This window comes from Oncorhynchus clarkii, chromosome 18 (genome assembly GCF_045791955.1).
Source record: "Oncorhynchus clarkii lewisi isolate Uvic-CL-2024 chromosome 18, UVic_Ocla_1.0, whole genome shotgun sequence".
NCBI classification, from domain to species: Eukaryota; Metazoa; Chordata; class Actinopteri; order Salmoniformes; family Salmonidae; genus Oncorhynchus; species Oncorhynchus clarkii.
The window spans coordinates 13,416,068-13,480,066 of NC_092164.1; the positions used below are offsets into that span (position 1 = coordinate 13,416,068).

A 63,999-nucleotide genomic window follows, 5' to 3' on the forward strand; every position below is an offset into this window, starting at 1 on the left:
GATGGTGTGGGGGTGCTTTGCTGGTGACACTGTTTGTTATTTATTTAGAATTCAAGGCAAACTTAACCAGCATAGCTACCACAGCATTCTGCAGCGATATGCCATCCCATCTGGTTTGGGCTTAGTGTGACTATCATTTGTTTTTCAACAGGACAATGACCAAACACACCTCAGGCTGTGTAAGAGCTATTTGCCCAAGAAAGAGAGTGATGGAGTGCTACATCAGATGACCTGGCCTCCACAATTCTCCGACCTCAACCAAATTGAGATGGTTTGGGATGAGTTGGACCGCAGAGTGAAGGAAAAGCAGACAAGTTTTCAGCATATGTGGGAACTCCTTCAAGACTGTTGGAAAAGCATTCCAAGTGAAGCAGGTTGAGAGAATGCAAAGAGTGTGCCAAGCTGTCGTCAAGGCAAAGGATGGATGGCCATTTGAAGAATCTCAAATATCAAATATATTTTGATTTGTTTAACACTGTTTTGGTTACTACATGATTCCAGATGTGTTATTTCATAGTTTGTCTTCACTATTATTCTACAATGTTGAAAATAATAAAAATAAAAACCCTTAAATGAGTAGGTGTTCTAAAACTTTTGACAGGTAGTGTATGTGTGCGTGCTTTCTTATGTGCATGTACAGTATGTGTGTGTGTGTGTGTATGCGTGTTGGTACACTATCCCAGTGTCAATATTAAACAGGCTCATTTTTGTGATAAACTGACATCAATTATGACTGATTCTGGTGTCTGACTGTTATGTCATCCCTATGACAGTTTAAAGAAGCCCACCCACAGTTCAGTTATCGCATGTCTGAGCAAGTAGGACAAAAGTAGACCTGAAAAACATTGTTTCATGTGATTTCTAGACAGACACCACATTCTTAAAGTGCATTTTTGTCCCCCTCAAGTTTATTGGAATGTGATACAAAACAAGGAAATAGTGTGCTTTAGGACCATTCGGTTGCCTCCGAGCGGTCGGGTAGGCTGTTTGGAGTGAAAAATATGTCCCACCCACTTCTTAAACCAAAGTTGCGCCCCTGATTTCAAGTATTATCAAGCCATAAGAGAATACAAAATATGCCTCCTCACAGGTGCTTCCTCACTTGGTATAGCATTTACCTTATGTACCGATAACCATTCTACCCAGGTTACCTTGACTGGTTTTCCTGATCATGGTGCAGTACTGTAGTGTTTGTCCACGCTGAAGGGCTGCTCATCAGTGAAACCATCCCGGGCACAATTCCCACAGGCAACCCCATGCCAGGCCTACCCCCTAGGATCAAAGACTCAGGAGCACGGAGAAGTAAGCCCAGACAAAGTACACAGACCTGAACAGCGAACAGACAAGTGCTTTCATTTATAATAGTCAATGGCAGCCACTCTTAGACATGAAAAGGAGCTCAATATAAAGTTGAAAAGGTCTGGCTAGCATGCATAGGGAGAGAGTCAAGCCAGGGCCAGTTACTCAATATTGATGCAAATCTCTCTCATTATTCTACATTGTTTCCCCCATCCCAGTGTAACTGGGGTCACTGGGCTCAAAACAGTGGTTCTCTGCATCACAACCCCTCTAACAGTCCAAACCGGTTGAGCCACCCAAAGGATTCAAAAATTGGATGGCTCCAGCCACATTTCAAGCTAGCTGAGGGGTGCACTCAAGTTTAAAACACTGTTACACCGGCTTTTGGATGGAAAACCAACCATTAAGATTCAGTTCTGCAATGCCCTCGTTTTTAAAACTGTCACTAGAACCCAGTTATGCACATGTGCTGGAGCAGTCAGACCCCCACACAATCCCAGGGTATTGGTTTTAGCTCATGAAACCAGTAGGTCTACCGCATTCCTTGCAGGGTTGGGGATTAATTCAAATTGAAGTCAGTCAATTCAGGAAGTAAATTCAAATTCCAGTGAACTGGCATTATTTCTGAAACAACTTCTCAAACTGAGAAGCATTTTTTGTGCAAAAGTGTCAATGATTGACTTGAAAGCACTTCCTGAATTGACCCGACATGTTTAAATAAAGCTTAACATAGGTCATTGCAGTACATCAGATGGCCAACACTAAAGACACTTTAAAACTGTTATTTTATTAAGGAAAACCGAGTTTGCGGTAAAAGCTTGTAAGGTACATTTTAAAACTCTTGAGACTGGACGTCTTTGGCATTGCTGCCGTTGTCTTTAGGTTGCTTGCTCTTCTTGGGGAGTAACACGGCTTGGATGTTTGGAAGGACACCACCCTCCGATATGGTGACCGCACACAGCAGCGTGTTCAGCTCCTCATCGTTCCGTACAGCTAGTTGGATGTGCCGTGGAGCAATGCGCGACTTCTTATTGTCACGGGCCGCGTTGCCCGAGAGCTCCAGGACTTCAGCGCAGAGATACTCCAGTATGGCAGCGAGGTAGACTGCAGCTCCTGTACCAATGCGGGCAGCGTAATGTCCCTTCTTCAGCAGACGGTGAATTCGGCCTACAGGAAACTGGAGACCTGCCCTGACAGAGCGACTTGTGGAAGTCTTCGATTTGGAGACAGCTTTCTTTCCACGACCGGACATCTTGTAGTTTGGAGATAAAGTACATGTTTATTAGTGGCTGTTGAAATTACTCAAACATTGACTCAAGTGCATCGCCAATATGCAAGCCCTCCTGGGAAGAGTTGTGAATGCAAAGAAGCTAATGCACTGCCCTTCAGCTGGTGCCCACTCAATCACTACAATCCCACAGGCACACTATTTACACAGTTAACAGAACTACCAGAACACTTGCACTTTAAATCAAAATATAGAAAGTTACGAGGACAAGGCATTACACACAAATGAGAAATTAGCAAAAAACGACATGTCTATACTCACGGCGACAGGCTGTTTGCAAAAACTAGAAGAAGCCTAAACTGGAAATAACAGCAGCCATAGAGCCTTTTTATGAAGGGAATAACAAGTTTTCCCAAAGTCGCATGTCGTAAATACTTATGTCTGATTGGATAGCCGATTAGAGGAAATTCACATGGGGCCCAATTCCAAATCGAGCCCTAGGCCCTACTCCTTACTACTCTGGATATATATACAGTACGTTAGCAGATCCGATAGGGTAGGTGGAAGTTGTACCATCTATTTTACACCTATTCTGTGTTCAGATCATTTCACATTAGTCTACCAGAAAATGTTATATTAGAAGAGTGTTTCCCAACTCCGGTCCTGAGTACCACAACAGTACACGTGTTTGTTGTACCCGGACAAGCGCAGCCGATTGTACTTGCCAACTAATCATCAAGCTCTTGACAAGTTGAATCAGGTGCTTTTTTTCCGGCGCTACATCAAAAATGTGTGCTGTTGGAGGTACTCGAGGACCGGAGTTGGGAAACGCTATATCAGAAGAGAGGAAGGATGAAAGCCAGCACGATGATAATGGTGTTTTTGTGCCATCTAGTGAACAAGGATATTCAATTCAATTCAAGGGGCTTTATTGGCATTTATTGGCCAAAGCGAGGTAGATAATATACAAAAATGAAATAAACAATAACAATTAACAGTAAACATTACACATACAGAAGTTTCAAAACAATAAAGACATTACAAACGTCATATTATATATATATATATATATACCAGTGAAGAACAAACAAACACACGGTATATATATATATAAAACATATATATATATATATATGTTTTATATATATATATACAGTGTTGTAACAATGTACAAATAGTTAAAGTACACAAGGGAAAATAAATAAGCATAAATATGGGTTGTATTTACAATGGTGTTTGTTCTTCACTGGTTGCCCTTTTCTTGTGGCAACAGGTCACAAATCTTGCTGCTGTGATGGCACACTGTGGAATGTCACCCAGTAGATATGGAAGTTTATCAAAATTGGATTTGGATATTACTCTCCGATGAAGTAGTCATGTTGAAGAAGTCCCGCCCACTTTGGCATGGATTGGTTGTTACTATGAAGGGGGCGTGTCAAGATTCAGGGTGAAACACCAATCGTATCAAATGTTTTATTGACGTAATAACGGAGTGCCCAGAGACTTCCGGAGACTTTCACACATGTGAAAAAAACATGGGGACACTATTTAGATGTTTTTCTCTATAGCTCGTATTTGTTCTTCGGTCAGCACCAAGAAATAACAATCTTTAGCGTTTTCTGTGATTGACTTAACATATTTTCTTAACCTGTTTTCAACATTTGTCGCGTTAGCAAACTTTTCAGCTCTCAAGTTAGGCAGCTAATTTAAGTTAGCCACCTTGGTAACATCTAGCTAGCTATCATGGATTACTCGGACGAAAATTCGGTACAATTCCACGGGGATGAAGAGATTATAGAAGTCATCGACCTTAACGAAACAGAGCAAAACCCAGGTAATGATGGTTGCATGCTTAGCTAGATAACGTTAGTTGGTCAGAATCAGATGGTTCAAGGGGTGTAGTAGTTTAGTTAATGTCCTTACAACTGTATGAGGACTTGCTACATGGACTGGCATTAATTGAGCAAAATAAATTTGTCTCTTGGACGCTGGTGGCATTGTCTTGGTTAGACCTTTTATGAGTTAATGTCGTGGTATAAAATTAAGAGGTACATGTGTCAAGTACAGTAATACCTCACTCTGACGGTCAGATGATTTGGCGGATGAGTTCGAGGACGTGGACGTCGGAGAGACTGAGGACGGAGACGATGAACAGGAAGACTGGGATACCGACGACGAGATGGAGCAGGAAAAGGAGCAAGATGACAGCGAACTCACCTTTTCCAAACACACAGGTACTAGTTAGCTAACTATATCACCTGACTAGTGCTTTTCTTCAGTCTCTTCACAACTCAGTGGCAGTTGCCGGTAGTAGGTCCATCTCACTATCTTGTCCATCACCGCCACCACTATGTGGATAGGATTTGACCGTAAAGGGTGGATGACTTTACAGTCATTTCGTGTATTGAAGGGAAGGAGACAGGGTAGAAGCTATTGGATAGGCCAGGGACATGTATGGGTCTCTTTTTTTTCTTCTTTCTGTTGTTACATTGACTTGTGTTTTCCAGGCTCCGTGTTCTGTGTGAGTCTGGACCCAGCCACAAACAGCTTGGCTGTGACCGGAGGAGAGGATGACATGGCCTATGTCTGGAGAGTGAGTGATGGGGAAGTGCTGTTTGAATGTACAGGTGAGTCTCCATACTCTCCAAGCTGTCATCAATTAGTTGTTGTGCTTTTAATTTAGCTTTGACATCCCAATAGGACATTTCTTTATGCTACAGGATAGTTGAGCTCAGAATAAACAGATATTTGTGTTGCTCCCAATATTTAACCCCAGTCCTTCTTTTTCCACAACCGTAGGCCATAAGGACTCCGTGACAAGTGTTTTATTCAGCCATGATTCTTCCCTGGTGGCCACGGGGGACATGAGCGGGCTGATCAAGGTCTGGAAGGTGGAGACCAAGCAGGAGGTGTGGTCCTTCGAGGTGGGAGACCTGGAGGTGAGGGAGAACGCAGCCCGGCCCGAAACAGGGTGCGCATATTTATTGTAGACCAGCAGGAACACACTGCCACACCTGATTCAGCCTGATTAAGCTAGGTAGTTAAATCAAGTTTTGGCATCTGATGTGTGTGTGTGTGTGTTAGTGGATGGAGTGGCACCCCTGCGCCCCGGTGCTGCTGGCGGGCATGGCGGACGGTAACGTTTGGATGTGGAAGATCCCAGGGGGTGACTGTAAGACCCTGCAGGGCCCTGGCTGCCAGTCGACCAGTGGAAAGGTCCTGCCAGACGGTGAGACTGTCTCCCCAGCCAAGCGTAAAGGACAATTCAGCACAGAACACTCTACCATGATCTGTGCTGCCAGGTTGAACATGTAACAACTTTGTCTTTTATCCACAGGGAAGAGAGCTGTGGTGGGCTATGAAGATGGCAACGTACGACTTTGGGACCTCAAGCAGGGAAATGCCACCCATGTGATTAAAGGTGAGTTTGGCCAAGTTGTCGCATGCCTGAACAGAGTATGTGACAATCCTCACTACTGCCAGACGGCAGGATGTGTGTCATGGTCACTGGGAATAGGTGTGGAATACCTCATGAAAATCAGTGTGGATTGTGTTTATTAGTGTACATAGCTTACTTTATATCTAGAGCAGATGACCAAACCCCAAATCCTAATCTTGACTTTTCTGAGAATAAAACAATAATAACTGCCACTGGACCAGCGGTAAGGAACAACTTCTATCCCCACTCAACTGTCTCCTCGCTTCTCTGGCCCACTCAGGTCATGATGGACACCAGGGGGCGCTGACGTGCCTGGCCTGTAACAAGGACGGCTCTCTGGTGCTGACGGGCTCCGTGGACGGCCGTGCCAAGCTCATCAACACTGCCACTGGCAAGGTGGGCAGCGGGCACTACTGTATTATAGAGAACACATAACTACTGTATTAGAGAGAACACATAACTACTGTATTATAGAGAACACATACATACTGTATTATAGAGAACACATACATACTGTATTATAGAGAACACAACTACTGTATTATAGAGAACACATAACTACCGTATTATAGAGAACACATAACTACTGTATTAGAGAGAACACATAACTACTGTATTATAGAGAACACATACATACTGTATTATAGAGAACACATACATACTGTATTATAGAGAACACATAACTACTGTATTATAGAGAACACATAACTACTGTATTATAGAGAACACATAACTACTGTATTATAGAGAACACATCACATACTGTATTATAGAGAACTGATTTGAACACAGCAAACAATGACCTCATTGCGTGCCAATGATATCACCAGTGCTTCTTTGAATGACTGTATTTCTGCCCAATCACCACTGATTGTCTTGAAATCTCGCTTGGTAGATAGCCAATGGGCTGAGGTAAACGGCAATATTTAATGTTTATATCCGGGAAGACCAGCTTTTGAACGAAATTCGAGCGTAACAGCCATTTGCCATTGGAATTTCTACCCGAAGGAGCCACTTTGTTTGCGCGAAGCAGTATTGAGTCAAGATCATTTTCCGCTATTTTATTGAACGAATTATGGCGAGTAAATCTGGAAAATCAAAGGCAAAGTCCAGGTATACAGATCTACATGATATTATTGACGAGATTGATAGAGAAAGTGACACAGAATTACAAGAAGATCTATCGGATTGTATGTCAAGTTTGGACTCCCAATTTGAAGACATGTTTTTGTATGGTGAAGATGCCATTCTCGATCGGTAAGTAATTCTCATGCTGTTGTTTGAAATATTTGACATATACAGTGCCTTGCGAAAGTATTCGGCCCCCTTGAACTTTGCGACCTTTTGCCACATTTCAGGCTTCAAACATAAAGATATAAAACTGTATTTTTTTGTGAAGAATCAACAACAAGTGGGACACAATCATGAAGTGGAACGACATTTATTGGATATTTCAAACTTTTTTAACAAATCAAAAACTGAAAAATTGGGCGTGCAAAATTATTTGGCCCCCTTAAGTTAATACTTTGTAGCGCCACCTTTTGCTGCGATTACAGCTGTAAGTCGGGGTATGTCTCTATCAGTTTTGCACATCGAGAGACTGAAATGTTTTCCCATTCCTCCTTGCAAAACAGCTCGAGCTCAGTGAGGTTGGATGGAGAGCATTTGTGAACAGCAGTTTTCAGTTCTTTCCACAGATTCTCGATTGGATTCAGGTCTGGACTTTGACTTGGCCATTCTAACACCTGAATATGTTTATTTTTTAACCATTCCATTGTAGATTTTGCTTTATGTTTTGGATCATTGTCTTGTTGGAAGACAAATCTCTGTCCCAGTCTCAGGTCTTTTGCAGACTCCATCAGGTTTTCTTCCAGAATGGTCCTGTATTTGGCTCCATCCATCTTCCCATCAATTTTAACCATCTTCCCTGTCCCTGCTGAAGAAAAGCAGGCCCAAACCATGATGCTGCCACCACCATGTTTGACAGTGGGGATGGTGTGTTCAGCTGTGTTGCTTTTACGCCAAACATAACGTTTTGCATTGTTGCCAAAAAGTTCAATTTTGGTTTCATCTGACCAGAGCACCTTCTTCCACATGTTTGGTGTGTCTCCCAGGTGGCTTGTGGCAAACTTTAAACCACACATTTTATGGATATCTTTAAGAAATGGCTTTCTTCTTGCCACTCTTCCATAAAGGCCAGATTTGTGCAATATACGACTGATTGTTGTCCTATGGACAGAGTCTCCCACCTCAGCTGTAGATCTCTGCAGTTCATCCAGAGTGATCATGGGCCTCTTGGCTGCATCTCTGATCAGTCTTCTCCTTGTATGAGCTGAAAGTTTAGAGGGACGGCCAGGTCTTGGTAGATTTGCAGTGGTCTGATACTCCTTCCATTTCAATATTATCGCTTGCACAGTGCTCCTTTGGATGTTTAAAGCTTGGGAAATCTTTTTGTATCCAAATCCGGCTTTAAACTTCTTCACAACAGTATCTCGGACCTGCCTGGTGTGTTCCTTGTTCTTCATGATGCTCTCTGCGCTTTTAACGGACCTCTGAGACTATCACAGTGCAGGTGCATTTATACGGAGACTTGATTACACACAGGTGGATTGTATTTATCATCATTAGTCATTTAGGTCAACATTGGATCATTCAGAGATCCTCACTGAACTTCTGGAGAGAGTTTGCTGCACTGAAAGTAAAGGGGCTGAATAATTTTGCACGCCCAATTTTTCAGTTTTTGATTTGTTAAAAAAGTTAGAAATATCCAATAAATGTCGTTCCACTTCATGATTGTGTCCCACTTGTTGTTGATTCTTCACAAAAAAATACAGTTTTATATCTTTGTTTGAAGCCTGAAATGTGGCAAAAGGTCGCAAAGTTCAAGGGGGCCGAATACTTTCACAAGGCACTGTATATATTCAGTAATGAAATGTTTGTTGTGGAGCCATATGGCTCTACATTTTGGGTGTTTGTGTGTCTGTAAATATTATATGTATTTTATCTAAACATGGAACGGAACAGAACCTCACCTTAGTGATTTACGTTCCCTACTCTAATATAATCTGTGTTTCTGTGTCTTTATTTCACAGTCTGCTGTCTCCGGCTCCAGACCTACCCCCGCCCTGCCAGGTGGGAAGTCTGTGACAAAGAAGTGGAGATGGGGAAGAGCTAAACCTGCAATTAGAGAGGAGGAGGGTCGTTGGCACTCTGTGCTGGAGGAGGATGTGTTGCCTACACCTCCAGTATTCAGACCAATAAGGCCATCAGGACCTCAGCTGGACATGACCTCTAAGTACAGCCCCATGCAACTTTTTCAGCTGTTTTTCACCTCGGCAGTTGTTGATTCCCTGGTGCTAAGAAGCAGGCAGGCAAGAAAGAGGGATGGAAGCCCATTTCCATGTCAGATCTTTTTAGTTTCATGTCAATGGTCATGTACATGGGTCTTGTGAAGCTAAAAACCCTGAAAGACTACTGGAAAACTGCTCCCCTCTATCAACTGCCTTTCCCATCCACTGTCATATCATGCAAGAGGTTTCTGACAATCTCACGGGTGCTTCATATCAGTCACCCAGAAGTTGATGAGGACAATGAGAAGATACGAGGCACAGCAAGGTTTGATAGGCTGTGCAAAATAAAACCTCTCTACCCCAGCATCGTTGAGGCTTGCAAAACCTATTTTCAGCCTGCCCAGAACGTTTCCATCGATGAGAGGATGGTAACTTCAAAGGCCAGAATTGGCCTAAAACAATACATGTGTAACAAACCAACTAAATGGGGTTAGAAGCTGCTTGTTTTGGCTGATTCTGTGTGTGCATACACGTGTAATTTATTTGTTTATGCGGGGAAGAGCACTGTTGCGACCGGTAAGGGACTTAGCTATGACTCTGTTATGCAGTTATTAGATTTTCAACTGCTGGGGAAGGGCTACAAACTGTTTGTGGACAACTTTTAAACAAGCCCTACCCTGTTTGCAGACCTGAGGAAGCGGGATGTGTGGGCTTGTGGCACCATTCGGACCAACAGAGTGGGCTTTCCAAAGACAAAGGTGAACGACATGCCTAAGCGGGCTGAGCGGGGTACCATGCGATGGATCCGTGAAGATGGCCTGCTCTTTGTGAAGTGGATGGACACCAGAGAGGTGGTCATGTGCTCCAGTATCCACAAGTTGATATCACGTCGTCACGTCGTCAGGCGTGTGAAGGGTGCTACTGGGCCATGGACCACAAAAAATGTCCCCATTCCTGCAGCCATCAAGGACTACAACAAGAGCATGGGAGGTGTGGACCTGTCAGTTGCACTGATTGGCTACTACAATGTTCTCCACAAGGCAATGAAATGGTACAAGACATTTTTCTATCATTTCATTGACATTGCTGTGGTGAATGCCTTCATCCTCCAGAAGGAAATGGCTAAGAGCTGTGGACAGCCCCCCATCTCACAGCTAGCCTTCAGGGAGCTGCTCATCCGTGTCCCCTCTACCCCTGTCCCTTCTACCCCGGTCCCTTCTACCTCTGTCCCCTCTACCTCTGTCCCTTCTGCTCCAACCAGTGGTGTTCACCTGCCCCAGATTCATCTCTGCAGGCATGATTGTGCCTCGGGGCAAAAAGGGCACAGTAGGGAGACGTCATTGTGTTCTGTGTCACAGGAAATGCCCCATCACCTGCACCAGCTGTTCAGTAACCCTCTGCTTTACAGCAGAAAGAGACTGCTATTGGGCATGGCATCAGAAGCACAATATTTTGTAGGACTGAGGGTCTTCACAATATTGTACATTATACATTGAATGTGTGTAAATAGTTACCCTTGTTATTTTACATTTTTTCAAAATGTCATTGGGGGGGGGGGGGGTTAGAATTGCATTTGAGTGTTTTGTATATAGTCATTTACTTCAAAATGTTCTTCATTCAAACCACCCCCAGCATCCTATCTGTATGTTTGGATGTTCTTGTTCAGTTGAAAGATGATGCAGCAACATTAAAAACAGAAAACACATGTTTATTTCCTTTTATTTTCTTCTACCAGATCTATGGTGTTATATTCTCCTACATTCAATTCACATTTACACAAACTTCAGAGTGTTTCCTTTCAAATGATACCAAGAATATGCATATCCTTGGTTCTGGGCCTGAGCTACAGGCAGTTAGATTTGGGCATGTCTTCAGGTGGAAATTGAAAAAAGTAGGGGGTAGCTCTAAGAGATTAAATTAACAAACTATAGTTTTGGCAAGTCGGTTAGGATATCTACTTCGCGCATGACACAAGTAATTTTTCCAACAATTGTTTACAGATTATTTCACTTATAATTTACTGTATCACAATTCCAGTGGGTCAGAAGTTTACATACACTAAGTGCTTTGCTGCAGGAGGGACTGCTGCACTTAAAAAATAAAAAAATAGATGACATCATGAGGCAGGAAAATGATGTGGATATATTGAAGCAACATCTAAAGACATCAGTCAGGAAGTTAACGCTTGGTTGCAAATGGGTCTTCCAAATGGACAATGACCCCAAGCATATTTCCAAAGTTGTGGCAAAATGGCTTAAGGACAACAAAGTCAAGGTATTGGAGTGGCCATCACAAAGCCCTGACCTCAATCCTATAGAACATTTTATGGGCAGAACTGAAAAAGCATGTGTGAGCAAGGAGGCCTACAAACCTGACTCAGTTACACCAGCTCTGTCAGGAGGAATGGGCCAAAATTCACCCAACTTATTGTGGGAAGCTTGTTGAAGGCTGCCTGACACGTTTGACCCAAGTTAAACAATTTAAAGGCAATGCTACCAAATACTAATTGAGTGCATGTTAACTTCTGACCTACTGGGAATGTGATGAAAGAAATAAAAGCTGAAATAAATAATTCTCCCTACTATTCTGACATTTCACGTTCTTAAAATAAAGTGGTGATCCTAACTGACCTAAGTTGGGGAAGTTTTACCAGGATTAAGTGTTAGGAATTGTGTGAAACTGAGTTTAAATGTATTTGGCTAAGGTGTATGTAAACTTCTGACTTCAACTGTAACTACTGTAGGATAGAGACCTCGTAACTACTGGAGCTACAGTAGAGACCACGTAACTACTGGAGCTACAGTAGAGACCACGTAACTACTGGAGCTACGGTAGAGACCACGTAACTACTGGAGCTACGGTAGAGACCACGTAACTACTGGAGCTACGGTAGAGACCACAAAACTACTGGAGCTACGGTAGACACCACGTAACTGCTGGAGCTACGGTAGAGACTACGTAACTACTGGAGCTACGGTAGAGACCATGTAACTACTGGAGCTACGGTAGAGACCACGTAACTACTGGAGCTACGGTAGAGACCACGTAACTACTGGAGCTACAGTAGAGACCACATAACTACTGGAGCTACGGTAGAGACCACTTAACTGCTGGAGCTACGGTAGAGACCACGTAACTACTGGAGCTACGGTAGAGACCACGTAACTACTGGAGCTACAGTAGAGACCACATAACTACTGGAGCTACGGTAGAGACCACTTAACTACTGGAGCTACGGTAGAGACCACGTAACTACTGGAGCTACAGTAGAGACCACATAACTACTGGAGCTACGTTAGAGACCACGTAACTACTGGAGCTACGGTAGAGACCATGTAACTACTGGAGCTACGGTAGAGACCACGTAACTACTGGAGCTACGGTAGAGACCACGTAACTACTGGAGCTACAGTAGAGACCACATAACTACTGGAGCTACGGTAGAGACCACTTAACTGCTGGAGCTACGGTAGAGACCACGTAACTACTGGAGCTACGGTAGAGACCACGTAACTACTGGAGCTACAGTAGAGACCACATAACTACTGGAGCTACGGTAGAGACCACTTAACTACTGGAGCTACGGTAGAGACCACGTAACTACTGGAGCTACAGTAGAGACCACATAACTACTGGAGCTACGTTAGAGACCACGTAACTACTGGAGCTACGGTAGAGACCACGTAACTGCTGGAGCTACGGTAGAGACCACGTAACTACTGGAGCTACGTTAGAGACCACGTAACTACTGGAGCTACGGTAGAGACCACGTAACTGCTGGAGCTACGGTAGAGACCACGGACCACAGAGGACAGTGGGAATGAAAACAGTACTTCTGGGTTTACATGGTGGGACAGATGACGTGGGGAGATTGACATGCATTATTCACAAGAAAATGTTCTGTCGTGTTCAAGGGACCAACATGGTATGGGTTTTCGAGATGTGCTGTCCTGCTACTTATCAGTTGGTATATGCTGTCTAACTTGAATGTATCTAATGGGGTGTGTAGGTGTTGGGTGTGTTCTCTGTGGACGAGGGCAAAGCCAAAGCCTCTCAGGAGGATGCTGAGGAGACCAACTCGGTGGAGTCAGTGGGGTTCTGCAATGTGTAAGACTTCATGTTTTTAACATAAGACCAGAATCACAAGTTAACTTTAAATGAACTACATGGCATACGGTGTGTAACAGTTGACATGTTTTGAACGATGATGCCGTGTTCTCTGTTGTCCAGGTTGCCTCTGATAGCGGTGGCGTATCTGTATGGGACCCTGGCTATCTATGACCTCTCCTCACAGGTCCTCAGACACAAGTGTCAGCACCAGGTAAGAAACCAGCCATCCAACAGGCTTACAACCAAACCCACAATAATCCTCTGATCATGGATTGTAGAGACGTGTTGCTCTGCTATTTTCATATGCCTTGTTATATGCTCTATAACCGACTGTGTGTGTGTCAGGCTGGCATTGTTAAACTGCAGTGGGAGGAGTCATCCTCTGTGGTGTCCACCTGTAGTCTGGACGGGGCGGTGAGGCTGTGGGATGCCCGCTCGGGAACCATGGTGTCAGAGTACCGTGGCCACCAGGCGGAGATCCTCGACTTCACACTTAACAGGTACACACACCAACACACACGCTTATCACAGATCCTAACCTTTTCAATTAGGCTTATGCACAAAACGTCTGACCCTGTATCAGTGGTTATGAGGATCTTGTATTGTACTTACTTGGGCCAGAAAGGCTCCTATTCTCATCTGACTCTCTCTCCTCCTCCCTCACAGAGAAGCCTCTATGGCGGTCACTGCTTCTGGAGACCACCAGGCCAAAGTCTTCTGCCTCCAACGACCAGACCGTTAATAAGAGGAGCAGAGGGAGAAAGAGCGAGAGAAATGTGGATGGACTCAATCCCGATCTCGCTTTGTCGACAATGCACCTTAAAGGCAATGTTCCCGTTTTTGTGGAGACCGTTTTAACGGTGGACACTGCATAAATCGGCTCATTCCGAAGTTGTCCTTTAAATGGCGCATTGTCAACAAAGCGAGATCGGATTGAATCCCAGCCTTTCATTGTGTTTTCTCACAACTGAGGGTTTTTGAAGTGTCTTGTATCGATTGTGGTCTGTCTGATCTATAGTAGACCTGCAGTGTTCTAGAAGGTTCTAGAATTGCCAGCCATTCTACTCAGGTTTCTCAAGTAGAACCCACACAAAATATATGCATTCTAAGTGGTGTGGTAGTGTAGATGTTGGAACACGTCATCCTAGAGGCAATACGTCGTGTGGTCCTTGATTTATTACTAAATACACTTACATCTTACACTTACATACCTTGGTGTTCCCTGTGCGATTTGGATTGATGACAATTATGAATACACATTAAGGTAATAGAGCTACGTAGAGATGGAGATCTCGATGATGTCCCCATAATTTCTGCTGATTTGTGGAGTGTAATCCTCACTTTCCCCCTAAATCACCCCAAATTATGTCAACTCAACCTTATGTAAATATATTGGGCCCTGTTGAAATACTTTAGAAATGCATCCGTCCTTCCTTTTCTGAAGTAATCACGAATCTGGATTGGTGGAAATAATGTGCTAACTTTGCTTGCCCCTACCCCATCACTGACCTTAAGGAAACATGGAAGGAAGGGTGCATCTCTGAAGTATTGGGACAGAGCCATGGGCTTTGTTCTGCTGTTTGTTGGAACCATAAAGACGTTTTCAACCCAAGTTTCTAGGTTGTCCTGGTTCATTCCCAGCATCTGCTCTGCCTGAGAAGGCTTTGTGCAGACTGTCATTGAGTCCCATATTGTCTCTCAAATGGCACCCTATTCTCTATAGTGGTCTTCTTTTGACTAGTGCTGTGGTCAAAAGTAGTGCACTATATAGGGAATAGGATGCGATTTGTTACACACTGTAGGGACCAGAACACTGCTGTGATTAGAGGTATGATAAGCATACTACAAAGTCAACTGCATCATCAAGAGATGATGTCATTTGTAATTTGTTGTTGTAAGCTTGGATCTGTGTGCTTGATCTAATGCATTCAGCCACGCTACAGGGTGCCCTAGCCAAAATAGCTTCTAGGCTAATCTAACATTATACAGATATGACTCAGATACAGTGCATTTGGAAAGTATTTAGACCCCTTGACTTTTTCCACATTTTATGTTACAGCCCTTATTCAAAAATGTATTAAATAATGTTCCTCAATCTACATGCTACCCCATAATGACAAAGCGAAAACAGTTTTTTTTGTGGAAATATATTGAAATAAAACTGATACTGTATTTACATAAGTATTCAGATCCTTTGCTATGAGACTTGTAATTGAGTTCAGGTGCATCCTGTTTCCATTGATCATCCCTGAGATGTTTCTACAATGTGATTGGAGTCCACCTGTGGTAAAATCAATTGATTGGACATGCTTTGGAAAGGCACACACTTGTCTATATAAGGTCCCACAGTTGAAAGTGCATGTCAGAGCAAAAACCAAGCCATGAGGTCAAAGTAATTGTCTGTAGAGCTCCGAGACAGGATTGTGTCGAGCCACAGAGGGTACCAAAGAATGTATGCAGCATTGAAGGTCCCCAAGAGATGCTAAGCTACAGGAATGTTTTGCGTCTGAGTCTGTAATACCAACATGTTTCAAGCTGACCACCATAGTCCCTGTGCCTAAGAACACTAAGATAACCTGCCTAAACAACTACCAACCTGAAGCACTCACGTCTGTAGCCATGAAGTGCTTTGAAAGGCTGGTCATGGCTCACATCAGCACCATTATCCCAGAAACCCTAGACCCACTCCAATTTGCAAACTACCCAAACAGATCCACAGATGATGCAATCTCTATTGCACACCACACTGCCCTTTCCCACCTGGACAAAAGGAACACCTATGTGAGAGTGCTGTTCATTGACTACTGCTCAGCGTACAACATCATAGTGCCCTCAAAGCTCATCACTAAGCTAATGACCATGGGACTAAACACCTCCCTCTGCAACTGGATCCTGGACTTCCTGACGGGCCGCCCCCAGGTGGTAAGGGTAGGTAACAACACATCCGCCACGCTGATCTTCAACACGGGGGCCCCTCAGGGGTGCGTGCTCAGTCCCCTCCTGTACTCCCTTTTCACTCATGACTGCACGGCCAGACACGACTCCAATACCATCATTAAGTTTGCCGATGACACAACAGTGGCATGAGACAGCCTATAGGGAGGAGGTCAGAGACCTGGCTGTGTGGTGCCAGGACAACAACTTCTCCCTCAACATGATCAAGACAAAGGAGATGATTGTGGACTACAGGAAAAGGAGGACCGAGCACACCCCCATTCTCATCGACGGGGCTGTAGTGGAGCAGGTTGAGAGCTTCAAGTTCCTTGGTGTCCATATCACCAACAAACTAACATGGTCCAAGCACACCAAGACAGTCGGAAGAGGGCACGACAAAACCTATTCCGCCTCTGGAGACTGAAAAGATTTGACATTGGAACTCAGATCCTCAAAAGGTTCTACAGCTGCACCATCAAGAGCATCCTGACTGGTTGCATCACTGCCTGGTATGGCAACAACAGTGGCCTCCATCATTCTTAAATGGAAGAAGTTTGGGAACCACCAAGACACTTCCTAGAGCTTGCCGCCTGGCCAAACTGAGCAATCGGGGGAGAAGGGCCTTGGTCACTCTGACAGAGCTCCAGAGTTATTCTGTGGAGATTGAATAACCTTCCAGAAGGACAACCATCTCTGCAGCACTCCACCAATCAGGCCTTTATGGTAGTGGCCAGATGGAAGCCATTAAAAGGCAAAGGCTTGGAGTTTGCCAAACGGCACCTACAGGACTCTCAAACCATAAGAAACAAGATTCTCTGGCCTGAATTCCAATTGCCACGTCTGGAGGAAACCAGGCACTGCTCATAACCTGGCCAATACCATCCCTATGGTGAAGCATGGTAGTTGCAGCATAATGCTGTGGGGATGTTTTTCAGTGGCAGAGACTGGGAGACTAGTCAGGATCGAAGGAAAGATGATCAGAGGAAAGTACACCAAGATCTTTGATGAAAACCTGCTCCAGAGCGCTCAGGACCACCGACTGGGGCGACAGTTCACCTTCCAACAGGACAACGACCCTAAGCACACAGCCAAGACAACCCAGGATTGGCTTCGGGACAAGTCTCTGAATGTCCTTGAGTGGCCCAGCCAGAACCCAATCGAACATCTCTGGAGAGAACTGATAATGTGTGCAGCGACGCTCCCCATCCAACCTTACAGAGCTTGATAGGATCTGAAGAGAAGAATGGGAGTAAAACATGTTTATGTTTTGGGTTCTAATGGGGGTACGACAGTAGAACTAAGCTGATGGGCATTTTAAGTTATATTCTTCAAGAATCAGTGGCTATATATCTTGATTTTCTTCGTCAAATGTATTCAAGCTTTAAAAGGGGAAAGCACATAAATTGTAGGAAAATCTAGGTGAGGATAACCTCCTTTCTAGGAAGAGGCAGTGGCCACTAGTCCAGTGTTTCCCAGTGTTTTCCATTCCTCCAGTACACCCAAGTAACAGTATACATTTTGTTGTAGTACACCTCATTCAACTTGACAACGAATCATAAAGCCCTTAATGAGTTGAATCAGGTGAGTTTTGTTTGGGGGGGGGGGGATACAACAAAAATATGTGCTGCTGGGTGTTCTGGAGGACTGGAATTGAGAAAGTTAGGCTACCATATTTTCCTGTGAACCCGAGGGGATAAAATGATCTCCTGTGTCATGACAAGCCCTTTCCTCTAGGAAAAGCCTCATAAGCAGATGTTTATGTCCTGTAAGAATGTAATGATATTGCTGTTTTATTGCAGTGGCCTATATATTCTACCCAGCAGGAAAGGCATTAGCCAACTAGCTACTGTTTTGTTGCTATGCCAATGCTTGTGAAATGTCTACCTCTTTACCAAACTGGTCTTTAGAGAGAGTGTGTGGGAGGGACAGAGCTAGTATAACAGAAAGACCAAGGCATTATCACATTTTATGGGTGTGTTTAGTAGTTGTTTGTCAGGATTTGCAAAGACCCAAGTACAGTAACACTAACTATCCTCATCTTATTCCTATTTAATCATGTGTGGGTTTTAATGTAGCTGAAGGATAGTGCTATATCCTCTGTTGTGGTTGGTTGCCAGGCTCCAATGAGACTGTGTATGATTGGTCACGGATATGGTGATGAAACCCAGACAGGGACAATACAGGTCTGGAGAACTCTACAGTTAAATGCACAGGAAGCTACTGGGTATAACGTATGGCTTCCACCACCATCACTCCTCTCCTCTCATCCCTCTATAGTCTATACTATATCCTCCTACATCATTCCACTCTCCTCCCAATCCTCCCATTTATCTGTCTATTCCTCGCTATTGCTGCCATCACTCCCTCCTCTTCTCATGTCGGAATTCTCCCCCTGCTCCTTCCATCACTCCATTCCATCCATAGCCCTCCTCCTTCCATCACTCCATTCCATCCATAGCCCTCCTCCTTCCATCACTCCATTCCATCCATAGCCCTCCTCCTTCCATCACTCCATTCCATCCATAGCCCTCCTCCTTCCATCACTCCATTCCATCCATAGCCCTCCTCCTTCCATCACTCCATTCCATCCATAGCCCTCCTCCTTCCATCACTCCATTCCATCCATAGCCCTCCTCCTTCCATCACTCCATTCCATCCATAGCTCTCCTCCTTCCATCACTCCATTCCATCCATAGCCCTCCTCCTTCCATCACTTCATTCCATCCATAGCCCTCCTCCTTCCATCACTCCATTCCATCCATAGCCCTCCTCCTTCCATCACTCCATTCCATCCATAGCCCTCCTCCTCCCCAATCGCTCCTTTTACCACTCACCTGCCTTCTTTTCTCTCTATTCCATCCATCACCTTCCTCCTGTCCTTTCTCTATTCCCCCCTCTTCCACACCTCCGTTTCTCATCTCCATCAGAGGGGAAACAAAACAACGGTCGTCCAGGACAGTGTGCCCAAGCGCTTATTTCCTACATCTGGATATCTCAAACCAGCCCAACTGTGATGCTGTTGACACACTCGTTCTGAGTGCACCTGCACGCGCCGTGTGCCAATGTGCTTTAAATACCCAGTGTGGCATGACCTTCATATTTCATGTCAGTCACACAACAGAGACCCCTTTTGCTACATACATACAAACGTTCACACAACATCCTCTCAACGTTACCTCAGTTTATGGGCATGGCTGGGGTAGGTTGGAGCTGGCCTGGCGACCTGGTAAAAGTAACACCTGCGATGAGTGTAGTTGGTCTTAGAGCGATGTGAGGATTTTATGTTTGTCTGTCACAGTGCCACTGCTAACGTTAGGGTTTTTGGCCCCAAAGGTTAATGTGTGTGTGTGTTTATCACAAAAGGAGCTGCGCAGGGATTTAGCACCAGCCTGTCTCTAAGGATTTACAGCCTGTGAGAGGTAGTTTGTGGAATTCAATAGGGGTCGACCACAAAGAGGGTATAGGCTACTGTAGCAAACCGATACAGTGAGAAAGAGGTGGTTATACTACATGTAAAAGTCAACACATTTATTATTACAGCATGTTAATTACCCTTTACTAAGTCTGTTGACTGAGAACACGTTGATTCCTGGGAGATATGGGGAGAGTTGTGGCTGATAGCTTTGGAGAACCATATTATTTAAAGAAGTTTCTAGAGAACTAGATAAAAGGAGAATCATTTCTACTATTTTAGTTTTTTGCTCTTGTATTTCCTAGAAGACAGAAATCCTAAAAGTGAGGGAGCCTTTTGGTTTATGTCTGAGTGTTCTCTGTCATCTTCCTCTTTCAACTGACTGATAACCCTCCATATTGTGTTATGTGTGTGTGTGCTTGTGCATGATTGTATTGTGTGTGTGTGTGTGTGTGTGTGTGTCGTCCCTGCACAATGTCTCGTTAGCTAGCAGTCTTTGGAGAAGAGTTGTGTTTAAAAGCGTTAACACATTGGAAGCTACGGGCCCCCAGTGCTACGGACCAATCCGTCTCATTGCCAAGTCCAAACTATTGCTGAGGGAGTCTGTGTTTATACAGCATAACTGGCCGACTGGAAGCCGGGCCGTCCATCTACAGAGATGTTTAAAGATGATGCTTATTTGACCAGCTCTATGGATTAATATACTGTATATACCATTAGGTGTAAATGTTTGCAAAGGACATACAGTCATAGGAATCTTGTGTTGCATACAGGAGCATCTGGGGTTGTGTATTGAGAAGTAAGGAATGTGTGCGTTGGGGGCCCGGTGGAAAAGGAACATCCGAAGAGGATAGTTGTAGACATGTAGTTCATCACATGATCTTCATTCATAATGGCCAATAATTTCTTCATTTAAGATGGCCAATAAGGCATCATTTCATAAACACATCCGCAGTCCACACATTTCCCAAATGTATAATGTGAATACTCCCTTTAGCTCTGTTGTGGCACCTGACTGACAGCAACTCACTGCTTACAGGCAGTGCTCCCACTTCCCCTCTCTGAGTGTACTTCCCCTTTAAGACCCAGCATCTGTTAGGAAGCCCCTCCACTCAGCTCCTCTCTGCCTCACCACAAGGGCTTTCTGAGGGGCAGCAGGACAGTTCTCTGTAGCGTTGGCTAGATTCACCACAGGGAGTGTGAGTAGTGTGACAAGTCATTTAGAGAATGTGGAAGGTCACAGAGGAGAAAGGGTGTTATTTGGGATCTACAGGTTGTTGATATAAGCAATACCTGTCTGTGGCATACACCTGTTCTCTAATAAAATGACGATACGGCGTTTCTCCTTCACAGGGAACCGACGACTGAATCTCTTGTCCTACAAAGGTGAGCTTTGTCTTCAACACCATTTTCTTGTAATGGACATATGAATCAAGACTTATGAATCACATGAGCATTTAGACTTGACTAAACCTTAATTAAAATGGTCAAATTACTGTAAAATGAAAATGTACATTTGCCTTTTTAACTGTAAAATGATCAAAAGCAAATTAGTATTTTGTCATAGGAGGATTTTCTAATAGGAGAAACACAGTTAAATCTGGCTATAACCCAGTGTTTTTGTAATCCTGGTCCTGTTTTAGCACTACACACCTGATTCAAATGATCAACTCATCATCGAGATTTGATGACTTTAATCAGGTGTGTTAGTGCTAAGGCAAACACTAAAATGTGCACTCCTTTGGATCCACAGGACCAGGATTAAGAAACACTCCTCTCTAACCTACCATTTCTCTGAGCAATGCATCTTATTCAGGGCTGGGCAACTCCAGTCCTCAGGGGTCGGAGTAGTGTCACACTTTATCCACATCCCTAGTAAACACAGCTGATTTAAACTAATTGAATTCTAAACTGACGATCATGATTAGTTGATTATTGGAGACAGGTGTGTTAGATGGCGCTGGGGCAAAAGTATGACACCTATCAAGCCCCCGAGGACTGGAGTTGCCCATCCCTGATCTAAATGAACACTCCATTTTGAAAGAATGGAAGCCATTCATTTAACCTCTTTGTATAGGGTTGACAAGGGAGCACAGGTTATGCGTTAGTCCATGGGAGAATCCTGTATGTTACAGTACAGCCATACAAGGACATTAACCCACGGTCTCTTACAAGGACATCTGTTACCACGCCACTGTCAAACTGCATGGAGTCTTTTCTCTGTCTGTGTTATAAAGCAGTTTTTTACTGGTTCCTCTAAGCAAAGGAGTCAAAAGGTTGGCTTTGCACAAATCAAATTGCATTGGACACATACACATGGTTAGCCGATGTTATTGCGAGTGTAGCGAAATGCATCTACATCCGACAGTGCAGCAGTATCTAACACGTAATATCTAACAATTCCACAACAAAACCTAATACACACAATCTAGTAAAGTAATGGGATGAGAATATATAAGTATAAAATATATGGATGAGCAGTGACAGAGTGGCTAAGATGCAATAGATAGTAAAGAATAGATAGTGAAGGATACAGTTTTTACATATGAGATGAGTAATGCGAGATATGTAAACATTCTTAAAGGGGCGTTATTAAAGTGACTAGTAGTAATGATAATAGTGTATTCTATTAAGCAGATGCTTTCATCAAAAGCGACTTAGAGTCATGCGTGTTCCCAGGTGGTCCCGGGAATCAACATATATTCTGGCATGTTGGTTTATTACCTTTAGGCACATTACAACACATCATTAAGAAGAGCTTCAACTCGTAAAGTAGGGCTACAGATGTAGAATCTTAATCTGAGCCAATTTTCTACAGCGGGAGGATAATCCTGCAGCAACAGGAAATGAGCATTATGTGGACTAGAATTGAATGAAAAAATAAAATAATTGTAGAAGTTAGTACGTTTTTTGTTAGTATTTTATTAGGGTCCATGTTTGCAACAGCCAAAGCTGCAGCTCCTCTTCCTGTGGTCCACACAAAACATAAAATATGACAAAGTACAGAACACCAACAGACAATTACAGCTGAAGGACAGAACTACATAAAATGACAATACATAGCACTAATAGACAGGTACAGAGCTACATTTTTAAAATAAGAATACACACTCATATTATTATGTCTTAGCAATCCATGTACACACAATAGTGGCTACACTGCAGTCATCCATTTTGTTACAGTTGCTTAACGTTACAATTGCAGCTCCTGATCCTGATCTCTCAGAACCAGTTGTTCTGTAAACACTAGCGAGAATCTCACAACATTAGAAACCACCCGTGTACAATATGATTCATAGATGCTACTGAATGCAAGTGCAACGAAAAAACAACAATGGAAAAGCAACGGTTCTTCCAGCTAAGGCTTCAACCACTGTTTTCACCATAGCAGCCGGGCCATTCAGCTCATAAATGAGCTATAAATTAAGTTGTCTCCCCGCTAAGGCTTCAACCACTGTTTTCACCATAGCAGCTGGGCCATTCAGCTCATAAATGAGCTATAAATTAAGTTGTCTCCCCGCTAAGGCTTCAACCACTGTTTTCACCATAGCAGCCGGGCCATTCAGCTCATAAATGAGCTATCAATTAAGTTGTCTCCCCGCTAAGGCTTCAACCACTGTTTTCACCATAGCAGCCGGGCCATTCAGGTCATAAATGAGCTATCAATTAAGTTGTCTCCCCGCTAAGGCTTCAACCACTGTTTTCACCATAGCAGCCGGGCCATTCAGCTCATAAATGAGCTATAAATTAAGTTGTCTCCCCGCTAAGGCTTCAATTTAATCCTTCACTTCAGCAATCGTGTTGGAGTTTTCTGAGGCTAAAGTTTCAATTTAGTCCTTCACTTTAGCTGCATATGTGGTCTTTTTAGAGAGCCATCTGTTCAAATCAAGTCTGGCATTTTAAAGTGGAAATGACATACTTTAGAAGCCTTTTTAAACCTTGAATACACTACAGGTTTGCAAGAAAATTCTCAGCTACAAATGCGTGATCAAATTAAGATTCTGCATCTGTACATGAGGGTGTTACTGTATGTGAGACAATGTATCTCACATAGAAATGTGTCTAGGAACGCTTAGCTTTTTCCAGTGTGGTGTCACTTTCTACAACCCTGCATTAGTTGTGCTTGTCTAGATACTGGACCCTCAGCCAGCTGGGTGTTTAATAACTAACCACAGAGTCTGACCTGATGGGGTCTGTTCAGTACACTTGTGGAAAAAAGGGTTCCAAAAGGGTTCTTTGGTTGTCCTCATAGGAGAACCCTTTTTGGTTCCATTTAGAACCCTCCGTGGAAAGGGTCCTACCTGGAACTCAAAGGGGTTCTACCTGGAAGCAAAAGGGTTCTTCAAAGGGTTCGCCTATGGGGACAGTCCAATAACCCTTTCAGGTTCTAGACAGTACATTTCTTTCTAAGAGTGAAGTGTGCAAGCTTACGAAACAAATGCATTTAGATAGAGTATATGCAATTGCTTGTCACATAGAATATATCCATTATATTTCTATCAAAACATTCAGATAGAAATGTATAGCATATACAGTAATATAGGGCTTTCATTGTGTCAACTCTAACCCCCCCCATCCAAATATGATTGCCTGTCATACACAGTAATATAGGGCTTTCATTTTGTCAACTCTACCCCCCCCATCCAAATATGATTGCCTGTCATATACCGTAATATAGGGCTTTCATTTTGTCAACTCTACCCCCCCCCCCAGTTGTTGTCCTTCTCTCTTCCTGTCTATTCAGACCAAATGCTTGATATTACATTTCCTTTGGGATCAATCTACGTGAACTGCAGGAAGAAAACAAAGACACTCGTCTTTTAAACATTCCTCTTTCTTACGCTGGGGCAATGGAGAGGAAACAGCAATCCTGCGGCCATGATGACTGTTGTAATTGTGTTTAAAGAGATAACATCCATGTACATCTATCTACAAGTGGAGAGACAGAACACGAAGACACTGTGTTTTACCTAAAGAGGCCATTTAACCAATAAACTAGGGTTATTCAATTACAGACTCTCAAGCCCTGATGTACTGCTGGGACTCTTTTCTGCCCGATTTGTTAATCAATTAATACCATTGATACGTGATGCTAGAGACAGAGGCTATTTCAGGGGTCCAAGCCTGTCTTACTTGACAGACTGGGTTTACAGCATCATATTGTAACGATTCTCGTCCTCCTCTTCTGAGGAGGAGTAGTAGAAGGATCGGAGGACCAATGGTAAGTGTCCAAATTGTATTTCTTATATGAACACAAAACAAAAACAACGAGAACGAAACGAAACAGTCCTGAACGGTGAAATACAAAACACAGAACAGAAAATAATCACCCACGAAACACTGGTGGGAAAAGGCTACCTAAGTATGATTCTCATTCAGAGACAACTAACGACACCTGCCTCTGATTGAGAACCATACCAGGCCAAACGCAAAATACAACATAGAAAAACAAACATAGACTGCCCACCCCAGCTCACGCCCTGATCATACTAAAACAAAGACAAAACAAAGGAACTAAGGTCAGAACGTGACAGTACCCCCCCCCCCCCCCCCCCCCCCCCCCCTGCTCTGGCAGCTCCTGGCTGACTGACAGCTCTGGCAGCTCCTGGCTGACCGGCGGCTCTGGCAGCTCCTGGCTGACCGGCGGCTCTGGCAGCTCCTGGCTGACCGGCGGCTCTGGCAGCTCCTGACTGACCGGCGGCTCTGGCAGCTCAGGACAGACAGGAGACTCTGGCAGCTCAGGACAGACGGGAGACTCTGGCAGCTCAGGACAGACGGGAGATCCTGGCAGCTCAGGACAGACGGGAGACCCTGGCAGCTCAGGACAGACGGGAGACCCTGGCAGCTCAGGACAGACGGGATACCCTGGCAGCTCAGGACAGACGGGAGACCCTGGCAGCTCAGGACAGACGGGAGACCCTGGCCGCTCAGGACAGACGGGAGACCCTGGCCGCTCAGGACAGACGGGAGACCCTGGCAGCTCAGGACAGACGGGAGACTCTGACAGCGCTGGGCAGGAGGAGGACTCTGGCAGCACTGGACAGGCGGGAGCACCTGTAGGAAGGAGACGGAGAGACAGCCTGGTGCGGTGGGCTGCCACCGGAGGGTTGGTGCGTGGAGGTGGCACCGGATAGACCGGACCGTGAAGGCGCACTGGAGCTCTCGAGCACCGAGTCTGCCCAACCCTACCTGGCTGGATGCTCCCCGTAGCCAGGCCAGTGCGGCGAGGTGGAATAGCCCGCACTGGGCTGTGCTGGCGAACCGGGGACACCATGTGTAGGGCTGGTGCCATGTACCCCGGCCCAAAGAGACGTATTGGAGACCAGATGCGCTGAGCTGGCTTCATGGCACCTGGCTCGTTGCCCACTCTAGCCCGGCCGATACGAGGCGCTGCAATGTACCGCACCAGGCGGCATAACACGGTGCCTGCCCGGTCCCTCTCTCTCCACGGTATGAGAGAGAGGGATGACACACAAAACAGAAAATTAACACCCACAAAACACAGGTTGAAAAAGGCTACCTAAGTATGATTCTCAATCAGAGACAACTAACGACACCTGCCTCTGATTGAGAACCATACCAGGCCAAATGCAAAATACAACATAGAAAAACAAACATAGACTGCCCACCCCAACTCACGCCCTGACCATACTAAAACAAGGACAAAACAAAGGACTAAGGTCAGAACGTGACACATATGGTGATGCTCTTTTGGTTGGTGTGTTGCTGTGCGTTTTGTGCATTTTGTTGCCAACCTTACTTTACTTTGCTACCTGACAACTTTACGTTTTTTACTTTTTAATTACTGTTTATATTTTTGTTTTTTCCCTCAACATTTTCACTCCGGACGCTTTATCTGGACACGGTTCGTCAGGACCTCCAACAGCCGAAGCTAAGTAGTAACATTAACATGATGCCTTCTAATTGCAGTCGCTGTACTCATAATATACAGGAGAACGATCGCCTTACGGCGAGGATAGCTGTGCTACAAGCCCAGCTTCAGACGCAATCGTTAGGCAAGGGTAATTTCAGTGTAGGAAAGGATGAAACAGCGTCTGTGCCACCAGTAAGTACAGATAGTAATGTTAGTATAAATCCGCTTGGAAGGTCCCAGCAGCCAGACAACTTTCTCATGGCTTCTGGAGGGAAATGCTGTAGGAATGCTCAACCGGTGTCGCTCATTCAGCCGACAGAAACTTTCAACCGGTTTTCCCCATTAAGCAGTGAGTCAGAGTCAGAGGCCGAGCCTTCTCTTGTCTCTACTCCTCCCGTTACGGGGTCTGAGACGCCGAAGCTTCCCACCATTAGCTCTGACAAATTGAAAACTCTAGTTATTGGCGACTCCATTACCCGCAGTATTAGACCTAAAACGAATCATCCAGCGATCATACACTGTTTACCAGGGGGCAGGGCTACCGACGTTAAGGCTAATAAATGGCGAGTGTAGAGAGTATAGAGATATTGTTATCCACGTCGGCACCAACGATGTTAGGATGAAACAGTCAGAGATCACCAAGCGCAACATAGCTTCAGCGTGTAAATCAGCTAGAAAGATGTGTCGGCATCGAGTAATTGTCTCTGGCCCCCTCCCAGTTAGGGGGAGTGATGAGCTCTACAGCAGTGTCTCACAACTCAATCGCTGGTTGAAAACTGTTTTCTAGGGTGCAGGCCAGGCAGCAGGCTGTTAGCCAGCCTGCCAGCATAGTGGAGTCTGCCACTAGCACAGCCAGTGTAGTCAGCTCAGCTATCCCCATTGAGACGTGTCTGTGCCTCGATCTAGGTTGGGCAAAACTAAACATGGCGGTGTTCGCCTTAGCAATCTCACTAGGATAAAGACCTCCTTCATTCCTGTCATTATTGAAAGAGATCATGATGCCTCCCGGGTGGCGCAGTGGTTAAGGGCGCTGTACTGCAGCGCCAGCTGTGCCATCAGAGTCCCTGGGTTCGTGCCCAGGCTCTGTCGTAACCGGCCGCGACCGGGAGGTCCGTGGGGCGACGCACAATTGGCCTAGCGTCGTCCGGGTTAGGGAGGGCTTGGTCGGTAGGGATGTCCTTGTCTCATCGCGCACCAGCGACTCCTGTGGCGGGCCGGGTGCAGTGCGCGCTAACCAAGGTTGCCGGGTGCACGGTGTAGCCTCCGACTGGCTTCCGGGTTGGATGCGCACTGTGTTAAGAAGCAGTGCGGCTGGTTGGGTTGTGTATCGGAGGACGCATGACATTCAACCTTCGCCTCTCCCGAGCCCGTACGGGAGTTGTAGCGATGAGACAAGATAGTAGCTACTACAACAATTGGATACCACGAAATTGGGGAGCAAAAGGGGTAAAAATTAAAAAAATAAATAAAGAGATCATGATACCTCACATCTCAAAATAGGGCTACTTAATGTTAGATCCCTTACTTCAAAGGCAATTATAGTCAATTAACTAATCACTGATTGGCCTGACTGAAACATGGCTTAAGCCTGATGAATTTACTGTGTTAAATGAGGCCTCACCTCCTGGCTACACTAGTGACCATATCCCCTGTGCATCCCGCAAAGGCGGAGGTGTTGCTAACATTTACGATAGCAAATGTCAATTTACAAAAAAATAAATGACGTTTTCGTCTTTTGAGCTTCTAGTCATGAAATCTATGCAGCCTACTCAAATCACTTTTTATAGCTACTGTTTACAAGCCTCCTGGGCCATATACAGCGTTCCTCATTGAGTTCCCTGAATTCCTATCGGACCTTGTAGTCATAGCAGATAATATTCTAATCTTTGGTGACTTTAATATTCACATGGAAAAGTCCACAGACCCACTCCAAAATACTTTCGGAGCCATCATCGACTCAGTGGGTTTTGTCCAACATGTCTCTGGACCCACTCACTGTCACAGTCATACTCTGGACCTAGTTTTGTCCCATGGAATAAATGTTGTGGATCTTAATGTTTTTCCTCATAATCCTGGACTATCAGACCACCATTTTATTATGTTTGCAATTGCAACAAATAATCTGCTCAGACCCCAACCAAGGAACATCAAAAGTCGTGCTATAAATTCACAGACAACACAAAGATTCCTTGATGTCCTTCCAGATTCCCTCTGTCTACCCAAGGACGGCAGAGGACAAAAATCAGTTAACCACCTGAAAATAAGAACAATCCGAAATTCCTTTTTGATGCTGTCGCAAAGCTAACTAAAAAGCAGCATTCCCCATGAGAGGATGGCTTTCACTTCAGCAGTGATAAATTCATGGACTTCTTTGAGGAAAAGATCATGCTTATTAGAAAGCAAATTACGGACTCCTCTTTAAATCTGCGTATTCCTTCAAAGCTCAGTTGTCCTGAGTCTGCACAACTCTGCCAGGACCTAGGATCAAGAGAGACGCTCAAGTGTTTTAGTACTATATCTCTTGACACAATGATGAAAATAATCATGGCCTCTAAACCTTCAAGCTGCATACTGGACCCTATTCCAACTAAACTACTGAAAGAGCTGCTTCCTGTGCTTGGCCCTCCTATGTTGAACATAATAAACGGCTCTCTATCCACCGGATGTGTACCAAACTCACTAAAAGTGGCAGTAATAAAGCCTCTCTTGAAAAAGCCCAACCTCTTGAAAAAGCCCAAAACTCTCGGCCTATATCGAATCTTCCATTCCTCTCAATTTTTTTTTAAAAGGCTGTTGCGCAGCAACTCACTGCCTTCCTGAAGACAAACAATGTATACGAAATGCTTCAGTCTGGTTTTAGACCCCATAATAGCACTGAGACTGCACTTGTGAAGGTGGTAAATTACCTTTTAATGGCATCAGACCAAGGCTCTGCATCTGTCCTCGTGCTCCTAGACCTTAGTGCTGCTTTTGATACCATCGATCACCACATTCTTTTGGAGGGATTGGAAACCCAAATTGGTCTCCACGGACAAGTTCTGGCCTGGTTTAGATCTTATCTGTCGGAAAGATATCAGTTTGTCTCTGTGAATGGTTTGTCCTCTGACAAATCAACTGTAAATTTCGGTGTTCCTCAAGGTTCCGTTTTAGGACCACTATTGTTTTCACTATATATTTTACCTCTTGGGGATGTCATTCGAAAACATAATGTTAACTTTCACTGCTATGCGGATGACACACAGCTGTACATTTCAATGAAACATGGTGAAGCCCCAAAATTGCCCTCGCTAGAAGCATGTGTTTCAGACATAAGGAAGTGGATGGCTGCAAACTTTCTACTTTTAAACTCGGACAAAACAGAGATGCTTGTTCTAGGTCCCAAGAAACAAAGAGATCTTCTGTTGAATCTGACAATAATCTTAATGGTTGTACAGTCGTCTCAAATAAAACTGTAAAAGACCTCGGCGTTACTCTGGACCCCGATCTTTCTTTTGAAGAACATATCAAGACCATTTCAAGGACAGCTTTTTTCCATCTACGTAACATTGCAAAAATCAGAAACTTTCTGTCCAAAAATGATGCAGAAAAATGAATCCATGCTTTTGTCACTTCTAGGTTAGACTACTGCAATGCTCTACTTTCCGGCTACCCGGATAAAGCACTAAATAAACTTAGTTAGTGCTAAATACGGCTGCTAGAATCCTGACTAGAACCCAAAAATGTGATCATATTACTCCAGTGCTAGCCTCCCTACACTGGCTTCCTGTCAAGGCAAGGGCTGATTTCAAGGTTTTACTGCTAACCTACCAAAGCATTACATTGTCTTGCTCCTACCTATCTCTCTGATTTGGTCCTGCCGTACATACCTACACGTACGCTACGGTCACAAGACGCAGGCCTCCTAATTGTCCCTAGAATTTCTAAGCAAACAGCTGGAGGCAGGGTTTTCTCCTATAGAGCTCCATTCCATTTATGGAATGGTCTGCCTACCCATGTAAGAGACGCAAACTCAGTCTCAACCTTTAAGTCTTTACTGAAGACTCATCTCTTCAGTGGGTCATGTGATTGAGTGTAGTCTGGCCCAGGAATGGGAAGGTGAACGGAAAGGCTCTGGAGCAACGAACCGCCCTTGCTGTCTCTGCCTGGCCGGTTCCCCTCTTTCCACTGGGATTCTCTGCCTCTAACCCTATTACAGGGGCTGAGTCACTGGCTTACTGGGGCTCTTTCATACTGTCCCTAGGAGGGGTGCGTCACTTGAGTGGGTTGAGTCACTGATGTGATCTTCCTGTCTGGGTTGGCGCCCCCCCTCTCTGCCTCTAACCCTATTACAGGGGCTGAGTCACTGGCTTACTGGGGCTCTTTCATACCGTCCCTAGGAGGGGTGCGTCACTTGAGTGGGTTGAGTCACTGATGTGATCTTCCTGTCTGGGTTGCCCCCCCCCCCCCCTCCCCTTTGGTTGTGCCGTGGCGGAGATCTTTGTGGGCTATACTCGGCCTTGTCTCAGGATGGTAAGTTGGTGGTTGAAGATATCCCTCTAGTGGTGTGGGGGCTGTGCTTTGGCAAAGTGGGTGGGGTTATATCCTTCCTGTTTGGCCCTGTCCGGGGGTGTCCTCGGATGGGGCCACAGTGTCTCCTGACCCCTCCTGTCTCAGCCTCCAGTATTTATGCTGCAGTAGTTTGTGTCGGGGGGCTAGGGTCAGTTTGTTATATCTGGAGTACTTCTCCTGTCCTATTCGGTGTCCTGTGTGGATTTAAGTGTGCTCTCTCTAATTCTCTCTTTCTCTCTTTCTTTCTCTCTCTCGGAGGACCTGAGCCCTAGGACCATGCCTCAGGACTACCTGACATGATGACTCCTTGCTGTCCCCAGTCCACCTGGCCGTGCTGCTGCTCCAGTTTCAACTGTTCTGCCTTATTATTATTTGACCATGCTGGTCATTTATGAACATTTGAACATCTTGGCCATGTTCTGTTATAATCTCCACCCAGCACAGCCAGAAGAGGACTGGCCACCCCACATAGCCTGGTTCCTCTCTAGGTTTCTTCCTAGGTTTTGGCCTTTCTAGGGAGTTTTTCCTAGCCACCGTGCTTCTACACCTGCATTGCTTGCTGTCTGGGGTTTTAGGCTGGGTTTCTGTACAGCACTTTGAGATATCAGCTGATGTACGAAGGGCTATATAAATCAATTTGATTTGATTTGGTCTCTAGACCAGAGAGCAGTTTGCGTTTACATTTACATGTCGGTCATTTAGCCAACATTCTTATCCAGAGCGACTAACAGGCAGTTTGTTTTTGAGCTCTGAATATATCATGCTCCATGACCTCTGGTCTCACTGTATTCTGTCTGTCTGTCTTCACCCAGGCTTCCTGCAGTTTAATGGGAGCTGTGGAAGTCTCCGTAGCAGTGGGGGCAAAGGTCTGGCACGCTAAGGACAACTGTGGAGGAACACAACCACCGCAACCGCAGCCATGGATGACCTGGCCAATGACTCTGCTGTGCGGCCGCTGCTGTCGGAGGCACGTCTCATCTACGCCATCACCGTGCCCCTGTCCACCGCCATCATCCTGGCCAACCTGGTCATCATCCTGGGCATCTCCTGTAACCGTCAGCTCTACAACACCCCAAACTACTTCTTCCTGAGCCTGCTAGTGGCTGACCTGTGTACGGGCGTGGCCCTGCCGTTCATCCCCTGGATGGGACTCAACCGTCCGCTGAGTTTTAGCTCCTGTCTCCTGGTTCATATTTTTCCTAATTTCTTGTTCCTGGCGTTCCTGTTTAACCTGGTGATAGTTCATTATGAGAGATACATGTGCATCATGAGTCCGTTACATTATAGTAGCTTCTGGGTTCACCGCCACTTCCCGCTGGTGCTGCTCGCCGTGTGGGCGCCGCCACTGCTCTACGCCTCCCTGCCCGCCTTCGGCTGGAACAACCGGGCCGGCCCAGGGTGGAACGGCTGCTGCTCGTTTAACGACACGGGCACGCCGGGTGCGCCGGTGAACTGTTCCACCGTGGTGGTAGCGGCGCCGGGCGGCTCCGAGTGCTGCTCTTACAGACGGGTCTTCCCCAACGCCTTCATCTACCTCGAGGTGTACGGGCTGCTGGCGCCTGCCATCCTGTCCATCGCGGGCATGACGGGACGTGTGCTGTGGATCACCCGGGGCCAGATGAAGGACATCTGCCGGCTGCACCGCTCCGTGGCGACCAGGGGGGGCGGTCAGGCCTCGGAACGGGAGCAGCGGCTCAACCTCCGCTACACGCGGTGCGTGGCTGCCGTGTCGCTGACCTTCCTGGCCTGCTGGGTGCCCTACATCATCTACATACACGTCTCCGTGGCGTTTCTGCTCAGCAAGGAGACGCGCGGGAACTCCACCACACACATCGTGCTGTCGTGCACAGGGATCGGGAGCATGGCAGTGATGCCGCTGGTCCTGGGGCTGGCCAACAGGCAGTACACGGACCCGGTGAGGAAACTCCTCCATAAACTCCGAGACAGATGGAGGAGGAGACAGGACTCTGAGGATATGGCTCTCTGAGTAGCTAGGACAGGACTGCTCTCACTTTGGGGATGGACGTGTGGGATTATAAATGGGGATTATAGCATATGGATGATGAAGCATCCTCTACTCCTGGATGAGGGCAGTGGCGCCCCGAGTCTGTGGACTCTAGCTGTAAGGGAGTAGCAGAAAGACCCCATTCGAGGTGCAGGACTGGTAGGGTTGCCCCACCTCTCCCATGGCTGTCAGCTTATAGTCACAGCATGTGTGACTCTTGCCATTGGGGCCATTGAGTGTGTTATGTTTAAAGCCATCAGTATACATGTGTACACTACTTGGGTAGTCATAATAAATTCAAAACAATCACTGTAAAAGTCACCAATCTTTCTATTTTTCAAGTTGATTGAATCCATTTGAGAGAAACATAATGTTATGAATTATCAACAGAGACCTCTATGATGATGAACTGGGCTCATTTGGATATGAAAGAGCAGATGGGTCGAATTAAGATGGATCTAAATGACTACTCCATCAATCACTACAGCATCTCATCTCCTCCCCCTCTCGTTCTCTCTCTCCCTCTTTCTCTCTCCCTCCCTCTCTCTCTTTCTCCCCCCTCTATCTTTCTCTCTCTCTCGGTCTCTCTCTTTCCCAACTCTCTCTCCCTCTCTCTCCCTCCATCCCTCCCTCTACCTATCTTTCTCTCTCTCTCCCTCTCTCTCTCCCTCCATCCCTCCCTCTACCTATCTTTCTCTCTCTCCCCCTCTCTCTCTCTCTCCCTCCATCCCTCCCTCTACCTATCTTTCTTTCTCTCTCTCCCCTCCATCCCTCCCTCTACCTATATCTCTTTCTCTCTCTCTCTCTTTCCCATATCTGTCTCCTTTCTCTCTCTCTCTCCCTGCATCCCTCCCTCTACCTATCTTTCTCTCTCTCTCTCTCTCTCTCTCTCTCTCTCTCTTTCTCTCTCTCCCTCTCTCTCTCCCTGCATCCCTCCCTCTACCTATCTTTCTCTCTCTCTCTTTCTCTCTCTCTCTCTTTCTCTCTCTCCCTCTCTCTCTCCCTCCATCCCTCCCTCTACCTATCTTGCTCTCTCTCTCCCTCTCTCTCTCCCTCCATCCCTCCCTCTACCTATCTTTCTCTCTCTCCCTCTCTCTCTCCCTCCATCCCTCCCTCTACCTATCTTGCTCTCTCTCTCCCTCTCTCTCTCCCTCCATCTCTCCCTCTACCTATCTCTCTCTCTCTCTTTCTGTCTCTCTCTCCCTGCATCTCTCCCTCTACCTATCTCTCTCTCTCTCTCTCTCTCTCTCTCTCACACACACACTTTCTCTCCCTCCATAGTCTTTATCTGGTGCTGGTATGTGCTCTGAACAGGGGAGAGAGGGGTGTGCTCTGTGCTCCTCCGCAGTCCAAAATACATCTGGAACACAGGGGAGTGATTAGACCTCTGAGATTCTAATATTTAGATCACATTTGAAAAGAGCCAGACAGGAACTGAAGTTCTTTAGGTTACACCATATCTGGGAAGATAATCGTCTTTCCAAAATTGAAGTGAAAACAAGAATGGTTCTTTCATTGTCTGCCTATTTGTAAGTCTGTATTAGTGTGCTAAGAATCCTTGAAGGAAGACTGTTTTATCTACTGATTTCTAATAGCCCTCAAACAGGGTTGGTCATATTCACAGTTTAATGTGCAAAGTTTATAACGCTACTTTATTGCCTACTCGGCAAATCAAGTATACATTTTCTATGTCTTTGTTGAAACTATAACTCGTGCATATGGGGAAAACAAGAGAACTTCAGTGTGACTATTCACACTAACTATTTGACGTGTAAACATCTTTTCAAATAGACTAGAGGGTGAGAGATAGTTAAGTCCGGGTAAGAGCCAGCCATGAGTAACTATAAAAGGTCTGAATTTTTACATGACGTTGAGAGAGACAGATTATTAACATGGGGTCAGAATTTTTTAAGTACAATACTATGTGTGTGTATGCCTTTTTGTTAGTGTGTGTTGCATTTGTCTGAGTGTGTGTGCTAGAGAGGGAGGAGTGATGGAGTGAAATATGGTAAGAGACCGGGCAGTCTCCCAGACATCCTGCTCTCCATCATATCCCTATCTCATCATCAGCTGGTGTTCCCAACAAGCCTCTCTCTCTTTCTTTCTTTGTCTCTTTCGGTCTCTCTCTGTCTCTGTCTCTCTGTGTCTCTCTCTGTGTGTCTCTCTCTGTGTGTCGCTCTCTCTCTGTGTCGCTCTCTCTCAGTTGTGTTTAACATGACCGTTGTCAAATTAGACAGTTGTGTTTAACATGACCGTTGTCAAATTAGACAGTTGTGTTTAACATGACCGTTGTCAAATTAGACAGTTGTGTTTAACATGACCGTTGTCAAATTAGACAGTTGTGTTTAACATGACCGTTGTCAAAATAAAAAGTTGTTTTCATCAAAAGGAGATACTGAATGTAAGTACTTATATGACGACAGTGGTGGTCCCGGGGTTCTAGGAAGTGTATCTCTGTCTGTGTGGTGACAATAGGCCCATGTATATGACGACAGTGGTGGTCCCGGGGTTCTAGGAAGTGTATCTCTGTCTGTGTGGTGACAATAGGCCCATGTATATGACGACAGTGGTGGTCCCGGGGTTCTAGGAAGTGTATCTCTGTCTGTGTGGTGACAATAGGCCCATGTATATGACGACAGTGGTGGTCCCGGGGTTCTAGGAAGTGTATCTCTGTCTGTGTGGTGACAATAGGCCCATGTATATGACGACAGTGGTGGTCCCGGGGTTCTAGGAAGTGTATCTCTGTCTGTGTGGTGACAATAGGCCCATGTATATGACGACAGTGGTGGTCCCAGGGTTCTAGGAAGTGTATCTCTGTCTGTGTGGTGACAATAGGCCCATGTATATGACGACAGTGGTGGTCCCGGGGTTCTAGGAAGTGTATCTCTGTCTGTGTGGTGACAATAGGCCCATGTATATGACGACAGTGGTGGTCCCGGGGTTCTAGGAAGTGTATATCTGTCTGTGTGGTGACAATAGGCCCATGTATATGACGACAGTGGTGGTCCCGGGGTTCTAGGAAGTGTATCTCTGTCTGTGTGGTGACAATAGGCCCATGTATATGACGACAGTGGTGGTCCCAGGGTTCTAGGAAGTGTATCTCTGTCTGTGTGGTGACAATAGGCCCATGTATATGACGACAGTGGTGGTCCCGGGGTTCTAGGAAGTGTATCTCTGTCTGTGTGGTGACAATAGGCCCATGTATATGACAACAGTGGTGGTCCCGGGGTTCTAGGAAGTGTATCTCTGTCTGTGTGGTGACAATAGGCCCATGTATACCTTGAGTTCAGGGCTGAGTTGTATCGGGTGACAGACATACTCCTTAAACAAACCCTACACATATTTGGTTCCTTAATATTTTCTCTTTATTTTGGACCTGGTTCAGTGACATTCAAGCTTTGGAGGACATGGCCTTCCCAGTCACACGAGCACAAGAGAGCACAGATCACAGAGTCCCACCACAAACGTAATGAAAAAGAGCACAGGACACATTTTGTAAGAGCTCCTGTCACTGTTGCACATGGTCTTCGAACTGCAGTTGAAAACAAAGTTTGTAAGTTTAACACCGTAGCTTATTAAACAATGACCTTAACGTAAAACAAAAGACTCAGCAAGGTTTTTTAGATGGAAAAGAGACAGAGAAAGAGGAACAACACCGTGTTACTATAGCGACAGCAGAGTGACGGTGGGCTTGGTTAATTGTCGGAGTAGTGTAAGCTCTTGGACATGACCCTGCCCGCCTCCACCTCAATTCTGATCAGCAGACGCTTCCTGGGGCTGGTTGGGGGGCCACCGGCATCTAATGAGAGGGGCTTCAGAGTCAGGAGGGGCTTCGAAGGCAAATCAATGTCTGCGTGTAAGCAAGAACTGGGATTGGTCGATTTGTTTTAGTAATCTGAGCAAAAGAGATATGATTTGATTTTAGTAGGACACACACAGATCATGACACAACACAGGTCACAGTTCCCTCCTATCGGATCTTTCTCTTCTTACTCACCCTTCTACACATTTACTGAGGATGGGAAAGAACTACTCGGCAGTGGTGTAAATTACTTAAGTAAAAATACTTTTAAGTACTACTTAATTAGTTGTTTGGGGTATCTGTACTTTACTATTTCTATTTTTTTTTTAAACTTTTACATTTACTCCACTACATTCCTAAAGAAAATAATGTACTTTTTACATTTACTCCACTACATTCCTAAAGAAAATAATGTACTTTTTACATTTACTCCACTACATTCCTAAAGAAAATAATGTACTTTTTACATTTACTCCACTACATTCCTAAAGAAAATAATGTACTTTTTACATTTACTCCACTACATTCCTAAAGAATAATGTACTTTTTACATTTATTCCACTACATTCCTAAAGAAAATAATGTACTTTTTACATTTACTCCACTACATTCCTAAAGAAAATAATGTACTTTTTACATTTACTCCACTACATTCCTAAAGAATAATGTACTTTTTACATTTATTCCACTACATTCCTAAAGAAAATAATGTACTTTTTACATTTACTCCACTACATTCCTAAAGAAAATAATGTACTTTTTACATTTACTCCACTACATTCCTAAAGAAAATAATGTACTTTTTACATTTACTCCACTACATTCCTAAAGAAAATAATGTACTTTTTACATTTACTCCACTACATTCCTAAAGAAAATAATGTACTTTTTACATTTACTCCACTACATTCCTAAAGAATAATGTACTTTTTACATTTATTCCACTACATTCCTAAAGAAAATAATGTACTTTTTACATTTACTCCACTACATTCCTAAAGAAAATAATGTACTTTTTACATTTACTCCACTACATTCCTAAAGAAAATAATGTACTTTTTACATTTTCCCTGACACCCAAAAGTATTTGTTACGTGTTTAATGCTTAGCAGGACAGGAAAATTGTCTAATTCACGGACTTCACAAGAGGACATCCCTGGTCATCCCTACTGCCTCTGATCTGGCGGACTCACTAAACACACATGCTTTGTTTGTAAATGATGTCTGAGTGTTGGAGTCTGGCTATCCATACATTTTAAAAACAAGAAAATCGTGTTGTCTGGTTTGCTTAATATGAGGAATTTTAAATGATTTATACTTTTACTATTGATACTTAAGTACACTTAAAACCAAATACTTTAACATTTTTACTCAAGTAGTATTTTACTGGGTGATGTTTACTTTTACTTTAGTTATTTTCTTTTAAGGTATCTTTACTTTGACTCAAGTATGACAATTGGGTACTTTTTCCACCACTGCTACTCTGAAGAGGAAAGTATCATGTAGATGCTACCTAGAGGGTGTAAGGTTAAATAAACTAATGAAGAAGAGGGTGAATCACTGGAGGGAATAAGAAGAGCTTTTACCTTGATGACGTATATGGTCATTCATTCTGAAATGACAGAGAGAATACGGGCTAAGTATAGGCAGGATATCTCTCTCTCTCTCTCACTCTCACTCTCACACACACACACACACACACACACACACACACACACACACACACACACACACACACACACACACACACACACACACCACACACAGAGCAGTCACACACACACACAACCCCCCTTCATCCCCTGTCACTTCACACACTTCCCTCCCCCGGTCCTCCCCTGTGTCACTCACCTAATCTCCTCTCCCTCCAGTAGCTTCCTGTAGGTGGCGATCTCGATGTCCAGGGCCAGTTTGAGGTTCATCAGTTCCTGGTACTCCCTGACCTGACGGGCCATGTCCTGCTTGGCCCTGCGGAGAGCGTCTTCCAGCGCAACAATATTATCCCTGGCCTGCTCCAACGCGTTCTGCCCATCCACCTCCACATCCTCAATGTCCTTCTCAACAACTATTTTCTGAACAGGGGAAGAGAGGGAGGGTCAGAGGGAAAGGGTCGGAGGGAGAGGGTCAGGGAGAGAGGGTCGGGGGGAGGGGGGTCAGAGGGAGAGTGGGAGAGAGAGGGGTAAAGGGAGGGGGGACAGTGTGTGTGTGTGTGTGTGTGTGTATGCGTGCAAGAGCGTTTCACCTGCTTCTTGAGGGTCTCCAGCTCTGCCTTCAGTCTCTGTATTAGACGAAGCATGTCAGCAATCTCCTTCTTCACATTACGTACATCCTGCTCATACTGCTCTGCTGTCAGCACTATGTCATCCATCTGAGAAGGGGAGGGAGGGAGAGAGAGGGAGGAGAGGGGAAGGAGGGAGAAAGAGAGAGGGAGGAGAGGGGAGGGAGGGAGAGAGAGGGAGGAGAGGGGAGGGAGGGAGAAAGAGAGAGGGAGGAGAGGGGAGGGAGGGAGGGAGGGAGAAAGAGAGAGGGGGGAGAGGGGAGGGAGGGAGAAAGAGAGAGGGAGGAGAGGGGAGGGAGGGAGAAAGAGAGATGGGGAGAAAGAGGGAGGGAGGGAGGGAGGGGGGAGGGAGGGAGGGAGGGAGGGAGGGAGGGAGAAAGAGAGAGGGAGGAGAGGGGAGGGAGGGAGAAAGAGAGAGGGGGAGAAAGAGGGAGGGAGGAGAGGGGAGGGAGGGAGAAAGAGAGAGGGGGAGAAAGAGGGAGGGAGGGAGGGGAGAAAGGATAGAGGGGAATCAGTGAACATATTTAAGATCACGTACACATCACTCTTGTTGCATCGTCAACATCATTTACTGTGATACATAATGTTGGTGTGTGTGGCTCTGATGTGTAACTGTGATTAAGTTGCAAAACAAAAGTTATTATTTTTTTACATTTATTTTTACCCCTTTTTCTCCCCAATTTCGTGGTATCCAATTGTTTTAGTAGCTACTATCTTGTCTCATCGCTACAACTCCCGTACGGGCTCGGGAGAGACGAAGGTTGAAAGTCATGCATCCTCGATACACAACCCAACCAAGCCGCACTGCTTCTTAACACAGTGCGCATCCAACCCGGAAGCCAGCCGCACCAATGTGTCGGAGGAAACACCGTGCACCTGGCAACCTTGGTTAGCGCGCACTGCGCCCGGCCCGCCACAGGAGTCGCTGGTGCGCGATGAGACAATGACATCCCTACCAGCCAAGCCCTCCCTAACCCGGACAACGCTAGGCCAATTGTGCATCGCCCCACGGACCTCCCGGTCGCAGCCGGTTACGACAGAGCCTGGGCTCCGATGGCACAGAGTCTCCGATGGCACAGCTGGCGCTGCAGTACAGCGCCCTTAACCACTGCGCCACCCGGGAGGCCACAAAAGTTATTCTTGACGGACAATAGATACCACTCACCACCACTCACCCCACCACTATTCACCACTCACCCCAACCACCACCACCACTCACCCCAACCACCACTCACCACTCACCCCAACCACCACTCACCCTCACCACCACCACTCACCCCAACCACCACTCACCACTCACCCCAACCACCACTCACCACTCACCACCACCACCACTCACCACTCACCCCAATCACCACTCACCCCAATCACCACTCACCACTCACCACCACCACCCACTCCTCACCACCACACCACTCATCCCCACCACTCCTCACCAGTCACCCCCACCACCAGTCACCCACACCACTCCTCACCACTCATCCACACCACTCCTCACCACTCACCACTCACCCCCACCACCACCACTCACCACCCCCACCACCCCTCACCACTCACCCCGACCACCACTCACCAACACAGCGGTTGAGAGCGTTGGGCCAGTTACCGAAAGGTCGCTGGTTCAAATCCCAGAGCCGACCAGGTGAAAAATCTGTCAATGTGCCCTTGAGCAAGGCATTGAACCTTGGCATTGAACCCTGTAAGTCTCTCTGAATTAGAGTGTCTGCTAAATGACCTAAAATATAAAAAATCCTCACCTTTTTCTGGTTCCACAGCTCTGCCTCCTCTCTGGCACGGGAGGCCATGTCCGCGTACTGTTTCTTGACGCTGTCGATGATCTCGTCCATGTCTAGAGATCTCATGTTGCTCTCCTTCACGACCACCGTCTCATTCTGAATATGAGACTCCAGCTCCTTCAGCTCCTGTCACACCACAGCCAGGACAACAATACTACATTAGAGAAGGAGATCTGGGCCTCCCGAGTGGCGCACTGGTCTAAGGCACTGCATTGCAATGCTAGCTGTGCCTCTAGAGATCCTGGCTCGAGTCCAGGCTCTGTCCAGGCTCGGGATCGGGAGAGGCATGGGGCGGCGCACAATTTGGGGAGGGTTTGGCTGGCAGGGATGTTCTTGTCCTATCGCGCACTAGCAAGTCTTGTGGCGGGCTGGGCGCAATGCACGGGGTCACGGTCGCCAGGTGTACGGTGTTTCCTTCGACACATTGGTGCGGCTGGCTTCCGGGTTAAGTGGGCATTGTTTCAAGAAGCAGTGCGGCTTGGTTGGGTCGTGTTTCGGAGGATGCACGGCTCTCGACCTTCGCCTCTCCTGAGTCAGTACAGGAGTTGCAGCGATGGGACAAGACTGTAACTACCAATTGGATACCACGAAATTGGGGAGAAAAAGGGGTAAAGAGAAGGCGATCTGGGCTGCGTCTCATTCCAGGTAACGGCCTCCTTCGCTCTGCCCTAGTTGGCAGATTTGAGATGGTTTGTGCACTGGGTGGATGTAAGTTGCAATAGTTCCACACAGCGCCATGCAGTAAAGAGAGTTTGGCAAACTTTTACACTGGACGCCATGTTAGCTATATATGGTTCTGGTTCCACCTAGCCTCTGATTGGCCGATGGGTGTGTCAGTCAGCCTACCTCCTCATAGCCCCGCCTCAGGAAGTCCAGTTCTCCCATCAGGTCCTCCAGTTCCAGAGCCAGATCCACAGCTGCCAGGTGGCCCTCATCCACATCCTTCTTGTTGATCACAAAGTCATTCTCCAGATCCGACTTCTTCTGGATCTCATCCTGGTACCTGGAGGACCACAGAGTGGATAATGAAGAGGACGTTGTTTTGATATGTTACATTTGAGTCATTTAGCAGACGCTCTTATCCAGAGCGACTTACAGGAGAAATTAGGGTTAAGTTCCCTGCTCAAGGGCACAGATAGATTTTTCACCTAATTGGCTTGGAGATTCAAACCAGCAACCTTTTGGTTACAGGCCCAATGCTCTTAACCTCTAGGCTACCTGCCGCCCAGGTCTGATATGACTGAGATGGGAGCTCAGGTGAGTGCACACACCTGCGCGCACGACACACCACACCACGACACGACACAACACACCACAACCAAGACACAACACACCACGACACTCCACACCACGACACACCACACGCATCCTCAAACCCCTTTGACTGACATGTCAATTTATCATCCTACTGTCAGACCATCTGCAGCTTTGTTTCCCTCTCACCCCCCCAAGTCAGACAGACACCCTAGCATAGCATTCCTGTGTTGAGCTGATCCAGACTGGGTAAGAGCCCAGGATGGATGGGATGAATGGGCCCAGGTCCCTAAAGGTTCCACATTTTCTCCACTCTCAGAGCCATGTCTGTGGGTACTGTGTAACACAGAGGTCCATGGTTAGGGGGTAGAGTGGAGTAGAGTGGAGGGGCTGGGGAGTGTACACTGACTACAGTACATTTACCTCCCCCCACAGACATAGTGCAGGGCACACCAGAGCTCCCCTGTATATACATAACTCAACCCAGTGGACAGAGGCTTATGTAAGCATAAAGAATTAGCACCTCCGACTCTTGAGGCCTGGGGACCCAGGTGGAAAAATGCTCCGTAGCCTAGCGTGAGAAAACGCTGTTTGTCACTTTAGACTGATGAGGTTCCTGTTGTGGACTGTGGCATTTCCTGTAGGCCTGGTGACCTGTACAATATCTAAACTCTGATTTATAGTATACCATTGACTGTCCTAGTTGTCTCCCTAGGCCTGCTTCACAGGAATCAGGTGTTGGGTGGTTTGTTAGGGCTTTCTGAAATGGTCGATACGTTCATCATTTAGCTCTATCTTTTGCAGTGCATGTTGTCCAATTCAAAGCCATTGTATTGTATTACACTGTATTATTTTCTATTGTATTCCATTCTATTCTGTTCTATTTGATTCTATTAACTCTTAACTACGAAAGGCTTTGTGAAGGCTCTGTGAAGGCTCTGTGAAGGCTCTGTGAAGTCACTGACTTGTTGCGTGTCTGGTCCACTTCGTCCTGGCAGCGGGCCAGCTCCTGCTTCAGTTTCTGTTTGTCCCGGGCCAGTTTCTGGATCTGCTGCTGCAACTCGTTGGCCAGCTGTTGGACCACAGCGTCCACGTTGCCTTGGTAGTCCTCCTGCTCCTTCAGGATCTTCAGACGCGTGTCCAGGACCTTGTTCTGCTGCTCCAGGTTTTGCACCTAAAGGGAGAGGGAGAGAGAGTATATTGGATCAGAAACTCAATCAAGGTTGTTGCATCTGAAACCAGTCAGAGTAAACTACAATGAGTTATAGAAGGAAACAATCTCCTATCCATTTTTATTCATGTCACTGGGGGATTGTGGGTTAAGATTTGTAAGCCTCCACTTCTCTGCTAGCAGGAATTGAACAGATATTGAAAAAGTGACTCTACAACCTGTTAGTCTTGTGGGATGCCATTGTGTGTGTGTGTGTGCGTGTGTGCGTGTGCGTACGTGTGCACATATGTGGAGCCTCAGTGATGAAGGGTCTCATTACACTAACTGGGCAACACCAGATCTGCCCACGGGTATACTTCCACTGTGTGGGTGGCAGCAACATGCATTAGGTTTACACCCAGACTCTCATGGCCGTTAAATATAGAACCAATGTGTGATTCACTACAACATACTCACATTATAGTCTGTTAACAACAAATAGGCCCCCACACTCACAAATGTAACCCAACAAATAATATGATATAATATTGACTAAATCCAAGTCCAAAAATCTATATAAGAAAATAGATTTGGAAAATTTGCAAGAGATGAAAAATAATTCCATTTTGAAATGGCATTCTGTTATTGGCCACAAGGTGGCACCTTATGGCGTTTTCAACGGCTATGATCGAAGGAGAGAGAGAGGGAGAGAGAGAGAGAGAGAGAAGAGAGAATGAAAGAGAGAGAGAGAGAGAAGAGAGAATGAAAGAGAGAGAGAGAGGGAGAGAGAGAGAGAGAAGAGAGAATGAAAGAGAGAGAGAGAGGGAGAGAGAGAGAGAGAAGAGAGAATGAAAGAGAGAGAGAGAAGGAGAGAGAGAGAGAGAGAAGAGAGAATGAAAGAGAGAGAGAGAGGGAGAGAGAGAGGCTCAGAACGCGGAGCAGAGAGCAGGAGACTCTATGTCTGACACGTTTTCTTGACAGCTGTGAGTGATGGTGATGAGACTGCTAGAGCACCTCTCTCTGGGTAGGATGTTATGGCTACATAAACCCCGCTGCTGGGATGATTACAGAGGCTCTTATTTTAGTGAAGGTAGGCTTCTAATTATGTAAAGGTGGTAATGAAGTATAATGACAGTTAAGTAGAATGTATAAAAACGTAGGCCTGTAGATAATTAGAAATATACATTTGTTTTATCTCAAGATGTGTTTTGGGTCTATCTAATGCATAAATTAACCATCAAATCAAATATCATATGGGTGAAATTACCAGAAGACTTCAGACAGACCTATTGCATCAATGGATTGATTTTGTAAAATGATTAATCCAATCAATAATAAAAATAACAGAATAATAAAATAACACACCTTGTCAATGAACGCTATAAACTTGTCGTTGAGTCCAACCATCTGGTCCTTCTCCTGGCTCTTGGCTGACTGGTCCTTCGGGTCCACCTTGGGGTTGTTGGGCTCTAGAAGGTCCTTGTTAGTGGCGACGTTCGGGTAGCTTTTGGGCTTGTTACCCGAGGGAGTGTCGGACTGGCTGCTGTATCCGCCTGGTTTGGACATCTTGTCTTTGTGTTCTTGTCAGAATGACAGAGAGAAGGAGTCTCAAGTATCAGACTCAGAGTTTAGGGAAAGGCACCTCTTCTCAGGTTATCACCCGATTTTAATGTGGGCAAGGACCAACCCTCACCACTCAGGTGTCCGCCTCTATCCAATCAGCTGAGGTGGAACTCTAAATTTCATAGTAAAAACAACAAAGTCACAAAGGAAAACTTGAATGTTTACTCTAAACCTGTTTGCCCGGGGGTGTGCTGGACGTACTACAGCCAATCGTATCTTTGGGGCCGGTGTCAGGTGTTGAGCAGTGGTATAACAACAGTCCCTCGCATCTCTCAATCACTACCTGTACAGGTGACTATCGGTTCCACACTGCCTCTCTATTTTCTTTCTCAACTCACCCATTCAACCAACTACTGCCATGTCTAGGAACAGTGCCTTCAGCATGTTCGGTGGGGCCGGGGGAAGAGGCTCCAGGGTGTCTGTGGCCAGTCTGGAGGGGCTACGGAACGCGATGCGCTCTGACCCGGAGAATTCGAAGGAGGTCTCTCCTGCCCCCGGGCCCGCCCCGGATGATAAGAAGACCATGAAGGGTCTCAACGACCGTCTGTCCGGCTACCTGGGCAGGGTGAGGAACCTGGAGGAAGCCAACAAAGATCTGCAGGACCAGATTCAGGACATCTTGGACAAGAGAGGAGACCCCAACGGCCGCGACTGGGATGTGGTTGAGAAACCATTGAATGACCTCAGGAAGAAGGTGATTTTTCACTCAGTTAATTATTTAATATGATTAATTAGACTGATTTATTCTGCATTTTTGCCCATTAAATGATCAATGTACAGTACTGTATGTCTATGTCAACTGAGCTTATTCACCTGATAGTCACTTGATCTCTGTCTGTGAATCATTTGGTGTGTTTACTGGATTCTCAATAACTGGCCCATGTTCTCTCGGTTTCAGCTCCGTGATATGACCATGGATAATGCACGTTTGTTACTGCAAATGGACAACACCAAACTGACCCATGTTCTCTCGGTTTCAGCTCCGTGATATGACCATGGATAATGCACGTTTGTTACTGCAAATGGACAACACCAAACTGACCCATGTTCTCTCGGTTTCAGCTCCGTGATATGACCATGGATAATGCACGTTTGTTACTGCAAATTGACAACACCAAACTGGCCAATGATGACTTCAAAAACAAGTGAGACATGACATGCTATCACCTGGAGACGCATTTAAAGTACTTAGTAGTACCTTCAATTCATTAAAACAAAATAGGACAAAAATACACAAAATAACATTTATATTATTGGATTATTATTATTATGACATTCTAATAAAAAAAATATGAAAATGGTGCCCATTTACATATAGCAGTCTTTGCTAAACCCCAATGGGGCTCTTTACATTGTATGGGGCTAAGAGAGACTGATACATGCTCCTGTCCTCTCCTCTGCAGGCTGGACAATGAGAAGCAGGCCAGGAAGACTGTGGAGAAGGACCTGATTGGTCTGAAGAAGGTGATGGACGACATCAACCTGAACCGCATGCAGCTGGAGAGCCAGATCGAGTCTGTGAAGGAAGAGCTCGCCTTCCTCAAGAAGGACCATAAGGATGTAAGGGCACACACTCATTCACCCACTGTTCCCGGAACAGTTTTGAGATTTACCTCATAATGGTTAGGTTTATAGCTGGGGAATGAGCAGATTTTACTTGAAATAGCCCATAACAACTATTGTATTCTCTCTCCCCTGCTGCATGCAGGACGTTGATGAGCTGCGTAAGAAGATCAAGGACTCCAACGTCCTCGTGGAGTTTGACTCCCAGGACAACAACCTGAGTGACACACTCAACAAGATCCGCTCCCAGTACGAGAAACTGGCCAAGAAGAACCTCAAGGATACCGACGACTGGTACCAGAGCAAGGTATGAAGATTTACTTCATTATCAATGAACCGCACTATAGTAGTTTGTTGATCATTAATTATCTAATTCCTTCGCTTGTTTGTTTGTTCATTCCTTAATTCATTAATATCTCTCTCTCTCTCTCTCTCTCTCTCTCTCTCTCTCTCTCTCTCTCTCTCTCTCTCTCTCTCTCTTCTCTCTCTCTCTCTGTCTCTCTCTCTCTCTCTCTCTCTCTCTCTCTCTGTCTCTCTGTCTCTCTGTCTCTCTCTCTCTCTCTCTCTCTCTCTCTCTCTTTCTCTCTCTCTCTCTCTCTCTCAATTCAATTTAATTCCATTTCCTTTATTGCCATGACGTAACAATGTACATAGTGCCAAAGATTTACAATATTAGCATAATTCAATTAATAATAATCAATATTGTCAAGGGGACAGCAGTAACTACAATAATAAAGGGTCAAAATAACCTTAACAACATTGTACAATTACAATAACAATAAGCATATGTTGGTATGTCAGACACTGACTCATCTTACGGCAGGCAGCAATGTACTGTAGTGCGCTGCCAACCCATAGCTCTCTGCGTCCTCCCCCAACAGGACGGGCAGCCTATTCTCATCAGAGAGGTCTTTGAAACCTTGAATAAGGGTTTCAAATTGGGGGAAAGGGCACTCTCTAATTGTTTTATATTTTTTGACAATTTGTCAGGAAATGCAGCTCTGTCTCAGGTTCTCCTGTGGTGCCGTGGTTGCACAGCCTTTCCTCTACACGGAGCCAGGTTTTCCTGGGTCTACCCTTCTCAATGGCAAGGCTGTGGAGGCTAACACCAGGGGCTGAGGATTTCTATAGAATAGTGGCCAATTTGTCGATTTAAATATTGAAGAGCGCAGGGCTCAGATTGCAACCCTGGCGAAGGACCCCCCCTGTTTAAAGAATAAAGTTATTTTCTGGCCAATTTTGAATCTCAATGTATTACCAGTATACATTGAACTAATTATGTAATATGTTTTACCCATTACACCACTTTCAATAACTTTGTAGAACAGTCCTGTATGCCAAATAGAATCAAATGGTTTTTGGAAGTCGATAAAGCAAGCGTATATTTTGGTGGACATGTTTATCTATCAGGGTGTAAATATGATCGGTCGTGCGATGTTTTGGTATAAATCCAATTTGGCTTTTACTCAAGACATTGTGCTTATTAAGGAAGTTTAGAACTCTTACATTTATAATACTACAGAAAACCTTCCCAGTTTACTGTTCAATACAAATGCCTCTGTAATTGTTAGGGTCAAATTTCTTATAGATTTGGGTTATGAGTCCTTGATTCCAAATGTCAGGGAAATAACCTACACTCAGGATCAAATTAAACAGTTTTAATATAGCCAGTTGACAGTTTGCACTAGTGAGTTTGAGCATCTCATTTAGGATGCCATCAGGTCCACATGCTTTTTAAATTTGAGGGCCTGAAGATTCTTATACAGCTCCTAGTCAGTAATAGTTTAGATTCTTATACAGCTCCTGGTCAGTAATAGTTTAGATTCTTATACAGCTCCTAGTCAGTAATAGTTTAGATTCTTATACAGCTCCTGGTCAGTAATAGTTTAGATTCTTATACAGCTCCTGGTCAGTAATAGTTTAGATTCTTATACAGCTCCTGGTCAGTAATAGTTTAGATTCTTATACAGCTCCTGGTCAGTAATAGTTTAGATTCTTATACAGCTCCTGGTCAGTAATAGTTTAGATTCTTATACAGCTCCTGGTCAGTAATAGTTTAGATTCTTATACAGCTCCTGGTCAGTAATAGTTTAGATTCTTATACAGCTCCTGGTCAGTAATAGTTTAGATTCTTATACAGCTCCTGGTCAGTAATAGTTTAGATTCTTATACAGCTCCTGGTCAGTAATAGTTTAGATTCTTATACAGCTCCTGGTCAGTAATAGTTTAGATTCTTATACAGCTCCTGGTCAGTAATAGTTTAGATTCTTATACAGCTCCTGGTCAGTAATAGTTTAGATTCTTATACAGCTCCTAGTCAGTAATTGGGGAGTCCAATGGATTTTGATTGTCCTTTATAGGTTTTTCTAATCCATTCAAATTCTCATGAATTTGGTGTTGTTCTGCATTTCTCATGAATTTGGTGTTGTTCTGCATTTCTCATGAATTTGGTGTTGTTCTGCATTTCTCATGAATTTGGTGTTGTTCTGCATTTCTCATGAATTTGGTGTTGTTCTGCATTTCTCATGAATTTGGTGTTGTTCTGCATTTCTCATGAATTTGGTGTTGTTCTGCATTTCTCATGAATTTGGTGTTGTTCTGCATTTCTCATGAATTTGGTGTTGTTCTGCATTTCTCATGAATTTGGTGTTGTTCTGCATTTCTCATGAATTTGGTGTTGTTCTGCATTTCTCATGAATTTGGTGTTGTTCTGCATTTCTCATGAATTTGGTGTTGTTCTGCATTTCTCATGAATTTGGTGTTGTTCTGCATTTCTCATGAATTTGGTGTTGTTCTGCATTTCTCATGAATTTGGTGTTGTTCTGCATTTCTCATGAATTTGGTGTTGTTCTGCATTTCTCATGAATTTGGTGTTGTTCTGCATTTCTCATGAATTTGGTGTTGTTCTGCATTTCTCATGAATTTGGTGTTGTTCTGCATTTCTCATGAATTTGGTGTTGTTCTGCATTTCTCATGAATTTGGTGTTGTTCTGCATTTCTCATGAATTTGGTGTTGTTCTGCATTTCTCATGAATTTGGTGTTGTTCTGCATTTCTCATGAATTTGGTGTTGTTCTGCATTTCTCATGAATTTGGTGTTGTTCTGCATTTCTCATGAATTTGGTGTTGTTCTGCATTTCTCATGAATTTGGTGTTGTTCTGCATTTCTCATGAATTTGGTGTTGTTCTGCATTTCTCATGAATTTGGTGTTGTTCTGCATTTCTCATGAATTTGGTGTTGTTCTGCATTTCTCATGAATTTGGTGTTGTTCTGCATTTCTCATGAATTTGGTGTTGTTCTGCATTTCTCATGAATTTGGTGTTGTTCTGCATTTCTCATGAATTTGGTGTTGTTCTGCATTTCTCATGAATTTGGTGTTGTTCTGCATTTCTCATGAATTTGGTGTTGTTCTGCATTTCTCATGAATTTGGTGTTGTTCTGCATTTCTCATGAATTTGGTGTTGTTCTGCATTTCTCATGAATTTGGTGTTGTTCTGCATTTCTCATGAATTTGGTGTTGTTCTGCATTTCTCATGAATTTGGTGTTGTTCTGCATTTCTCATGAATTTGGTGTTGTTCTGCATTTCTCATGAATTTGGTGTTGTTCTGCATTTCTCATGAATTTGGTGTTGTTCTGCATTTCTCATGAATTTGGTGTTGTTCTGCATTTCTCATGAATTTGGTGTTGTTCTGCATTTCTCATGAATTTGGTGTTGTTCTGCATTTCTCATGAATTTGGTGTTGTTCTGCATTTCTCATGAATTTGGTGTTGTTCTGCATTTCTCATGAATTTGGTGTTGTTCTGCATTTCTCATGAATTTGGTGTTGTTCTGCATTTCTCATGAATTTGGTGTTGTTCTGCATTTCTCATGAATTTGGTGTTGTTCTGCATTTCTCATGAATTTGGTGTTGTTCTGCATTTCTCATGAATTTGGTGTTGTTCTGCATTCTCATGAATTTGGTGTTGTTCTGCATTTGCATGAATTTGGTGTTGTTCTGCATTTCTCATGAATTTGGTGTTGTTCTGCATTTCTCATGAATTTGGTGTTGTTCTGCATTTCTCATGAATTTGGTGTTGTTCTGCATTTCTCATGAATTTGGTGTTGTTCTGCATTTCTCATGAATTTGGTGTTGTTCTGCATTTCTCATGAATTTGGTGTTGTTCTGCATTTCTCATGAATTTGGTGTTGTTCTGCATTTCTCATGAATTTGGTGTTGTTCTGCATTTCTCATGAATTTGGTGTTGTTCTGCATTTCTCATGAATTTGGTGTTGTTCTGCATTTCTCATGAATTTGGTGTTGTTCTGCATTCTCATGAATTTGGTGTTGTTCTGCATTTGCATGAATTTGAACGATGTTGTAGAATGTTTTAAAATGGGTTGTCCATATGTAACAGTATAACTTTAGACCGTCCCCTCGCCCATACCCGGGCGCGAACCAGGGACCCTCTGCACACATCAACAACAGTCACCCACGAAGCATCGTTACCCATAGCTCCACAAAAGCCGCGGCTCTTGCAGAGCAAGGGGAACCACTACTTCAAGGTCTCAGAGCAAGTGACGTCACCGATTGAAACGCTATTTAGCGCGCACCACCGCTGACTAAGCTAGCCGTTTCACATCCGTTACACTTACCTGTATGTCACCATTTTGTATTGCTAATTCCTGTCTTTTTTGGGGGGGGGGGTTCCAATTTTGCCAGAAGTTGTTTGTGTTTATGGACTCCTCAATTAGTGTCAGCATCTTGCTGTTGTACTGTGCTTTTTTGATTTTGAGTTCGGTTCTCTCTCTCTCTCTCTGACAGTTTGACAGCATCAAGGTAGAGGTGGTTGAGAATAATGAGGCTCTGCATTCAGGCAAGAATGAGCTCAAAGACCTGCGCAGACAGAGACACCTTCTGGAGATAGACATACAGTCTACAATGAGCATGGTAAAACATACCTACCTGCACCATCTCTCTCTCTCTCTCTCTCACATCACCTGACCAGTGACATCACACACACCGGACAATAACCAACATCGGTAAGCCCCATACACAACCTATACTGTCCTACACGCTTAGAAAAAAGGGTTCAGCTATCCCCATAGGAGAACCACTATTGGTTCCAGGTAGAACCATTTTGTGGTCAATGTAGAACCCTCTTTATAAAGGGTTCTAAATGGAACCAAAAGGGTTCTACCTGCAACCAAAATAGTTATTCAAAGGTGTCTCCTATGGGGACCGCCGAATAACCCTAAATAGCACCTTTTTATCTAAGAGTGTAGGTCAACTGTAAACTGGGTCAAGGTAAAGCTGACCATGTTAAACAGGGGTCAACTATGCACACACACATCCCTTAACCTACAGAGAATGCAACACCTCTATATAGGGATGTAACATAGCTGTGTTGTCGACACAAGAACCAGCCATCCTGGTTATTACATTGAACTCTGTCATTACGAACCAGACTGAACTTCATGACCTGTCATCAACATGGTCGCCACCTGGAACATATGTGAACTTGATTTATCAACAACAACTAATACAAAACAGTCCAACATCCGATAGCATTTCACAATGCCTTGCTGGGTGTCTTTATAGTCAGGAAATAAAAATAAAAATAGTGAGTTCAAATGGATTTGATTGGTCCCTGTGCCTGTCCGTCACATCTGCTCACAAATTGATGGGTCTCTTTCCTTGTCCGTCACAGGTCCACTCCCACGAGGAATCTCTGAAGGACATGGATGGGCGGTACAACCGTGAGATGACTCGCCTCAATAAGATCCTTCTGCAGTTGGAGGGAGAGCTGGTCCAGGTGAGGACGCAGGTGGAGAGGCATGTGGATGACTACCAGGAGCTGCTTCACGTCAAGATGAAGCTGGAAGCCGAGATCGAGAACTACCGCAGCCTAATGCACGACATCGCCCCCGACGACAGGTGAACTAACGATGCACAAACCCAGAGGGAATGGAGGCTCAGTACTCATGACTTGATGTGGGTTGTCATAGCCAGTATTCCCAGTTAGCCCATGGCTTATAATGAGGTACCTATACATAGGATCAAACAACATTCAGTTTATATAGGGTCTGTAGCACATTTGCAGTAAACCTGGTATTATATTTCAAGTTGCCGGTTAAGTGGTGTAATTTATCCTCTTCCCCAACAGCGTGGACTTTTCTTTAGAGCAGGCAGTGAATTGTGGTAAGTACTGGACATCGGCCCTACTGAACCATCTGATCTGATGTATAGGGAGAAGACACCAGGGAATCCAACATACCATTATATCACTGTCCATCTTAGATGTCTCACGGAACAATCAGTCACAGTCTAACATCACTCCAGATTGCTGTTCATTCTCAGTTATGGCTAATATCACTCTGTCTGCACTACCTACCTATGTCACTGTATAACTGCATGATGTCAAAGACAATGTTCTTAACATGTTGTAGACAGATACAATGGTATTCTGATTGTGAGTTGTTCCTTGTACGATTGTAAGACATTGAGTCATTGATTCATTTGATCCCAATGTTATGTGTATGTGTTGCAGAGGTGGTGTCTATTCAATTCATGCAAACATCTGATTCAAGTAGGATGTGCAATTTGATTTGAACATGGCAATATACTATACATTGCTAACAATATACTGTACATTTCCAATTCAAATTGTATATCTACTTCTATTAGAGTCTGGTGGAACCTTCCTGATCACACAATAGCTCACATTCTGATTTAGCTCACAGAATCAGAAACAGTGAGCTTAGCAATCAGGATGGTTCCACAAGGCTACTTCAATTCCTCAACTGAAAAACATCCTACAAAATGTTCAGACTGAGATCTTCTTCCTCTTCCCTGACTCCACATCAGAGCCGCCCCAGCCACCTAAGAAAGCCTTGATGAAGGATGAGGTTGATGGAAAGGAGGTCCCCAAAAAGACAGAAGCTGCGGCAACTCAGAAAAGTTTCCCTCCAATCCAAGAGGCCTCCACAAAGAAGACCGAAGCCCCTGCAACTCAAGAGAGCCTCCCTACAAAGACAGAGGCGTCTACAAAGGCAGCTAAGGCTGAGACACCAACAACCGAAGCAGGCACCAGCTGAGGATAAACCAAAGAAAGATTCCACCTCTTGTGTCTTCTTCCTCCTCCGATGCAGACAATAATGACCATAAAGAGAAACCCACAAAGAAGTCTGCCCCCTGAATCCCCATCCTCACCTCAACCCCGATCCCTCTAGTCTTTTCTCTTCGTGTTTTAAAGCCCAGCATCGTAACTAATGATGTTGTGTACAGTTTGAAGTAGATTTGGTGTTATTCCACTGCGTTCTTTCTCAGAGATGTTTCTCTACAAAATAAATACGTTCAACACATTATTCTTGACTCTGTATCATCAATGCCTTCCAGTTGTCTTTTTCAAGACATTGAATATTGTTTTTATTACCAATAAGTTGTGTAATATTCCCTGGGTAGTAAGCGTAGTGTTGTAGTGGTGGGCCTAAAACTGTTGGACTTAAAATAGGGGCTGTGTGTTGACTGTTCACCCACAGAAACATTGACACTGATCTGAGGAAGTGAGGACTGGAGTTCTGAGGAATTGGATCTAGATCAAAACAGAGCTGTTTTCACAGAGAAGTTAAAGTGAAACCAAAGACAATGCAACAGTAAACATGTTGTCTCCCATGAATGACAACTATGGTTGATGACATGTAAGATCAGATTCTGTGAAACAAGGACTGGAGTTCTAAGGAATTGTGACTATGGCATGAGGCCAGGTATCAGCAGGTAGCCTAGTCAAGACAGACATGTACAGCCATAACAGACATTTTGATGACCTTATTCAGTGGTGTAAAGTACTTAAGTAAAAAATACTTTTAAGTACTACTTAAGTCGTTTTTTCTGAAGCCTTTATATTTTTGTGTTCATTGAAATGTGACTAGATGTACTGTACTGGAACAATCTGTCACAGAAGCCTGTATGAGAAAATAAAAAGGTATACAAAGTACTAAAGACAGTGTATTGTGTAAAGTACATAAGTGTGTTACTGCTTTGAAGTTTCATTTTGAGTTTCATTTTGACATAGAAGTGAGATGTTTATCTCCAAGTGTTGTGTCTTATTTGGCTTGTGTGTAGAGTTTTGACACAAAGAGCTAAATTCCACAACAAGTATGTAAGCAATCACTAAAAAATGTAAGGCACATTTACTTTTACTCAAGTATGACAATACAATACTTTTTCCACCATGACCTTATTTGAGATTTGCTCTGCTCTATCGATCACAGACTTATCAATCTGGCCAGCTGGACTTAGATACAGTGCCTTGCGAAAGTATTCGTCCCCCTTGAACTTTGCGACCTTTTGCCACATTTCAGGCTTCAAACATAAAGATATAAAACTGTATTTTTTTGTGAAGAATCAACAACAAGTGGGACACAATCATGAAGTGGAACGACATTTATTGGATATTTCAAACTTTTTTAACAAATCAAAAACTGAAAAATTGGGCGTGCAAAATTATTCAGCCCCCTTAAGTTAATACTTTGTAGCGCCACCTTTTGCTGCGATTACAGCTGTAAGTCGCTTGGGGTATGTCTCTATCAGTTTTGCACATCGAGAGACTGAATTTTTTTCCCATTCCTCCTTGCAAAACAGCTCGAGCTCAGTGAGGTTGGATGGAGAGCATTTGTGAACAGCAGTTTTCAGTTCTTTCCACAGATTCTCGATTGGATTCAGGTCTGGACTTTGACTTGGCCATTCTAACACCTGGATATGTTTATTTTTGAACCATTCCATTGTAGATTTTGCTTTATGTTTTGGATCATTGTCTTGTTGGAAGACAAATCTCCATCCCAGTCTCAGGTCTTTTGCAGACTCCATCAGGTTTTCTTCCAGAATGGTCCTGTATTTGGCTCCATCCATCTTCCCATCAATTTTAACCATCTTCCCTGTCCCTGCTGAAGAAAAGCAGGCCCAAACCATGATGCTGCCACCACCATGTTTGACAGTGGGGATGGTGTGTTCAGCTGTGTTGCTTTTACGCCAAACATAACGTTTTGCATTGTTGCCAAAAAGTTCAATTTTGGTTTCATCTGACCAGAGCACCTTCTTCCACATGTTTGGTGTGTCTCCCAGGTGGCTTGTGGCAAACTTTAAATTACACTTTTTATGGATATCTTTAAGAAATGGCTTTCTTCTTGCCACTCTTCCATAAAGGCCAGATTTGTGCAATATACGACTGATTGTTGTCCTATGGACAGAGTCTCCCACCTCAGCTGTAGATCTCTGCAGTTCATCCAGAGTGATCATGGGCCTCTTGGCTGCATCTCTGATCAGTCTTCTCCTTGTATGAGCTGAAAGTTTAGAGGGATGGCCAGGTCTTGGTAGATTTGCAGTGGTCTGATACTCCTTCCATTTCAATATTATCGCTTGCACAGTGCTCCTTTGGATGTTTAAAGTTTGGGAAATCTTTTTGTATCCAAATCCGGCTTTAAACTTCTTCACAACAGTATCTCGGACCTGCCTGGTGTGTTCCTTGTTCTTCATGATGCTCTCTGCGCTTTTAACGGACCTCTGAGACTATCACAGTGCAGGTGCATTTATACGGAGACTTGATTACACACAGGTGGATTGTATTTATCATCATTAGTCATTTAGGTCAACATTGGATCCTCACTGAACTTCTGGAGAGAGTTTGCTGCACTGAAAGTAAAGGGGCTGAATAATTTTGCACGCCCAATTTTTCAGTTTTTGATTTGTTAAAAAAGTTTGAAATATCCAATAAATGTCGTTCCACTTCATGATTGTGTCCCACTTGTTGTTGATTCTTCACAAAAAAATACAGTTTTATATCTTTATGTTTGAAGCCTGAAATGTGGCAAAAGGTCGCAAAGTTCAAGGGGGCCGAATACTTTCGCAAGGCACTGTATCTGGCTGGCCTGCCGGACCTAGCTACTTGGCCGGACCTAGCTACTTGGCCGGACCTACAGTGCCTTGCGAAAGTATTCGGCCCCCTTGAACTTTGCGACCTTTTGCCACAACACGTAGTGTTGTAGTGGTGGGCCTAAAACTGGTGGACTTAAAATAGGGGCTGTGTGTTGACTGTTCACCCACAGAAACATTGACACTGATCTGAGGAAGTGAGGGCTGGAGTTCTGAGGAATTGGATCTAGATCAAACAGAGCTGTTTTCACAGAGAAGCTAAAGTGAAACCAAAGACAATGCAACAGTAAACATGTCGTCTCCCATGAATGACAACTATGGTTGATGACATGTAAGATCAGATTCTGTGAAACAAGGACTGGAGTTCTAAGGAATTGTGACTATGGCATGAGGCCAGGTATCAGCAGGTAGCCTAGTCAAGACAGACGTGTACAGCCATAACAGACATTTAGGTAACCTTTTCTGCTGCTTTTCAGACACGGTTGGATCCCACCCTGAAGCACTACTTGTGTACTAATTAAAACTCTAAACAATCACAACACAGTCACTATTGGTCACTCTATTATGGATTATTATTGTAATATTTATTCATTACAGAATGTTGTCAGTTATTAAAGAGTATATTTGTTAACTGCACTGTAGAGATTTGTAGACCTAGATATCGCCAATCCTAAAAGCACACATAAAATAAACAATTCCAATTTATTTACATATTTACATAGTGTGTGTGAGAGAGAGATAGGAGTGTGTGTGTGCAATTTGTGTTTAATTATTCCTTGTCAGCCACCCATCTCTGCTTTTCTGCCTTATAAAAAGCTGAGGTCTGGAAGTTCCTTCAGGAGTAGTTGTGATTTTCCGTTTGGGTTTTGTGGGGAGTCATTTTCTGTTTAGCTGTTTTGTTGCCTGACAGAACTGTGCGCTTTCGTTTTTTCTACTTTGTTATTTTGTTGCGGTGTTCAGTTTATTAAAAATCATGAACGCCTACCACGCTGCACCTTGGTCTCCTTCTTCAACCCACGTGAGTCGTTACAGTTACATACATTCATTGTGGAGAAGAAACGTTAGTTTGGCCAGGAACAATGTGGATGGTTAGCCAGGGAATAACCTTGGTACATAAAAAATATTTTAAATATAAATAAACATATCAGCCTGCCACTCCTGGGAACCATGTTCATACAGTTGAAGTCGGAAGTTTACATACACTTAGGTTGGAGTCATTAAAACTCATTTTTCAACCACTCCACAAATTTCTTGTTAACAAACTATAGTTTTGGCAAGTCAGTTAGAACATCTACATTGTGCATGACACAAGTAATTTTACCAACAATTGTTTACAGACAGATTATTTCACTTATAATTGACTGTATCACAATTCCAGTGGGTCAGAAGTTTACATACACTAAGTTGACTGTGCCTTTAAACAGCTTGGAAAACTCCAGAAAATGATGTCATTGATTTAGAAGCTTCTGATAGGCTAATTTACATCATTTGAGTCAATTGGAGGTGTACCTGTGGATGTATTTCAAGGCTTACCTTCAAACTCAGTGCCTCTTTGCTTGACATCATGGGAAAATCAAAAGAAATCAGCCAAGACCTCAGAAAAAGAATTGTAGACCTCAAGTCTGGTTCATCCTAGGGAGCAATTTCCAAATGCCTGAAGGTACCACGTTCATCTGTACAAAAAATAGTACGCAAGTATAAACATCATGGGACCACGCAGCCGCCATACCGCTCAGGAAGGAGACGCGTTCTGTCTCCTAGAGATGAACGTACTTTGGTGCAAAAAGTCCAAATCAATCCCAGAACAACAGCAAAGGACCTCGTGAAGATGCTGGAGGAAACAGGTACACAAGTATCTATATCCACAGTAAAACAAATCCTATTTCGACATAACCTGAAAGGCCACTCAGCAAGGAAGAAGCCACTGCTCCAAAACAACCATAAAAAAGCCAGACTACGGTTTGCAACTGCACATGGGGACAGAGATCGTACTTTTGGAGAAATGTCCTCTAGTCTGAAAAAACAAAAATAGAACTGTTTGGCCATAATGACCATCGTTGTGTTTGGAGGAAAAAGGGGGAGGCTTGCAAGCCGAAGAATACCATCCCAACCATGAAGCACGTGGATGGCAGCATCATGTGGTGGGAGTGCTTTGCTGCTAGAGGGATTGGCACACTTCACAAAATAGATGGCATCATGAGGTAGGAAAATTATGTGGATATATTGAAGCAACATCTCAAGACCATCAGTCAGGAAGTTAACGCTTGGTTGCAAATGGGTCTTTCAAATGGACAATGACCTCAAGCATACTTCCAAAGTTGTGGCAAAATGGCTTAAGGACAACAAAGTCAAGGTATTGGAGTGGCCATCACAAAGCCCTGACCTCAATCCTTTCGAAAGTTTACGGGCATAACTGAAAAAGTGTGTGCGAGTAAGGAGGCCTACAAACCTGACTCCAGCTCTGTTACACCAGCTCTGTCAGGAGGAATGGGCCAAAATTCACCCAACTTATCGTGGGAAGCTTGTGGAAGGCTACCTAAAACGTTTGGCCCAAGTTAAACAATTTAAAGGCAACGCTACCAAATGCTAATTGAGTGTATGTAAACTTCTGACCCACTGGGAATGTGATGAAAGAAATAAAAGCTGAAAAATCATTCCCTCTACTATTATTCTGAAATTTCACATTCTTAAAATATAATGGTGATCCTAACTGACCTAAGATAGGGAATTTTTACTAGAATTAAATGTTAGGAATTGTGAAAAACTGAGTTTAAATGTATTTGGCCAAGGTGTATGTAAACTTCTGACTTCAACTGTATGTGAGCGCTTTTGGGGCCCAGCTTCAGATGACAAAACCTACACACACTGCCAAGTGGGTTGCAGCTCTGCCCACTTCCTTTGTGTCACACATTTCAATCAGAGAAAGATCCAATAAACCAAAGACCTTGCTTTGTCTGAGAATGTACTTTATTGCACAAAATCTTCAAATAAAATGGAGCAAACATAAAATAATAAGTAGTTATATTTTGATTTACATTGACAGAGAAAGAGAGAGAGACAGAGAGAGAGAGACAGAGTGTGTGTGTGAAGGTTGTGTTTTATTTTTTCTTGTCAGACACCCATCTCTACTTTGTCAGTGTGCATGCACTTCCGGGTGAGGCTGTCAGGGGCAGTGGTGGAGTGCAAGGCAGATCTGAAAGAGAGATGCACAAAGTGACAGTACGTATACCGCTCAACAGCATGTTTGTGTGTGAGCATGTCTGTTGGTGTGAGTGAGCGTATGTGTATGTAATATAATTCTGATTGACCTGTATCACGGCCAGTGTAGTGGGAACTGGTGCAGTCGGGAAATGAAATACCACAGCAGAGGACTGCTGGCAGGGTGGGTGGCAGATCTAAAAGAGAGGCACAATTTTATTAACTGACAATGATAATATAACTAAACAGAGTGAATGACTAAGATTCAATCCGATCAAGTCTTAACAGGTAATATCTGACACCGGCATAGCTGATGTTTTGTCGGAGGTGTAACTGTGTTGGAGCCGTCAAACAGGTGAGCAACGACACTTGTGATCATCGTCACGAAGCCACACCGTCCCCCTCGCGTTAGATGTTGAGAAGGAGAAAGTATAAGCTCAAATTGAAAAACATGAAACTAAATGAGGATTTCTATCATTTTAATGGAGGTGTAGATCCCATCTCACATTCCAGTGTTCTGACTGAGAAACAAGGATGCCTGGGATACCTGTTAACTCTGTATAGCAGGTGCAGGGCAGACAACTGCAGATGTGAGGGCTGTAGTTGAGCGAATAGGGGTGTAAGATCTAAAAGAGAGGGGCACAATTTTCTTAAGTGGAAATAATTATTCAACAAAACAGAAAGAGTGATTGAGTGTGTGTGATAATTACTTGTACCACATCACACTGCTTCAGGTCCACAGGCCTCTGGAAATTCCATTGTGGCTCTCCAGGCCTGGAGCAGCTCAGTGGAGACACAGTTAACTGTCACCCGTCTTGCCTGCATGGCAGATCTGAAAAATAGGCATCATTTTAATGACAAAGCCTTGTCTACACACTAACCTAAATTGTGTTTTTGTTCATATCGGGCAAGCACGCAGTAGACTTCATTTTCCCAACTGCTCATTGTACTTACCCTGGCAATCTGTGGTGTGTGTGTGTATGTCACGACTTCTGCCGAAGTCGTTGCCTCTCCTTGTTCGGGCGGTGCTCGGCGTTCCACGTCACCGGTCATCTAGCCATCATTGATCTATTTTTCATTTTCCATTGGTTTTGTCTTGTCTTCCCACACACCTGTTTTCAATCCCATTCATTAACTGTTGTGTATTTAACCCTCTGTTTCCCCTTATGTCTTTGTCAGAGATTGTTTTATTGTCAGTGTTGTTTATTTGTTGTATTGGTGCGCGACGGGTCCTTGCACCCATGCTTTTTAATGTCTGTACTATTTAGTGTTATGGAGCATGTTCTGTTGACAGTTATTAAAAGACTCCATTTACACTCTATTTCAACTCTCCTGCGCCTGACTTCCTTGCCACCTATACACACAACGCTGACAGTGTATGTGTCTTTGTGTTATTGTGAATCAGAAGTGTGTCAACCTGACCACATCCTTGTAGTAGGACATTGAGTGATTACCTTTGGAAACAATTACTATCAACAGTGAACAATAAAAAGGATATCAAACATTCAGATTTGGTTTGACAAATAGGCTGAATCATGAGCAGTTGCAAACGTCTTCCTAGGTCCCTGCCTTTCTAAGGAGTTTTTGCTAGCCACTGTGCTTCCACATATGCATTGCTTGCTCTTTGGGGTTTTAGGCTGGGAATATGTATAAGCACTTATATGCTATATACTGCTAATGTAAAACGGGATTTATAAATACATTTGATTGATGGCCTGTATATGCTTCCATTCATGTCAGTAACTCTCAATCTAAATGAGTTATCTTGCATTTCCTCAATAGGAAGTTGTACCTTAAGTAAAACACTTTTTCCTGGTATTTCCTGCTGGGGACAGGGGGCTTTAGGTTTGGGAATGGAGGACCTAGAGAACGGTAATATTTACTATAACGAGCGCCTACATTTATGAATGAAATGAGCTGTGTATCTAACCTGATTGAGAAATCCTGATATGTGTATTTTCTTTGGAAAATCTGCCACTGAAACACACAAGTCTATCTAGTGAGAGAGCACACAGCCTTTAGCTTCTTTTACCAGGTTAACAATAACATACCTTTCTCAAGGGAGACCTGGCATAGAGGGCAGAGCTCTCAAGTAAAAGACATATCCAAAGCAGCTGCTATGGTACGGATACGTTTAGATCTGTGTGTATTGTTGTTAATTGTTAGATATTACTGCACGGCTGGAGCTAGGAAAACAAGCATTTCGCTACACCCGCAATAACATCTGCTAAATATGTGTATGTGGCCCATACAATTTGATTTCAGTTCCCTCGACATATTCCACATTTTGTTGTGTTACAGCCGGACTTTTCTCACTCATCTACACACAATACCCATAATGTCAAAGTGAAAACATGTTTTTAGACATTTTTGAAAATGAAATACCACATAAGGATTCACACCCGAGTCAATACATGTTAGAATCACCTTTGGCAGTGATTACAGTTGTACGTCTTTCTGGGTAAGTCTCCAAGAGCTTGCCGCACCTGGATTGTGCAACGTTTGTCAATGATTATTTTCTAAATTCTTCAAGCTTTGTCAAACTGGTTGTTAATCATGGTGTGGCAACCATTTTCAAGTCTTGTCATAGTAATTTGACTATTTCCTACTTTGTAGAATAATAGTGAAAACATCAAAACTATGAAATAACACATATGGAATTATGTAGTAACCAAAAAAAGTGTGAAATTAATCCAAAAATATTTTATATTTGAGATTCTTCAAAGTAGCCACCCTCTGCCTTGATGACAGCTTTGTACACTCTTGGAATTCTATTAACCAGGAACTACTTGTCTGGTCGGGCAGACATACAGGGCCTTTGGAAAGCATTCAGAACCCTGGACTTTTTACACATTTTGTTAGGTTACAATCTTCTAAAATGTATTCAATTGTTTTATTCCTCATCAATCTACACACAATACCCCATAATGAAAAAAGCAGAAGCAGGTTAAGACATTTCTGCTAATTTATATATTTTTTAAACAGAAGTATCACATTTGCTTAAGTATTCAGACCCTTTACTCAGTACTTTGTTGAAGTATCTTTGTCAGTGATTACAGCATCGAGTCTCCTTGGGTATGACGCTACAAGCTTGGCACATCTATATTTGGGGAGTTTCTCACATTCTTCTCTGCAGATCCTCTCAAGCTCTGTCAGGTTGGATGGGGAGCATGGCTGCACAGCAATGTTCAGGTCTCTCCAGAGATGTTCGATCAGGTTCAAGTCCATGCTCTGGCTGGGCCACTTAAAGACAGACTTGTCCCGAAGCCACTCCTGCGTTGTCTTGGCTGTGTGCTTAGGTTTGATGTCCTGTTGGAAGACTGAACTTTCACCTCAGTCTGAGGTCATCAACAAGGATCTCTCTGTACTTTGCTCCATTCATCTTTGCCTCAATGCTGACTAGTCTTCAGTCCCTGCCGCTGAAAAACATTCCCACAGCATGATGTTGCCACCATCATACTTCACCGTAAGGATGGTGCCAGGTTTCCTCCACGCGCGACGCTTGGCATTCAGGCCAAATAGATCAATCTTGGTTTCATCAGACCAGAGAATATTGTTTCTCGTGGTCGGAGTCTTTCGGTGCCGTTGGCAAATGCCAAGCAGGCTGCCATGTGCCTTTTACTGAGGATTGGCCACTCTACCGTAAAGACCTGATTGGTGGAGTGCTGCAGAGATAGTTGTCCTTCTGGAAGGTTCTCCCATCTCCACAGAGGAACTCTTGAGCTGTCAGATTGACCATTGGGTTCTTATTCACCTTCCTGACCAAGGCCCTTCCCCCAATTGCCCAGTTTGGCTGGGCAGCCAGCTCTAAGAAGAGTCTTGGTGGTTCCAAACTTCTGCCATTTAAGAAGGATGGAAGCCACTGTGTTCTTGGGGACCTTCAATGATGCAGAAATGTCTTGGTATCCTTCCCCAGATCTGTGCCTCGAGAAAATCCTGCATCGGCGCTCCACGGACAATTCCTTCGACCTCGTGGCTTGGTTTTTTCTCTGACATGCACTGTCAATTGTGGGACCTTATATAGACAGGTGCCTTTCCAAATCATGTCCAATCAATTGAATTTACCACAGGTGCACGCCAATCAAAACACATCTTAAGGATGATCAATGGAAACAGGATGCACCTGAGCTCAATTTTGAGTCTCATAGCAAATGGTCTGAATACTTATGTAAATAAGGTATTTATGTTTTTTTCCACATTTTCAAAAATGTAAAACATTATTTTGTGTTGCTTTTTCATTATGTGGTATTGTGTGTAGATTTCATCCATTTTGGAATAAGGCTGTAA

General features: G+C 44.3%; 5 protein-coding genes across 10 annotated transcripts; 3 read left to right on the forward strand and 2 right to left on the reverse strand.

The window, feature by feature from the left end:
• Positions 1-895: 895 nt before the first annotated feature.
• LOC139372449 (late histone H2A.2.2-like) lies at positions 896-2,939 on the reverse strand. The gene is made up of 2 exons (XM_071112168.1): positions 2,849-2,939; positions 896-2,551 (listed from the first exon to the last, which is right to left on the reverse strand). Exon 2 carries the CDS (start codon positions 2,549-2,551, stop codon positions 2,132-2,134), a length of 420 nt encoding a protein of 139 aa, XP_070968269.1. The 5' UTR covers positions 2,849-2,939; the 3' UTR covers positions 896-2,131.
• Positions 2,940-4,010: 1,071 nt separating this feature from the next.
• LOC139373013 (angio-associated migratory cell protein-like) lies at positions 4,011-14,978 on the forward strand. Of its 2 annotated transcripts, XM_071112975.1 has the most exons (11): positions 4,011-4,361; positions 4,618-4,761; positions 5,035-5,154; positions 5,327-5,466; positions 5,612-5,756; positions 5,865-5,948; positions 6,247-6,362; positions 13,266-13,363; positions 13,487-13,577; positions 13,712-13,866; positions 14,033-14,978. In XM_071112975.1, exons 1-11 carry the CDS (start codon positions 4,271-4,273, stop codon positions 14,106-14,108), a joined length of 1,260 nt encoding a protein of 419 aa, XP_070969076.1. In that variant the 5' UTR covers positions 4,011-4,270; the 3' UTR covers positions 14,109-14,978. The 2 variants fall into 2 exon arrangements, with proteins under 2 accessions (XP_070969076.1, XP_070969077.1); XM_071112976.1 differs by lacking the exons at positions 13,266-13,363; positions 13,487-13,577; positions 13,712-13,866; positions 14,033-14,978 and adding an exon at positions 9,059-10,959.
• Positions 14,979-32,053: 17,075 nt separating this feature from the next.
• LOC139372450 (G-protein coupled bile acid receptor 1-like) lies at positions 32,054-33,121 on the forward strand. The gene has a single exon (XM_071112169.1). It carries the CDS (start codon positions 32,054-32,056, stop codon positions 33,119-33,121), a length of 1,068 nt encoding a protein of 355 aa, XP_070968270.1.
• A 3,363-nt stretch (positions 33,122-36,484) lies between these two features.
• On the reverse strand, positions 36,485-45,059 carry LOC139372451 (intermediate filament protein ON3-like). Of its 4 annotated transcripts, none has more exons than XM_071112172.1 (8): positions 44,785-45,059; positions 43,235-43,443; positions 41,862-42,018; positions 40,977-41,141; positions 39,184-39,309; positions 38,793-39,013; positions 38,528-38,553; positions 36,485-36,938 (listed from the first exon to the last, which is right to left on the reverse strand). In XM_071112172.1, the coding sequence occupies exons 1-8, from the start codon at positions 44,983-44,985 to the stop codon at positions 36,835-36,837; spliced, it is 1,209 nt and encodes a 402-aa protein (XP_070968273.1). In that variant the 5' UTR covers positions 44,986-45,059; the 3' UTR covers positions 36,485-36,834. The 4 variants fall into 4 exon arrangements, with proteins under 4 accessions (XP_070968273.1, XP_070968272.1, XP_070968275.1 ...); XM_071112171.1 differs by having other exon boundaries at positions 36,500-36,989; positions 44,785-45,026; XM_071112173.1 differs by having other exon boundaries at positions 36,847-37,034; positions 44,785-45,026.
• Positions 45,060-45,370: 311 nt separating this feature from the next.
• On the forward strand, positions 45,371-53,924 carry LOC139372452 (keratin, type I cytoskeletal 18). Of its 2 annotated transcripts, XM_071112176.1 has the most exons (8): positions 45,371-45,736; positions 46,105-46,187; positions 46,446-46,602; positions 46,751-46,912; positions 51,409-51,534; positions 52,295-52,521; positions 52,751-52,785; positions 53,452-53,924. In XM_071112176.1, exons 1-8 carry the CDS (start codon positions 45,401-45,403, stop codon positions 53,679-53,681), a joined length of 1,356 nt encoding a protein of 451 aa, XP_070968277.1. In that variant the 5' UTR covers positions 45,371-45,400; the 3' UTR covers positions 53,682-53,924. The 2 variants fall into 2 exon arrangements, with proteins under 2 accessions (XP_070968277.1, XP_070968276.1); XM_071112175.1 differs by lacking the exon at positions 52,751-52,785 and having other exon boundaries at positions 53,452-53,593.
• The last annotated feature ends 10,075 nt before the right edge of the window (positions 53,925-63,999 follow it).

What these genes read in the sequence shown, in the direction of transcription:
- LOC139372451 (XM_071112171.1), bottom strand. Translation starts at nt 44,985, where the DNA reads ATGTCCAAACCAGGCGGATACAGCAGCCAGTCCGACACTCCCTCGGGT. An exon ending in GTGGACCAGACACGCAACAA is followed by an intron (nt 42,019 to 43,234) that starts GTCAGTGACTTC and finishes GTGGTCCTCCAG; the next exon opens with GTACCAGGATGAGATCCAGA. An exon ending in TGGAGACCCTCAAGAAGCAG is followed by an intron (nt 39,014 to 39,183) that starts GTGAAACGCTCT and finishes TCCCCTGTTCAG; the next exon opens with AAAATAGTTGTTGAGAAGGA.
- LOC139373013 (XM_071112975.1), top strand. Translation starts at nt 4,271, where the DNA reads ATGGATTACTCGGACGAAAATTCGGTACAATTCCACGGGGATGAAGAG. An exon ending in AGTGCTGTTTGAATGTACAG is followed by an intron (nt 5,155 to 5,326) that starts GTGAGTCTCCAT and finishes CCACAACCGTAG; the next exon opens with GCCATAAGGACTCCGTGACA. An exon ending in CTCGACTTCACACTTAACAG is followed by an intron (nt 13,867 to 14,032) that starts GTACACACACCA and finishes CCTCCCTCACAG; the next exon opens with AGAAGCCTCTATGGCGGTCA.
- LOC139372452 (XM_071112176.1), top strand. Translation starts at nt 45,401, where the DNA reads ATGTCTAGGAACAGTGCCTTCAGCATGTTCGGTGGGGCCGGGGGAAGA. An exon ending in AATGATGACTTCAAAAACAA is followed by an intron (nt 46,188 to 46,445) that starts GTGAGACATGAC and finishes TCTCCTCTGCAG; the next exon opens with GCTGGACAATGAGAAGCAGG. An exon ending in TACAGTCTACAATGAGCATG is followed by an intron (nt 51,535 to 52,294) that starts GTAAAACATACC and finishes TGTCCGTCACAG; the next exon opens with GTCCACTCCCACGAGGAATC.
- LOC139372449 (XM_071112168.1), bottom strand. Translation starts at nt 2,551, where the DNA reads ATGTCCGGTCGTGGAAAGAAAGCTGTCTCCAAATCGAAGACTTCCACA.
- LOC139372450 (XM_071112169.1), top strand. Translation starts at nt 32,054, where the DNA reads ATGGATGACCTGGCCAATGACTCTGCTGTGCGGCCGCTGCTGTCGGAG.